Source organism: Panthera leo, assembly GCF_018350215.1.
Source record: "Panthera leo isolate Ple1 chromosome F3 unlocalized genomic scaffold, P.leo_Ple1_pat1.1 chrF3_random_Un_scaffold_30, whole genome shotgun sequence".
Lineage (NCBI taxonomy): Eukaryota > Metazoa > Chordata > Mammalia > Carnivora > Felidae > Panthera > Panthera leo.
This window is the reverse complement of record NW_024962231.1, coordinates 1,244,402-1,316,490: the sequence shown is the minus strand read 5'-3', so window position 1 is coordinate 1,316,490 and position 72,089 is coordinate 1,244,402. Positions and strand designations below refer to the sequence as shown.

The following is a 72,089-nucleotide window of genomic DNA, read 5'->3' as shown; positions in this document are numbered from 1 at the left end:
CAATACAAGCCTGGCAGTGTGCAAGTAGCCAAGACAGGGGCCATACCACTCCACAGTGAGTCCTGCCCCTGGGAGAGGGGAAGATAAGGTACACACCAGTCTGATTGTGGCCCCAGTTGTGGGCTGGGGCAGACATCATGTCTGACTGCAGCCCTGCCCACCAACACAAGTTACTCCAGACACCACAGAGGAAGAGCCCTGCAGTTCCGCGCCACTCCAGGGACTATCCAAAATGACGAAACGGGAGAATTCTCCTCAAAAGAAACCCCAGGAAGTAGCGACAGCTAATGAACTGACCAAAAACGATTTAAGCAATATAACAGAAAATGAATTTAAAATAATAGTCATAAAATTAATCACCGAGCTTGAAAAAAGTATAAAGGACAGCAGAGTATCTATTGCTACAGAGATCACGGGACTAAGAAACAGTCAGGAGGAGCTAAAAAATGCTATAAACAAGGTGCAAAATAAAATGGAGGCGACCACAGCTCGGTTTGAAGAGGCAGACGAGAGAATAGATGAATTAGAAGATAAAATTATGGAAAAAGAGGAAGCTGAGAAAAAGAGAGATAACAAAATACAGGAGTATGAGGGGAGAATTAGAGAACTAAGTGATACCATGAAACGCAATCATATACGTATAATAGGGATTCCAGCAGAGGGAGAAAGAGAGAAAGGTGCTGAAGGTGTACTTGAAGAAATCATAGCTGAGAACTTCTCTGATCTGGGGAAGGAAACAGGCATTGAAATCCAAGAGAGACAGAGAGCTCCCTTCAGATATAACGAGTCGATCTTCTGCATGACATATCATAGTGAAACTGGCAAAATACAAGGATAAAGAGAAAATTCTGAAAACAGCTAGGGATAAACGTGCTCTAACATATAAAGGGAGACCAATAAGAGTAGTGACAGATCTATCTACTGGAACCTGGCAGGCCAGAAAGGAATGGCAGGAGATCTTCAATGTGATGAACAGAAAAAATATGCAGCCGAGAATCCTTTATCCAGCAAGTCTGTCATTTAGAATAGAAGGAGAGATAAAGGTCTTCCCAAACAAACAAAAACTGAAGGAATTCGTCACCAATAAACCAACCCTACAAGAGATCCTAAGGGGGATCCTGTGAGACAAAGTACCAGAGACATTGCTACAAGCAGGAAACCTACAGACATCACAATGACTTTAATCCATATCTTTCTATAATAACACTGAATGTAAATGGACTAAATGTTATAACCAAAAGACATAGGGTATCATAATGGATAGAAAAATAATACCCATCTATTTGCGGTCTACAAGAGACTAATTTTAGACCTGAAGTCACCTTCAGATTGAAGGTGAGTGAATGGAGAACTATCTATCATGCTACTGGAAGTCGAAAGAAAGCTGGAGTAACCATACTTGTATGAGACAAACTAGAATTTCAATTAAAGGCTGTAACAAGAGATGAAGAAGGGCATTATATAATAATCACAGGGTCTATCCACCAGGAAGAGCTAACTATTATAAATGTCTATGCGCCAAATACCCGAGCCCCCAGATATATAAAACAATTACTCATAAACATAAGCAACCTTATTGATAAGAATGTGGTCATTGCAGGGGACTTTAACACCCCACTTACAGAAATGGATAGATCATCTAGACACACAGTCAATAAAGAAACAAGGGCCCTGAATGATACATTGGATCAGATGGACTTGACAGATATATTTAGAACTCTGCATCCCAAAGCAACAGAATATACTTTCTTCTCGAGTGCACATGGAACATTCTCCAAGATAGATCATATACTGGGTCACAAAACAGCCCTTCATAAGTTTACAAGAATTGAAATTATGCCATGCATACTTTCAGACCACAATGCTATGAAGCTTGAAATCAACCACAGGAAAAAGTCTGGAAAACCTCCAAAAGCATGGAGGTTAAAGAACACCCTACTAACGAATGAGTGGGTCAACCAGGCAATTAGAGAAGAAATTCAAACATATATGGAAACAAACGAAAATGAAAATACAACAATCCAAACGCTTTGGGATGCAGCGAAGGCAGTCCTGAGAGGAAAATACATTGCAATCCAGGCCTATCTCAAGAAACAAGAAAAATCCCAAATACAAAATCTAACAGCACACCTAAAGGAAATAGAAGCAGAACAGCAAAGGCAGCCTAAACCCAGCAGAAGAAGAGAAATCATAAAGATCAGAGCAGAAATAAACAATATAGAATCTAAAAAAACTGTAGAGCAGATCAACGAAACCAAGAGTTGGTTTTTTGAAAAAATAAACAAAATTGACAAACCTCTAGCCAGGCTTCTCAAAAAGAAAAGGGAGATGACCCAAATAGATAAAATCATGAATGAAAATGGAATGATTACAACCAATCCCTCAGAGATACAAACAATTATCAGGGAATACTATGAAAAATTATATGCCAGCAAATTGGACAACCTGGAAGAAATGGACAAATTTCTAAACACCCACACTCTTCCAAAACTCAATCAGGAGGAAATAGAAAGCTTGAACAGACCCATAACCAGCGAAGAAATTGAATCGGTTATCAAAAATCTCCCAACAAATAAGAGTCCAGGACCAGATGGCTTCCCAGGGGAGTTCTACCAGACATTTAAAGCAGAGATAATACCTATCCTTCTCAAGCTATTCCAAGAAATAGAAAGGGAAGGAAAACTTCCAGACTCATTCTATGAAGCCAGTATTACTTTGATTCCTAAACCAGACAGAGACCCAGTAAAAAAAGAGAACTACAGGCCAATATCCCTGATGAATATGGATGCAAAAATTCTTAATCAGATACTAGCAAATCGAATCCAACAGCATATAAAAAGAATTATTCACCATGATCAAGTGGGATTCATTCCTGGGATGCAGGGCTGGTTCAACATTCGCAAATCGATCAACGTGATACATCACATTAACAAAAAAAAAGAGAAGAACCATATGATCCTGTCAATCGATGCAGAAAAGGCCTTTGACAAAATCCAGCACCCTTTCTTAATAAAAACCCTTGAGAAAGTCGGGATAGAAGGAACATACTTAAAGATCATAAAGGCCATTTATGAAAAGCCCACAGCTAACATCATCCTCAACGGGGAAAAACTGAGAGCTTTTTCCCTGAGATCAGGAACACGACAGGGATGCCCACTGTCACCGCTGCTGTTCAATATAGTGCTGGAAGTTCTAGCATCAGCAATCAGACAACAAAAGGAAATCAAAGGCATCAAAATTGGCAAAGATGAAGTCAAGCTTTCGCTTTTTGCAGATGACATGATATTATACATGGAAAATCCGATAGACTCCACCAAAAGTCTGCTAGAACTGATACATGAATTCAGCAAAGTTGCAGGATACAAAATCAATGTGCAGAAATCAGTTGCATTCTTATACACTAACAATGAAGCAACAGAAAGACAAATGAAGAAACTGATCCCATTCACAATTGCACCAAGAAGCATAAAATACCTAGGAATAAATCTAACCAAAGATGTAAAAGATCTGTATGCTGAAAACTATAGAAAGCTTATGCAGGTAATTGAAGAAGATATAAAGAAATGGAAAGACATTCCCTGCTCATGGATTGGAAGAATAAATATTGTCAAAATGTCAATACTACCCAAAGCTATCTACACATTCAATGCAATCCCAATCAAAATTGCACCAGCATTCTTCTCGAAACTAGAACAAGCAATCCTAAAATTCATATGGAACCACAAAAGGCCCCGAATAGCCAAAGTAATTTTGAAGAAGAAGACCAAAGCAGGAGGCATCACAATCCCAGACTTTAGCCTCTACTACAAAGCTGTCATCATCAAGACAGCATGGTATTGGCATAAAAACAGACACAAAGACCAATGGAATAGAATAGAAACCCCAGAACTAGACCCACAAACGTATGGCCAACTCATCTTTGACAAAGCAGGAAAGAACATCCAATGGAAAAAAGACAGTCTCTTTAACAAATGGTGCTGGGAGAACTGGACAGCAACGTGCAGAAGGTTGAAACTAGACCACTTTCTCACACCATTCACAAAAATAAACTCAAAATGGATAAAGGACCTGAATGTGAGACAGGAAACCATCAAAACCTTAGAGGAGAAAGCAGGAAAAGACCTCTCTGACCTCAGCCGTAGCAATCTCTTACTCGGCACATCCCCAAAGGCAAGGGAATTAAAAGCAAAAGTGAATTACTGGGACCTTATGAAGATAAAAAGCTTCTGCACAGAAAAGGAAACAACCAACAAAACTAAAAGGCAACCAACGGAATGGGAAAAGATATTTGCAAATGACACATCGGACAAAGGGCTAGTATCCAAAATGTATAAAGAGCTCATCAAACTCCACACCCGAAAAACAAAGAACCCAGTGAAGAAATGGGCAGAAAACATGAATAGACACTTCTCTAAAGAAGACATCCGGATGGCCAACAGGCACATGAAAAGATGTTCAACGTCGCTCCTTATCAGGGAAATACAAATCAAAACCACACTCAGATACCACCTCACGCCAGTCAGAGTGGCCAAAATGAAGAAATCAGGAGACTATAGATGCTGGAGAGGATGTGGAGAAACAGGAACCCTCTTGCACTGTTGGTGGGAATGCAAATTGGTGCAGCCGCTCTGGAAAGCAGTGTGGAGGTTCCTCAGAAAATTAAAAATAGACCTACCCTATGACCCAGCAATAGCACTGCTAGGAATTTATCCAAGGGATACAGGAGTCCTGATGCATAGGGGCACCTGTACCCCAATGTTTATAGCGGCACTCTCAACAATAGCCAAATTATGGAAAGAGCCTAAATGTCCATCAACTGATGAATGGATAAAGAAATTGTGGTTTATACACACAATGGAATACTACGTGGCAATGAGAAAAAATGAAATATGGCCTTTTGTAGCAACATGGATGGAACTGGAGAGTGTGATGCTAAGTGAAATAAGCCATACAGAGAAAGACAGATACCATATGGTTTCACTCTTATGTGGATCCTGAGAAACATAACAGAAACCCATGGGGGAGGGGAAGGAAAAAAAAAAAAAAAGAGGTTAGAGTGGGAGAGAGCCAAAGCATTAGAGACTGTTAAAAACTGAGAACAAACTGAGGGTTGATGGGGGGTGGGAGGGAGGGCAGGGTGGGTGATGGGTATTGAGGAGGGCACCTTTTGGGATGAGCACTGGGTGTTGTATGGAAACCAATTTGACAGTAAATTTCATATATTAAAAAAGAAAAAAAAAAAGAAAAAAAAAAAAAAAAAAAAGTAAAAAAAAAAAAAAAAGAAAGTAGAAATACAGACTAATATCCCTCATGAACATGGATACAAAAATTCTCAACAAGAGAGTAACAAATCAAATCCAACAGTCATTAAAAGAATTATTCACCATGATCAAGTGAAATTTATTCCTGGGATGAAGGGCCGATTCAATGTTCGCAAATCAATCAACGTGATAAACCACATTAATCAGAGATAAGAATCATATGATTATCTCAATATATGAAGAAAAAGCATTCGAAAAAATACAGAATCCATTATTGATAAAAAAAAAAACTCAAAGAAGGAAATAAGGGGGCCCTGGAAGAAGATGGTGGCGTAGGAGGATGCTGGGCTCACCGCGTCCTGCTGATCACTTAGATTCCACCCACATCGGTCTAAATAACCCACAAAACCGCCAGAAGACTAGCAGAACAGACTCTCTGGAGCAAAGCATAGACAAGAGGCCCATGGAAGAGGGTAGGAAGGACAGAGAGGCAGGGCATGCTACACGGACTGGCAGGAGGGAGCCAGGGCGGTTGAGGGGCAGCCCGCCCTGCAAGGCAGAGCCCCCGAGTCTGACTTGCAAAAGCAGAGAGGAGGGACAGAGTGTGTTCTGCCAGCCAGTGGGACTTAACATCTGGAATGTTATAAGTCAACAGCTCTGCTCTGAGAGTGGGAGGGCTAGAGGACAATGGGAGGGAGAGGTGTTGCGCCCCAGAGGACAGAGCTCAGCTCAGCAGGGAACAAAGGAACTGGCCAGAGCCATCTCCCTTGCCCACCCCCCAGCCAAAATCCCAAAGGGAACCAGTTCCCATCACGGAACTTGGTTGCACTGTGCAAACATCCAATGCTGTGCTTCTGTGGATCCATTCCTCCAATGGGTCAGCTTCCCTCTCAGTGCCACTGGGCCCCGCCCACAGTGGACAACCAAAGGGAAAGCAAGCTGAGCCTGCCCCTCCAGCCCCTGTGCACCTTGTGGATCCACCCCGGCTAATACGCCAGATCCCATAGAAGCAGCAATACAAGCCTGGCAGTGTGCAAGTAGCCAAGACAGGGGCCATACCACTCCACAGTGAGTCCTGCCCCTGGGAGAGGGGAAGATAAGGTACACACCAGTCTGATTGTGGCCCCAGTTGTGGGCTGGGGCAGACATCATGTCTGACTGCAGCCCTGCCCACCAACACAAGTTACTCCAGACACCACAGAGGAAGAGCCCTGCAGTTCCGCGCCACTCCAGGGACTATCCAAAATGACGAAACGGGAGAATTCTCCTCAAAAGAAACCCCAGGAAGTAGCGACAGCTAATGAACTGACCAAAAACGATTTAAGCAATATAACAGAAAATGAATTTAAAATAATAGTCATAAAATTAATCACCGAGCTTGAAAAAAGTATAAAGGACAGCAGAGTATCTATTGCTACAGAGATCACGGGACTAAGAAACAGTCAGGAGGAGCTAAAAAATGCTATAAACAAGGTGCAAAATAAAATGGAGGCGACCACAGCTCGGTTTGAAGAGGCAGACGAGAGAATAGATGAATTAGAAGATAAAATTATGGAAAAAGAGGAAGCTGAGAAAAAGAGAGATAACAAAATACAGGAGTATGAGGGGAGAATTAGAGAACTAAGTGATACCATGAAACGCAATCATATACGTATAATAGGGATTCCAGCAGAGGGAGAAAGAGAGAAAGGTGCTGAAGGTGTACTTGAAGAAATCATAGCTGAGAACTTCTCTGATCTGGGGAAGGAAACAGGCATTGAAATCCAAGAGAGACAGAGAGCTCCCTTCAGATATAACGAGTCGATCTTCTGCATGACATATCATAGTGAAACTGGCAAAATACAAGGATAAAGAGAAAATTCTGAAAACAGCTAGGGATAAACGTGCTCTAACATATAAAGGGAGACCAATAAGAGTAGTGACAGATCTATCTACTGGAACCTGGCAGGCCAGAAAGGAATGGCAGGAGATCTTCAATGTGATGAACAGAAAAAATATGCAGCCGAGAATCCTTTATCCAGCAAGTCTGTCATTTAGAATAGAAGGAGAGATAAAGGTCTTCCCAAACAAACAAAAACTGAAGGAATTCGTCACCAATAAACCAACCCTACAAGAGATCCTAAGGGGGATCCTGTGAGACAAAGTACCAGAGACATTGCTACAAGCAGGAAACCTACAGACATCACAATGACTTTAATCCATATCTTTCTATAATAACACTGAATGTAAATGGACTAAATGTTATAACCAAAAGACATAGGGTATCATAATGGATAGAAAAATAATACCCATCTATTTGCGGTCTACAAGAGACTAATTTTAGACCTGAAGTCACCTTCAGATTGAAGGTGAGTGAATGGAGAACTATCTATCATGCTACTGGAAGTCGAAAGAAAGCTGGAGTAACCATACTTGTATGAGACAAACTAGAATTTCAATTAAAGGCTGTAACAAGAGATGAAGAAGGGCATTATATAATAATCACAGGGTCTATCCACCAGGAAGAGCTAACTATTATAAATGTCTATGCGCCAAATACCCGAGCCCCCAGATATATAAAACAATTACTCATAAACATAAGCAACCTTATTGATAAGAATGTGGTCATTGCAGGGGACTTTAACACCCCACTTACAGAAATGGATAGATCATCTAGACACACAGTCAATAAAGAAACAAGGGCCCTGAATGATACATTGGATCAGATGGACTTGACAGATATATTTAGAACTCTGCATCCCAAAGCAACAGAATATACTTTCTTCTCGAGTGCACATGGAACATTCTCCAAGATAGATCATATACTGGGTCACAAAACAGCCCTTCATAAGTTTACAAGAATTGAAATTATGCCATGCATACTTTCAGACCACAATGCTATGAAGCTTGAAATCAACCACAGGAAAAAGTCTGGAAAACCTCCAAAAGCATGGAGGTTAAAGAACACCCTACTAACGAATGAGTGGGTCAACCAGGCAATTAGAGAAGAAATTCAAACATATATGGAAACAAACGAAAATGAAAATACAACAATCCAAACGCTTTGGGATGCAGCGAAGGCAGTCCTGAGAGGAAAATACATTGCAATCCAGGCCTATCTCAAGAAACAAGAAAAATCCCAAATACAAAATCTAACAGCACACCTAAAGGAAATAGAAGCAGAACAGCAAAGGCAGCCTAAACCCAGCAGAAGAAGAGAAATCATAAAGATCAGAGCAGAAATAAACAATATAGAATCTAAAAAAACTGTAGAGCAGATCAACGAAACCAAGAGTTGGTTTTTTGAAAAAATAAACAAAATTGACAAACCTCTAGCCAGGCTTCTCAAAAAGAAAAGGGAGATGACCCAAATAGATAAAATCATGAATGAAAATGGAATGATTACAACCAATCCCTCAGAGATACAAACAATTATCAGGGAATACTATGAAAAATTATATGCCAGCAAATTGGACAACCTGGAAGAAATGGACAAATTTCTAAACACCCACACTCTTCCAAAACTCAATCAGGAGGAAATAGAAAGCTTGAACAGACCCATAACCAGCGAAGAAATTGAATCGGTTATCAAAAATCTCCCAACAAATAAGAGTCCAGGACCAGATGGCTTCCCAGGGGAGTTCTACCAGACATTTAAAGCAGAGATAATACCTATCCTTCTCAAGCTATTCCAAGAAATAGAAAGGGAAGGAAAACTTCCAGACTCATTCTATGAAGCCAGTATTACTTTGATTCCTAAACCAGACAGAGACCCAGTAAAAAAAGAGAACTACAGGCCAATATCCCTGATGAATATGGATGCAAAAATTCTTAATCAGATACTAGCAAATCGAATCCAACAGCATATAAAAAGAATTATTCACCATGATCAAGTGGGATTCATTCCTGGGATGCAGGGCTGGTTCAACATTCGCAAATCGATCAACGTGATACATCACATTAACAAAAAAAGAGAGAAGAACCATATGATCCTGTCAATCGATGCAGAAAAGGCCTTTGACAAAATCCAGCACCCTTTCTTAATAAAAACCCTTGAGAAAGTCGGGATAGAAGGAACATACTTAAAGATCATAAAGGCCATTTATGAAAAGCCCACAGCTAACATCATCCTCAACGGGGAAAAACTGAGAGCTTTTTCCCTGAGATCAGGAACACGACAGGGATGCCCACTGTCACCGCTGCTGTTCAATATAGTGCTGGAAGTTCTAGCATCAGCAATCAGACAACAAAAGGAAATCAAAGGCATCAAAATTGGCAAAGATGAAGTCAAGCTTTCGCTTTTTGCAGATGACATGATATTATACATGGAAAATCCGATAGACTCCACCAAAAGTCTGCTAGAACTGATACATGAATTCAGCAAAGTTGCAGGATACAAAATCAATGTGCAGAAATCAGTTGCATTCTTATACACTAACAATGAAGCAACAGAAAGACAAATGAAGAAACTGATCCCATTCACAATTGCACCAAGAAGCATAAAATACCTAGGAATAAATCTAACCAAAGATGTAAAAGATCTGTATGCTGAAAACTATAGAAAGCTTATGCAGGTAATTGAAGAAGATATAAAGAAATGGAAAGACATTCCCTGCTCATGGATTGGAAGAATAAATATTGTCAAAATGTCAATACTACCCAAAGCTATCTACACATTCAATGCAATCCCAATCAAAATTGCACCAGCATTCTTCTCGAAACTAGAACAAGCAATCCTAAAATTCATATGGAACCACAAAAGGCCCCGAATAGCCAAAGTAATTTTGAAGAAGAAGACCAAAGCAGGAGGCATCACAATCCCAGACTTTAGCCTCTACTACAAAGCTGTCATCATCAAGACAGCATGGTATTGGCATAAAAACAGACACAAAGACCAATGGAATAGAATAGAAACCCCAGAACTAGACCCACAAACGTATGGCCAACTCATCTTTGACAAAGCAGGAAAGAACATCCAATGGAAAAAAGACAGTCTCTTTAACAAATGGTGCTGGGAGAACTGGACAGCAACGTGCAGAAGGTTGAAACTAGACCACTTTCTCACACCATTCACAAAAATAAACTCAAAATGGATAAAGGACCTGAATGTGAGACAGGAAACCATCAAAACCTTAGAGGAGAAAGCAGGAAAAGACCTCTCTGACCTCAGCCGTAGCAATCTCTTACTCGGCACATCCCCAAAGGCAAGGGAATTAAAAGCAAAAGTGAATTACTGGGACCTTATGAAGATAAAAAGCTTCTGCACAGAAAAGGAAACAACCAACAAAACTAAAAGGCAACCAACGGAATGGGAAAAGATATTTGCAAATGACACATCGGACAAAGGGCTAGTATCCAAAATCTATAAAGAGCTCATCAAACTCCACACCCGAAAAACAAAGAACCCAGTGAAGAAATGGGCAGAAAACATGAATAGACACTTCTCTAAAGAAGACATCCGGATGGCCAACAGGCACATGAAAAGATGTTCAACGTCGCTCCTTATCAGGGAAATACAAATCAAAACCACACTCAGATACCACCTCACGCCAGTCAGAGTGGCCAAAATGAAGAAATCAGGAGACTATAGATGCTGGAGAGGATGTGGAGAAACAGGAACCCTCTTGCACTGTTGGTGGGAATGCAAATTGGTGCAGCCGCTCTGGAAAGCAGTGTGGAGGTTCCTCAGAAAATTAAAAATAGACCTACCCTATGACCCAGCAATAGCACTGCTAGGAATTTATCCAAGGGATACAGGAGTCCTGATGCATAGGGGCACCTGTACCCCAATGTTTATAGCGGCACTCTCAACAATAGCCAAATTATGGAAAGAGCCTAAATGTCCATCAACTGATGAATGGATAAAGAAATTGTGGTTTATACACACAATGGAATACTACGTGGCAATGAGAAAAAATGAAATATGGCCTTTTGTAGCAACATGGATGGAACTGGAGAGTGTGATGCTAAGTGAAATAAGCCATACAGAGAAAGACAGATACCATATGGTTTCACTCTTATGTGGATCCTGAGAAACATAACAGAAACCCATGGGGGAGGGGAAGGAAAAAAAAAAAAAAAGAGGTTAGAGTGGGAGAGAGCCAAAGCATTAGAGACTGTTAAAAACTGAGAACAAACTGAGGGTTGATGGGGGGTGGGAGGGAGGGCAGGGTGGGTGATGGGTATTGAGGAGGGCACCTTTTGGGATGAGCACTGGGTGTTGTATGGAAACCAATTTGACAGTAAATTTCATATATTAAAAAAGAAAAAAAAAAAGAAAAAAAAAGTAAAAAAAAAAAAAAAGTAAAAAAAAAAAAAAAAGAAAGTAGAAATACAGACTAATATCCCTCATGAACATGGATACAAAAATTCTCAACAAGAGAGTAACAAATCAAATCCAACAGTCATTAAAAGAATTATTCACCATGATCAAGTGAAATTTATTCCTGGGATGAAGGGCCGATTCAATGTTCGCAAATCAATCAACGTGATAAACCACATTAATCAGAGATAAGAATCATATGATTATCTCAATATATGAAGAAAAAGCATTCGAAAAAATACAGAATCCATTATTGATAAAAAAAAAACTCAAAGAAGGAAATAAGGGGGCCCTGGAAGAAGATGGTGGCGTAGGAGGATGCTGGGCTCACCGCGTCCTGCTGATCACTTAGATTCCACCCACATCGGTCTAAATAACCCACAAAACCGCCAGAAGACTAGCAGAACAGACTCTCTGGAGCAAAGCATAGACAAGAGGCCCATGGAAGAGGGTAGGAAGGACAGAGAGGCAGGGCATGCTACACGGACTGGCAGGAGGGAGCCAGGGCGGTTGAGGGGCAGCCCGCCCTGCAAGGCAGAGCCCCCGAGTCTGACTTGCAAAAGCAGAGAGGAGGGACAGAGTGTGTTCTGCCAGCCAGTGGGACTTAACATCTGGAATGTTATAAGTCAACAGCTCTGCTCTGAGAGTGGGAGGGCTAGAGGACAATGGGAGGGAGAGGTGTTGCGCCCCAGAGGACAGAGCTCAGCTCAGCAGGGAACAAAGGAACTGGCCAGAGCCATCTCCCTTGCCCACCCCCCAGCCAAAATCCCAAAGGGAACCAGTTCCCATCACGGAACTTGGTTGCACTGTGCAAACATCCAATGCTGTGCTTCTGTGGATCCATTCCTCCAATGGGTCAGCTTCCCTCTCAGTGCCACTGGGCCCCGCCCACAGTGGACAACCAAAGGGAAAGCAAGCTGAGCCTGCCCCTCCAGCCCCTGTGCACCTTGTGGATCCACCCCGGCTAATACGCCAGATCCCATAGAAGCAGCAATACAAGCCTGGCAGTGTGCAAGTAGCCAAGACAGGGGCCATACCACTCCACAGTGAGTCCTGCCCCTGGGAGAGGGGAAGATAAGGTACACACCAGTCTGATTGTGGCCCCAGTTGTGGGCTGGGGCAGACATCATGTCTGACTGCAGCCCTGCCCACCAACACAAGTTACTCCAGACACCACAGAGGAAGAGCCCTGCAGTTCCGCGCCACTCCAGGGACTATCCAAAATGACGAAACGGGAGAATTCTCCTCAAAAGAAACCCCAGGAAGTAGCGACAGCTAATGAACTGACCAAAAACGATTTAAGCAATATAACAGAAAATGAATTTAAAATAATAGTCATAAAATTAATCACCGAGCTTGAAAAAAGTATAAAGGACAGCAGAGTATCTATTGCTACAGAGATCACGGGACTAAGAAACAGTCAGGAGGAGCTAAAAAATGCTATAAACAAGGTGCAAAATAAAATGGAGGCGACCACAGCTCGGTTTGAAGAGGCAGACGAGAGAATAGATGAATTAGAAGATAAAATTATGGAAAAAGAGGAAGCTGAGAAAAAGAGAGATAACAAAATACAGGAGTATGAGGGGAGAATTAGAGAACTAAGTGATACCATGAAACGCAATCATATACGTATAATAGGGATTCCAGCAGAGGGAGAAAGAGAGAAAGGTGCTGAAGGTGTACTTGAAGAAATCATAGCTGAGAACTTCTCTGATCTGGGGAAGGAAACAGGCATTGAAATCCAAGAGAGACAGAGAGCTCCCTTCAGATATAACGAGTCGATCTTCTGCATGACATATCATAGTGAAACTGGCAAAATACAAGGATAAAGAGAAAATTCTGAAAACAGCTAGGGATAAACGTGCTCTAACATATAAAGGGAGACCAATAAGAGTAGTGACAGATCTATCTACTGGAACCTGGCAGGCCAGAAAGGAATGGCAGGAGATCTTCAATGTGATGAACAGAAAAAATATGCAGCCGAGAATCCTTTATCCAGCAAGTCTGTCATTTAGAATAGAAGGAGAGATAAAGGTCTTCCCAAACAAACAAAAACTGAAGGAATTCGTCACCAATAAACCAACCCTACAAGAGATCCTAAGGGGGATCCTGTGAGACAAAGTACCAGAGACATTGCTACAAGCAGGAAACCTACAGACATCACAATGACTTTAATCCATATCTTTCTATAATAACACTGAATGTAAATGGACTAAATGTTATAACCAAAAGACATAGGGTATCATAATGGATAGAAAAATAATACCCATCTATTTGCGGTCTACAAGAGACTAATTTTAGACCTGAAGTCACCTTCAGATTGAAGGTGAGTGAATGGAGAACTATCTATCATGCTACTGGAAGTCGAAAGAAAGCTGGAGTAACCATACTTGTATGAGACAAACTAGAATTTCAATTAAAGGCTGTAACAAGAGATGAAGAAGGGCATTATATAATAATCACAGGGTCTATCCACCAGGAAGAGCTAACTATTATAAATGTCTATGCGCCAAATACCCGAGCCCCCAGATATATAAAACAATTACTCATAAACATAAGCAACCTTATTGATAAGAATGTGGTCATTGCAGGGGACTTTAACACCCCACTTACAGAAATGGATAGATCATCTAGACACACAGTCAATAAAGAAACAAGGGCCCTGAATGATACATTGGATCAGATGGACTTGACAGATATATTTAGAACTCTGCATCCCAAAGCAACAGAATATACTTTCTTCTCGAGTGCACATGGAACATTCTCCAAGATAGATCATATACTGGGTCACAAAACAGCCCTTCATAAGTTTACAAGAATTGAAATTATGCCATGCATACTTTCAGACCACAATGCTATGAAGCTTGAAATCAACCACAGGAAAAAGTCTGGAAAACCTCCAAAAGCATGGAGGTTAAAGAACACCCTACTAACGAATGAGTGGGTCAACCAGGCAATTAGAGAAGAAATTCAAACATATATGGAAACAAACGAAAATGAAAATACAACAATCCAAACGCTTTGGGATGCAGCGAAGGCAGTCCTGAGAGGAAAATACATTGCAATCCAGGCCTATCTCAAGAAACAAGAAAAATCCCAAATACAAAATCTAACAGCACACCTAAAGGAAATAGAAGCAGAACAGCAAAGGCAGCCTAAACCCAGCAGAAGAAGAGAAATCATAAAGATCAGAGCAGAAATAAACAATATAGAATCTAAAAAAACTGTAGAGCAGATCAACGAAACCAAGAGTTGGTTTTTTGAAAAAATAAACAAAATTGACAAACCTCTAGCCAGGCTTCTCAAAAAGAAAAGGGAGATGACCCAAATAGATAAAATCATGAATGAAAATGGAATGATTACAACCAATCCCTCAGAGATACAAACAATTATCAGGGAATACTATGAAAAATTATATGCCAGCAAATTGGACAACCTGGAAGAAATGGACAAATTTCTAAACACCCACACTCTTCCAAAACTCAATCAGGAGGAAATAGAAAGCTTGAACAGACCCATAACCAGCGAAGAAATTGAATCGGTTATCAAAAATCTCCCAACAAATAAGAGTCCAGGACCAGATGGCTTCCCAGGGGAGTTCTACCAGACATTTAAAGCAGAGATAATACCTATCCTTCTCAAGCTATTCCAAGAAATAGAAAGGGAAGGAAAACTTCCAGACTCATTCTATGAAGCCAGTATTACTTTGATTCCTAAACCAGACAGAGACCCAGTAAAAAAAGAGAACTACAGGCCAATATCCCTGATGAATATGGATGCAAAAATTCTTAATCAGATACTAGCAAATCGAATCCAACAGCATATAAAAAGAATTATTCACCATGATCAAGTGGGATTCATTCCTGGGATGCAGGGCTGGTTCAACATTCGCAAATCGATCAACGTGATACATCACATTAACAAAAAAAGAGAGAAGAACCATATGATCCTGTCAATCGATGCAGAAAAGGCCTTTGACAAAATCCAGCACCCTTTCTTAATAAAAACCCTTGAGAAAGTCGGGATAGAAGGAACATACTTAAAGATCATAAAGGCCATTTATGAAAAGCCCACAGCTAACATCATCCTCAACGGGGAAAAACTGAGAGCTTTTTCCCTGAGATCAGGAACACGACAGGGATGCCCACTGTCACCGCTGCTGTTCAATATAGTGCTGGAAGTTCTAGCATCAGCAATCAGACAACAAAAGGAAATCAAAGGCATCAAAATTGGCAAAGATGAAGTCAAGCTTTCGCTTTTTGCAGATGACATGATATTATACATGGAAAATCCGATAGACTCCACCAAAAGTCTGCTAGAACTGATACATGAATTCAGCAAAGTTGCAGGATACAAAATCAATGTGCAGAAATCAGTTGCATTCTTATACACTAACAATGAAGCAACAGAAAGACAAATGAAGAAACTGATCCCATTCACAATTGCACCAAGAAGCATAAAATACCTAGGAATAAATCTAACCAAAGATGTAAAAGATCTGTATGCTGAAAACTATAGAAAGCTTATGCAGGTAATTGAAGAAGATATAAAGAAATGGAAAGACATTCCCTGCTCATGGATTGGAAGAATAAATATTGTCAAAATGTCAATACTACCCAAAGCTATCTACACATTCAATGCAATCCCAATCAAAATTGCACCAGCATTCTTCTCGAAACTAGAACAAGCAATCCTAAAATTCATATGGAACCACAAAAGGCCCCGAATAGCCAAAGTAATTTTGAAGAAGAAGACCAAAGCAGGAGGCATCACAATCCCAGACTTTAGCCTCTACTACAAAGCTGTCATCATCAAGACAGCATGGTATTGGCATAAAAACAGACACAAAGACCAATGGAATAGAATAGAAACCCCAGAACTAGACCCACAAACGTATGGCCAACTCATCTTTGACAAAGCAGGAAAGAACATCCAATGGAAAAAAGACAGTCTCTTTAACAAATGGTGCTGGGAGAACTGGACAGCAACGTGCAGAAGGTTGAAACTAGACCACTTTCTCACACCATTCACAAAAATAAACTCAAAATGGATAAAGGACCTGAATGTGAGACAGGAAACCATCAAAACCTTAGAGGAGAAAGCAGGAAAAGACCTCTCTGACCTCAGCCGTAGCAATCTCTTACTCGGCACATCCCCAAAGGCAAGGGAATTAAAAGCAAAAGTGAATTACTGGGACCTTATGAAGATAAAAAGCTTCTGCACAGAAAAGGAAACAACCAACAAAACTAAAAGGCAACCAACGGAATGGGAAAAGATATTTGCAAATGACACATCGGACAAAGGGCTAGTATCCAAAATGTATAAAGAGCTCATCAAACTCCACACCCGAAAAACAAAGAACCCAGTGAAGAAATGGGCAGAAAACATGAATAGACACTTCTCTAAAGAAGACATCCGGATGGCCAACAGGCACATGAAAAGATGTTCAACGTCGCTCCTTATCAGGGAAATACAAATCAAAACCACACTCAGATACCACCTCACGCCAGTCAGAGTGGCCAAAATGAAGAAATCAGGAGACTATAGATGCTGGAGAGGATGTGGAGAAACAGGAACCCTCTTGCACTGTTGGTGGGAATGCAAATTGGTGCAGCCGCTCTGGAAAGCAGTGTGGAGGTTCCTCAGAAAATTAAAAATAGACCTACCCTATGACCCAGCAATAGCACTGCTAGGAATTTATCCAAGGGATACAGGAGTCCTGATGCATAGGGGCACCTGTACCCCAATGTTTATAGCGGCACTCTCAACAATAGCCAAATTATGGAAAGAGCCTAAATGTCCATCAACTGATGAATGGATAAAGAAATTGTGGTTTATACACACAATGGAATACTACGTGGCAATGAGAAAAAATGAAATATGGCCTTTTGTAGCAACATGGATGGAACTGGAGAGTGTGATGCTAAGTGAAATAAGCCATACAGAGAAAGACAGATACCATATGGTTTCACTCTTATGTGGATCCTGAGAAACATAACAGAAACCCATGGGGGAGGGGAAGGAAAAAAAAAAAAAAAGAGGTTAGAGTGGGAGAGAGCCAAAGCATTAGAGACTGTTAAAAACTGAGAACAAACTGAGGGTTGATGGGGGGTGGGAGGGAGGGCAGGGTGGGTGATGGGTATTGAGGAGGGCACCTTTTGGGATGAGCACTGGGTGTTGTATGGAAACCAATTTGACAGTAAATTTCATATATTAAAAAAGAAAAAAAAAAAGAAAAAAAAAGTAAAAAAAAAAAAAAAAGTAAAAAAAAAAAAAAAAGAAAGTAGAAATACAGACTAATATCCCTCATGAACATGGATACAAAAATTCTCAACAAGAGAGTAACAAATCAAATCCAACAGTCATTAAAAGAATTATTCACCATGATCAAGTGAAATTTATTCCTGGGATGAAGGGCCGATTCAATGTTCGCAAATCAATCAACGTGATAAACCACATTAATCAGAGATAAGAATCATATGATTATCTCAATATATGAAGAAAAAGCATTCGAAAAAATACAGAATCCATTATTGATAAAAAAAAAAACTCAAAGAAGGAAATAAGGGGGCCCTGGAAGAAGATGGTGGCGTAGGAGGATGCTGGGCTCACCGCGTCCTGCTGATCACTTAGATTCCACCCACATCGGTCTAAATAACCCACAAAACCGCCAGAAGACTAGCAGAACAGACTCTCTGGAGCAAAGCATAGACAAGAGGCCCATGGAAGAGGGTAGGAAGGACAGAGAGGCAGGGCATGCTACACGGACTGGCAGGAGGGAGCCAGGGCGGTTGAGGGGCAGCCCGCCCTGCAAGGCAGAGCCCCCGAGTCTGACTTGCAAAAGCAGAGAGGAGGGACAGAGTGTGTTCTGCCAGCCAGTGGGACTTAACATCTGGAATGTTATAAGTCAACAGCTCTGCTCTGAGAGTGGGAGGGCTAGAGGACAATGGGAGGGAGAGGTGTTGCGCCCCAGAGGACAGAGCTCAGCTCAGCAGGGAACAAAGGAACTGGCCAGAGCCATCTCCCTTGCCCACCCCCCAGCCAAAATCCCAAAGGGAACCAGTTCCCATCACGGAACTTGGTTGCACTGTGCAAACATCCAATGCTGTGCTTCTGTGGATCCATTCCTCCAATGGGTCAGCTTCCCTCTCAGTGCCACTGGGCCCCGCCCACAGTGGACAACCAAAGGGAAAGCAAGCTGAGCCTGCCCCTCCAGCCCCTGTGCACCTTGTGGATCCACCCCGGCTAATACGCCAGATCCCATAGAAGCAGCAATACAAGCCTGGCAGTGTGCAAGTAGCCAAGACAGGGGCCATACCACTCCACAGTGAGTCCTGCCCCTGGGAGAGGGGAAGATAAGGTACACACCAGTCTGATTGTGGCCCCAGTTGTGGGCTGGGGCAGACATCATGTCTGACTGCAGCCCTGCCCACCAACACAAGTTACTCCAGACACCACAGAGGAAGAGCCCTGCAGTTCCGCGCCACTCCAGGGACTATCCAAAATGACGAAACGGGAGAATTCTCCTCAAAAGAAACCCCAGGAAGTAGCGACAGCTAATGAACTGACCAAAAACGATTTAAGCAATATAACAGAAAATGAATTTAAAATAATAGTCATAAAATTAATCACCGAGCTTGAAAAAAGTATAAAGGACAGCAGAGTATCTATTGCTACAGAGATCACGGGACTAAGAAACAGTCAGGAGGAGCTAAAAAATGCTATAAACAAGGTGCAAAATAAAATGGAGGCGACCACAGCTCGGTTTGAAGAGGCAGACGAGAGAATAGATGAATTAGAAGATAAAATTATGGAAAAAGAGGAAGCTGAGAAAAAGAGAGATAACAAAATACAGGAGTATGAGGGGAGAATTAGAGAACTAAGTGATACCATGAAACGCAATCATATACGTATAATAGGGATTCCAGCAGAGGGAGAAAGAGAGAAAGGTGCTGAAGGTGTACTTGAAGAAATCATAGCTGAGAACTTCTCTGATCTGGGGAAGGAAACAGGCATTGAAATCCAAGAGAGACAGAGAGCTCCCTTCAGATATAACGAGTCGATCTTCTGCATGACATATCATAGTGAAACTGGCAAAATACAAGGATAAAGAGAAAATTCTGAAAACAGCTAGGGATAAACGTGCTCTAACATATAAAGGGAGACCAATAAGAGTAGTGACAGATCTATCTACTGGAACCTGGCAGGCCAGAAAGGAATGGCAGGAGATCTTCAATGTGATGAACAGAAAAAATATGCAGCCGAGAATCCTTTATCCAGCAAGTCTGTCATTTAGAATAGAAGGAGAGATAAAGGTCTTCCCAAACAAACAAAAACTGAAGGAATTCGTCACCAATAAACCAACCCTACAAGAGATCCTAAGGGGGATCCTGTGAGACAAAGTACCAGAGACATTGCTACAAGCAGGAAACCTACAGACATCACAATGACTTTAATCCATATCTTTCTATAATAACACTGAATGTAAATGGACTAAATGTTATAACCAAAAGACATAGGGTATCATAATGGATAGAAAAATAATACCCATCTATTTGCGGTCTACAAGAGACTAATTTTAGACCTGAAGTCACCTTCAGATTGAAGGTGAGTGAATGGAGAACTATCTATCATGCTACTGGAAGTCGAAAGAAAGCTGGAGTAACCATACTTGTATGAGACAAACTAGAATTTCAATTAAAGGCTGTAACAAGAGATGAAGAAGGGCATTATATAATAATCACAGGGTCTATCCACCAGGAAGAGCTAACTATTATAAATGTCTATGCGCCAAATACCCGAGCCCCCAGATATATAAAACAATTACTCATAAACATAAGCAACCTTATTGATAAGAATGTGGTCATTGCAGGGGACTTTAACACCCCACTTACAGAAATGGATAGATCATCTAGACACACAGTCAATAAAGAAACAAGGGCCCTGAATGATACATTGGATCAGATGGACTTGACAGATATATTTAGAACTCTGCATCCCAAAGCAACAGAATATACTTTCTTCTCGAGTGCACATGGAACATTCTCCAAGATAGATCATATACTGGGTCACAAAACAGCCCTTCATAAGTTTACAAGAATTGAAATTATGCCATGCATACTTTCAGACCACAATGCTATGAAGCTTGAAATCAACCACAGGAAAAAGTCTGGAAAACCTCCAAAAGCATGGAGGTTAAAGAACACCCTACTAACGAATGAGTGGGTCAACCAGGCAATTAGAGAAGAAATTCAAACATATATGGAAACAAACGAAAATGAAAATACAACAATCCAAACGCTTTGGGATGCAGCGAAGGCAGTCCTGAGAGGAAAATACATTGCAATCCAGGCCTATCTCAAGAAACAAGAAAAATCCCAAATACAAAATCTAACAGCACACCTAAAGGAAATAGAAGCAGAACAGCAAAGGCAGCCTAAACCCAGCAGAAGAAGAGAAATCATAAAGATCAGAGCAGAAATAAACAATATAGAATCTAAAAAAACTGTAGAGCAGATCAACGAAACCAAGAGTTGGTTTTTTGAAAAAATAAACAAAATTGACAAACCTCTAGCCAGGCTTCTCAAAAAGAAAAGGGAGATGACCCAAATAGATAAAATCATGAATGAAAATGGAATGATTACAACCAATCCCTCAGAGATACAAACAATTATCAGGGAATACTATGAAAAATTATATGCCAGCAAATTGGACAACCTGGAAGAAATGGACAAATTTCTAAACACCCACACTCTTCCAAAACTCAATCAGGAGGAAATAGAAAGCTTGAACAGACCCATAACCAGCGAAGAAATTGAATCGGTTATCAAAAATCTCCCAACAAATAAGAGTCCAGGACCAGATGGCTTCCCAGGGGAGTTCTACCAGACATTTAAAGCAGAGATAATACCTATCCTTCTCAAGCTATTCCAAGAAATAGAAAGGGAAGGAAAACTTCCAGACTCATTCTATGAAGCCAGTATTACTTTGATTCCTAAACCAGACAGAGACCCAGTAAAAAAAGAGAACTACAGGCCAATATCCCTGATGAATATGGATGCAAAAATTCTTAATCAGATACTAGCAAATCGAATCCAACAGCATATAAAAAGAATTATTCACCATGATCAAGTGGGATTCATTCCTGGGATGCAGGGCTGGTTCAACATTCGCAAATCGATCAACGTGATACATCACATTAACAAAAAAAGAGAGAAGAACCATATGATCCTGTCAATCGATGCAGAAAAGGCCTTTGACAAAATCCAGCACCCTTTCTTAATAAAAACCCTTGAGAAAGTCGGGATAGAAGGAACATACTTAAAGATCATAAAGGCCATTTATGAAAAGCCCACAGCTAACATCATCCTCAACGGGGAAAAACTGAGAGCTTTTTCCCTGAGATCAGGAACACGACAGGGATGCCCACTGTCACCGCTGCTGTTCAATATAGTGCTGGAAGTTCTAGCATCAGCAATCAGACAACAAAAGGAAATCAAAGGCATCAAAATTGGCAAAGATGAAGTCAAGCTTTCGCTTTTTGCAGATGACATGATATTATACATGGAAAATCCGATAGACTCCACCAAAAGTCTGCTAGAACTGATACATGAATTCAGCAAAGTTGCAGGATACAAAATCAATGTGCAGAAATCAGTTGCATTCTTATACACTAACAATGAAGCAACAGAAAGACAAATGAAGAAACTGATCCCATTCACAATTGCACCAAGAAGCATAAAATACCTAGGAATAAATCTAACCAAAGATGTAAAAGATCTGTATGCTGAAAACTATAGAAAGCTTATGCAGGTAATTGAAGAAGATATAAAGAAATGGAAAGACATTCCCTGCTCATGGATTGGAAGAATAAATATTGTCAAAATGTCAATACTACCCAAAGCTATCTACACATTCAATGCAATCCCAATCAAAATTGCACCAGCATTCTTCTCGAAACTAGAACAAGCAATCCTAAAATTCATATGGAACCACAAAAGGCCCCGAATAGCCAAAGTAATTTTGAAGAAGAAGACCAAAGCAGGAGGCATCACAATCCCAGACTTTAGCCTCTACTACAAAGCTGTCATCATCAAGACAGCATGGTATTGGCATAAAAACAGACACAAAGACCAATGGAATAGAATAGAAACCCCAGAACTAGACCCACAAACGTATGGCCAACTCATCTTTGACAAAGCAGGAAAGAACATCCAATGGAAAAAAGACAGTCTCTTTAACAAATGGTGCTGGGAGAACTGGACAGCAACGTGCAGAAGGTTGAAACTAGACCACTTTCTCACACCATTCACAAAAATAAACTCAAAATGGATAAAGGACCTGAATGTGAGACAGGAAACCATCAAAACCTTAGAGGAGAAAGCAGGAAAAGACCTCTCTGACCTCAGCCGTAGCAATCTCTTACTCGGCACATCCCCAAAGGCAAGGGAATTAAAAGCAAAAGTGAATTACTGGGACCTTATGAAGATAAAAAGCTTCTGCACAGAAAAGGAAACAACCAACAAAACTAAAAGGCAACCAACGGAATGGGAAAAGATATTTGCAAATGACACATCGGACAAAGGGCTAGTATCCAAAATCTATAAAGAGCTCATCAAACTCCACACCCGAAAAACAAAGAACCCAGTGAAGAAATGGGCAGAAAACATGAATAGACACTTCTCTAAAGAAGACATCCGGATGGCCAACAGGCACATGAAAAGATGTTCAACGTCGCTCCTTATCAGGGAAATACAAATCAAAACCACACTCAGATACCACCTCACGCCAGTCAGAGTGGCCAAAATGAAGAAATCAGGAGACTATAGATGCTGGAGAGGATGTGGAGAAACAGGAACCCTCTTGCACTGTTGGTGGGAATGCAAATTGGTGCAGCCGCTCTGGAAAGCAGTGTGGAGGTTCCTCAGAAAATTAAAAATAGACCTACCCTATGACCCAGCAATAGCACTGCTAGGAATTTATCCAAGGGATACAGGAGTCCTGATGCATAGGGGCACCTGTACCCCAATGTTTATAGCGGCACTCTCAACAATAGCCAAATTATGGAAAGAGCCTAAATGTCCATCAACTGATGAATGGATAAAGAAATTGTGGTTTATACACACAATGGAATACTACGTGGCAATGAGAAAAAATGAAATATGGCCTTTTGTAGCAACATGGATGGAACTGGAGAGTGTGATGCTAAGTGAAATAAGCCATACAGAGAAAGACAGATACCATATGGTTTCACTCTTATGTGGATCCTGAGAAACATAACAGAAACCCATGGGGGAGGGGAAGGAAAAAAAAAAAAAAAGAGGTTAGAGTGGGAGAGAGCCAAAGCATTAGAGACTGTTAAAAACTGAGAACAAACTGAGGGTTGATGGGGGGTGGGAGGGAGGGCAGGGTGGGTGATGGGTATTGAGGAGGGCACCTTTTGGGATGAGCACTGGGTGTTGTATGGAAACCAATTTGACAGTAAATTTCATATATTAAAAAAGAAAAAAAAAAAGAAAAAAAAAGTAAAAAAAAAAAAAAAAGTAAAAAAAAAAAAAAAAGAAAGTAGAAATACAGACTAATATCCCTCATGAACATGGATACAAAAATTCTCAACAAGAGAGTAACAAATCAAATCCAACAGTCATTAAAAGAATTATTCACCATGATCAAGTGAAATTTATTCCTGGGATGAAGGGCCGATTCAATGTTCGCAAATCAATCAACGTGATAAACCACATTAATCAGAGATAAGAATCATATGATTATCTCAATATATGAAGAAAAAGCATTCGAAAAAATACAGAATCCATTATTGATAAAAAAAAAAACTCAAAGAAGGAAATAAGGGGGCCCTGGAAGAAGATGGTGGCGTAGGAGGATGCTGGGCTCACCGCGTCCTGCTGATCACTTAGATTCCACCCACATCGGTCTAAATAACCCACAAAACCGCCAGAAGACTAGCAGAACAGACTCTCTGGAGCAAAGCATAGACAAGAGGCCCATGGAAGAGGGTAGGAAGGACAGAGAGGCAGGGCATGCTACACGGACTGGCAGGAGGGAGCCAGGGCGGTTGAGGGGCAGCCCGCCCTGCAAGGCAGAGCCCCCGAGTCTGACTTGCAAAAGCAGAGAGGAGGGACAGAGTGTGTTCTGCCAGCCAGTGGGACTTAACATCTGGAATGTTATAAGTCAACAGCTCTGCTCTGAGAGTGGGAGGGCTAGAGGACAATGGGAGGGAGAGGTGTTGCGCCCCAGAGGACAGAGCTCAGCTCAGCAGGGAACAAAGGAACTGGCCAGAGCCATCTCCCTTGCCCACCCCCCAGCCAAAATCCCAAAGGGAACCAGTTCCCATCACGGAACTTGGTTGCACTGTGCAAACATCCAATGCTGTGCTTCTGTGGATCCATTCCTCCAATGGGTCAGCTTCCCTCTCAGTGCCACTGGGCCCCGCCCACAGTGGACAACCAAAGGGAAAGCAAGCTGAGCCTGCCCCTCCAGCCCCTGTGCACCTTGTGGATCCACCCCGGCTAATACGCCAGATCCCATAGAAGCAGCAATACAAGCCTGGCAGTGTGCAAGTAGCCAAGACAGGGGCCATACCACTCCACAGTGAGTCCTGCCCCTGGGAGAGGGGAAGATAAGGTACACACCAGTCTGATTGTGGCCCCAGTTGTGGGCTGGGGCAGACATCATGTCTGACTGCAGCCCTGCCCACCAACACAAGTTACTCCAGACACCACAGAGGAAGAGCCCTGCAGTTCCGCGCCACTCCAGGGACTATCCAAAATGACGAAACGGGAGAATTCTCCTCAAAAGAAACCCCAGGAAGTAGCGACAGCTAATGAACTGACCAAAAACGATTTAAGCAATATAACAGAAAATGAATTTAAAATAATAGTCATAAAATTAATCACCGAGCTTGAAAAAAGTATAAAGGACAGCAGAGTATCTATTGCTACAGAGATCACGGGACTAAGAAACAGTCAGGAGGAGCTAAAAAATGCTATAAACAAGGTGCAAAATAAAATGGAGGCGACCACAGCTCGGTTTGAAGAGGCAGACGAGAGAATAGATGAATTAGAAGATAAAATTATGGAAAAAGAGGAAGCTGAGAAAAAGAGAGATAACAAAATACAGGAGTATGAGGGGAGAATTAGAGAACTAAGTGATACCATGAAACGCAATCATATACGTATAATAGGGATTCCAGCAGAGGGAGAAAGAGAGAAAGGTGCTGAAGGTGTACTTGAAGAAATCATAGCTGAGAACTTCTCTGATCTGGGGAAGGAAACAGGCATTGAAATCCAAGAGAGACAGAGAGCTCCCTTCAGATATAACGAGTCGATCTTCTGCATGACATATCATAGTGAAACTGGCAAAATACAAGGATAAAGAGAAAATTCTGAAAACAGCTAGGGATAAACGTGCTCTAACATATAAAGGGAGACCAATAAGAGTAGTGACAGATCTATCTACTGGAACCTGGCAGGCCAGAAAGGAATGGCAGGAGATCTTCAATGTGATGAACAGAAAAAATATGCAGCCGAGAATCCTTTATCCAGCAAGTCTGTCATTTAGAATAGAAGGAGAGATAAAGGTCTTCCCAAACAAACAAAAACTGAAGGAATTCGTCACCAATAAACCAACCCTACAAGAGATCCTAAGGGGGATCCTGTGAGACAAAGTACCAGAGACATTGCTACAAGCAGGAAACCTACAGACATCACAATGACTTTAATCCATATCTTTCTATAATAACACTGAATGTAAATGGACTAAATGTTATAACCAAAAGACATAGGGTATCATAATGGATAGAAAAATAATACCCATCTATTTGCGGTCTACAAGAGACTAATTTTAGACCTGAAGTCACCTTCAGATTGAAGGTGAGTGAATGGAGAACTATCTATCATGCTACTGGAAGTCGAAAGAAAGCTGGAGTAACCATACTTGTATGAGACAAACTAGAATTTCAATTAAAGGCTGTAACAAGAGATGAAGAAGGGCATTATATAATAATTACAGGGCCTATCCATCAGGAAGAGCTAACAATTATAAATATCTATGCGCCGAATATGGGAGCCCCCAAATATATAAAACAATTAATAACAAACATAAGCAACCTTATTGATAAAAATGTGGTAACTGCAGGGGACTTTAATAATCCACCTATAGCAATGGATAGATCATCTACACACAGGATCAATAAAGAAACAATGGCCCTGAATGATACATTGGATCAGGTGGACTTGACAGTTATATTTAGAATCTCTGCATCCCAAAGCAACAGAAGATACTTTCTTCTCGAGTGCACATGGAACATTCTCCAAGATAGATCACATACTGGGTCAGAAAACAGCCCTTCATAAGTATACAAGAATTGAAATCATACCATGCATACTTTCAGACCACAATACTATGAAGCTTGAAATCAACCACAGGAAAAAGTCTGGAAAACCTCCAAAAGCATGGAGGTTAAAGAACACCCTACTAAAGAATGAATGGGTCAACCAGGCAATTACAGAAGAAATTAAAAAAGATGTGGAAATGAATGAAAATGAAGATACAACAATCCAAACGCTTTGGGATGCAGCGAAGGAAATCTTGAGAGGAAAATACATTACGATCCAGGCCTACCTCAAGTAACAAGAAAAATCCCAAATACAAAATGTAACAGCACACCTAAAGGAAACAGAAGCAGAACAGCAAAGACACCCCAAGCCCAGCAGAAGAAGAGAAATAAGAAAGATCAGAGCAGAAATAAACAATATAGAATCTAAAAATACTGTAAAGCAGATCAACGAAACCAAGAGTTGGTATTTGGAAAAAATAAACAAAATTGATAAACCTCTAGCCAGGCTTCTCAAAAAGAAAAGGGAGATGACCCAAATAGATAAAATCATGAATGAAAATGGAATTATTACAACCAATCCCTCAGAAATAAATACAAGCAATTATCAGGGAATACTATGAAAAATTATATGCCAACAAACTGGACAACCTGGAAAAAATGGAGAAGTTCCTAATCACCCACCCACTTCAAAACTCAAACCAGGAGAAATAGAAAACTCAAAAACACCCATAACCGGTAAAGAAATTCAATCAGTCATCAAATATCTCCCAACAAATAAGAGTCCAGGACCAGATGGCTTCCCAGGGGAATTCTACCAGACATTTAAAACAGAGAGAATACCTATCCTTCTCAAACTATTCCAAAAAGTAGAAGGGGAAGAAAAATTTCCAGACTCATTCTATGAAGCCAGCATTACTTTGATTCCTAAATAAGACAAAGACCCAGTAAAAAAAGAGAACTACAGGCCAATATCCCTGATGAATATGGATGCAAGAATTGTCAATAAGAAACTAGCAAATTGAATTAAACAGCATATAAATAGAATTATTCACCATGATCAAATGGGATTCATTCCTGGGATGCAGGGCTGGTTCAACATTCACAAATCAATAAACGTGATACATCACATTAATAAAAGAAAAGATACGAACCATATGATCCTGTCAATCGATGCAGAAAAAGCATTTGACAAAATTCAGCACATCCTTTCTTAATAAAAACCCTCGAGAATGTCGGGATAGAAGGAATGTACTGAAACATCATAAAAGCCATTTATGATAAGCCCACAGCTAATATCATCCTCAATGGGGAAGAACTGAGAGCTTTCTCCCTGAGATCAGAACACGAGAGGGATGTCCACTCTAACCACCATTGTTTCACATAGGGTTGGAAGTTCTGGCATCAGCGATCAGACAACAAAAGGAAATCAAATGTGTCAAAATTGGCAAAGATAAAGTCAAGCTTTCACTTTTTACAGATGACATGATATTATACATGGAAAACCCAATAGACTCCACCAAAAGTCTACTAGAACGGACACATGAATTCAGCAAAGTCGCAGGATACAAAATCAACGTAGAGAAATCAGTTGCATTCTTATACACTAATAATGAAGCAAAAGAAAGACAAATAAAAGAAACTGATTCCATTCACAATTGCACCAAGAAGCATAAAATACCTAGGAATAAATGTACAAGATCTGTATGCTGAAAACTATAGAAAACTTATGAAGGAAATTGAAGAAGATATAAAGAAATTGAAAAATATTCCATGCTCAAGGGTTGGAAGAATAAATATTGTTAAAATGTCAATAATACCCAAAGCAGTCTACACATTCAATGCAAATTTAATCAAAATTGTACCAGCATTCTTCTGGAAGCTAGAACAAGCAATGCTAAAATTTGTATGGAACCACAAAAGATCCCAAAGAGTCAAAGTAACATTGAAGAAGAAGACCAAAGCAGGAAGCAACACAATCCCAGACTTTAGCCTCTACTACAAAGCTGTAATCATCAAGGCAGCCTGGTATTGGTACAAAAACAGACACATAGACCAATGGAGTAGAATAGCGACTCCAGAATTGGACCCACAAAAATATGGCCAACTCATCTTTGACAAAGCAGGAAAGAGTATCCAATAGAAAAAAGACAGTCTCTTTAATAAATGGTGCTGGGAGAACTGGACAGCAGCATGCAGAAGAATGAAACTAGACCACTTTTTTACACCATTCACCAAAACAAACTCAAAATGGATAAAGAACCTGAATGTGAGACAGGAAACCATCAAAGCCCTAGAGAAGAAAGCAGGGAAAAACCACTCTAACCTCAGCTGCAGAAATTTCTTACTTGCTACATCCCCAAAGTCAAGGGAATTAAAAGCAAAAATGAACTATTGGGACCTCATGAAGATAAAAGCTTCTGCACGGCAAAGGAAACAATAAACAGAACTAAAAGGCAGCCAATGGAATGGGAAAAGATATTTGCAAATGACATATCAGACAAACGGCTAGTATCCAAAATCTATAAAGAGCTCATCAAACTCCACACCCGAAAAACAAATAATCCAGTGAAGAAATGGGAAGAAAACATCAATAGACACTTCTCTAAAGAAGACATCCAGATGGCCAACAGGCACATGAAAAGGTGCTCAACGTCGCTCCTCGGCAGGGAAATACAAATCAAAACCACACTCAGATATCACCTCTCGCCAGTCAGAGTGGCCAAAATGAACAAATCAGGAGACTATAGATGCTGGAGAGGATGTGGAGAAGTGGGAAACCTCTAGCACTGTTGGCAGGAACGCAAGTTGGTGCGGCCGCTCAGGAAAACGGTGTGGAGGTTCCTCAAAAAATTAAAACTAGACCTACCCTATGACCCAGCAGTAGCACTGCTAGGAATTTATCCAAGGGATACAGGAGTACTGATGCATAGGGGCAACTGTACCCCAATGTTTATAGCACCACTCTCAACAATAGCTAAATTATGGAAAGAGCCTAAATGTCCATCAACTGATGAATGCGTAAAGAAATTGGGGTTTATATATACAATGGAATACTACTTGGCAATGAGAAAGAATTAAATATGGCCTTTTGTAGCAACGTGGATGGAGCTGGAGAGTGTTAAACTGAGTGAAATATATATATATATATATATATATATATATATATATATATATATATATATAACGTATATACTTGGCAATGGGACAGAATGAATCCAGCCATTTGTAGCAACGTGAATGCATGAATGAACTGGAGGGTATCATGCTAAGTGAAATAAGTCAGATAAAGGCAGTTAATAATGTTTTCACGCATATGTGGATCTTCAGAAACTTAACAGAAAAACATGGGGGAGGGGAAAGGGCGAAATAACAGAGGGAGGGAGGCAAACCGTCAGAGACTTAAATGCTGAGAAAAAAATGAGGGTTGATGGGAGGTGGGGGAGATGGGAAAGTGGGTGATGGGCAGTGAGGAGGGCACCTGTTGGTATGAAAACTAGGTGTTGCATGGAAACCAATCTGACAGTAAGTTGTATTTAATATATAAAAAAAGAATGCATAGGTTAACCAGGAAATCAGCAAATAATTTAAAAACATATACATGAAAGCAAATGAACTTGAAAACACGACTGTTCAAACTCTATGTGATTCAGCAACGATCATCTTAACAGGCATATACATAAAAGTCTATCTCAAGAAGCACGATAGGTCCCAAAATACACATCTCACGTTACACCTAAAGAAACTAGAAAATGTGCAGCAAATAAAGCCAAAAGCCAGCAGAAGAAGGGGAATGATAAACATTAGAGCAGATATAAACAATATTTGAAACCAACAAACAAAACAGTACAATAGATAACTAAAAGTAAATGTAGGTTCTTTCAAAGAAAAAAAAAACTGATAACATCCCTAGTCAGACTTAAGAAGAAAATAAAGAATACTGAAATCGAAAAAATCACAAATAAAAGAGGGAAGACCACAATGTATGTCAAAGAAATATAAACAATTATAAGATCCTGGACAAGTTGGCTTCCCAGGAAATTTCTACCAGACATTTAAAGAGTTAATACCTACTTTTCTCAAAGTTTTCCCCGAAAATATAAATGGAAGGAAGGCTGGCAAACTGATTCCAGGACACCATCATTACCTTGGATCCAAAACCAGACAAAGATGCCACACACAGATACACACTCAAACACACACACACACACACACACACACACACACACACCAAACAAACAAACAAACAAACAAAGGAGACTTATCGGCCAATATCCCCGATTAATCTGGATGCAAAAATCTCAACAAGTACTAGCAAATAGAATTAAACATTACATTAAAAGTACTATGCAAAGAGATCCAGTGGGATTTATACCTGGGCTGCAGGGATGATATAAATATTTGCAAATAAGTCAACGTGATATACCACATTAATAAAAGTAAAGATAAGAATCATGATACCCTAAATAGATACAGAATATGCATTTGACAAAATACAGCACTCTTTCTTGATAAAAAACCCTCAAGAAAATAAGGATAGAAGGAACAATCCTCAACATTATAAAGGCCATATAGGAAAGACCCACACCGAATATCATCCTCAATGGTAAAAGCTGAGAGTTTCCCCCCTAATGTCAGGAACACGACACAGATGTCCATTCTCACAGCTGCTGTTCAGTATATTACTGGAAATCCTAGCCTCAGCAATCACACAACAGAAAGAAATAAAAGACATACAAATTGGCAAGGGAAAAGTCAAATTTTCACTCTTCACGGATGACATGATGTTCTATGCTAAAACCACAAAGACACCAAAAACTGCTAGAACTGATTCATGTATTCAGAAAGCTGCAAGGTATAAAATCAACATACTGAAACTGGTTGCATTTCTTTACACCAATAGTGAAACAGCAGGAATAGGAACCAAGGAATCAATCCCATTTACAATTACACCAAATGATGTAAAATACCAAAAAATAAACCTAACCAAAGAGGTCAAAGACCTATATGGTGAAAAATATAGAAAGCTTATGAAAGAAATTGAACACACAAAGTGGGGCACCTGGGTGGCTGAGTCAGTTAAGCATTTGACTTTGGCTCAGGTGATCATCTCTGAGAGTGTGATTTAGAGCCCTGTGTTGAGCTCTATGCTGAGAGCTCGGGACCTGGAGCCTGCTTCAGATTTTGTGTCCTCCCCCCCCCAATTCACACTTTGTCTCTCTCTGTCTCTCAAAAATTAATAAACACTTAAAAACTTAAAAAAAGAAGACATAAAAAAGCATAAACATTCCATGCTAGTAGATTGGAGGAACAAATATTGTTAAAATGCTTATACTACCGAAAACAATCTATACATTCAATGGAATCCTTATTAAAATAACACCCGCATTCATCACAGAGTTTGAAGAAACAATTCTGAAATTTTTATGGAAAGAGAAACATCCCTAAGTAGCCAAAGTAATGTTGAAAAGGAGAAACTATGGAGGCATCACATTGTGGACATCAAGCTGTATTAAAAACTCTAATCATCAAGACAGTATGGTATTGGCACAAAAAACAGACACATAGTTCAGTGGAACAGAACACAGAATCCAGAAATGGACCCACAATGTGTGACCAACTAATCCTTGACAAGACAGGAAAGAATATCTAGTGGAAGAAAAGACAGTCTCTTTCGCAAATGGCGCTGAGAAATCTGGATAGTGAAATGCAGAAAAATGAAGCTGGATCACTTTCTTATACTATAAACAAAACTAAATTCAAAATATATGAAATCCCTAAATATGAGGCAGGAATCCGTCAAAACCCCCAGAATAGGAAACAGACAGTAGCCTCTTTGAACTCTGCAACAGCAAATTCTTACTAGACATACCTCCGGGAGAAAGGGAAACTAAAGGAAAAATGGACTATTAGGACCCTATCAAGATAAAAAATCTGCAAATCAAAGGAAACAAACAACATAACTAAAGGACAGCCATGGAATGGTAGAAGAGATTTGTAGATTAGATATCAGATAAAGGGTCAGTATCCAAAATAGGTACTTATTAAACACAACAACCAAAATACAAATAATCCAGTGAAGAAATGAGCAGAAGGCATTAATGCACAATTTCCAAAGAACACACCCAGAGGACCAACGGACACAGAAAAGATGCTCAACCTCACTCATTATCAGAGAAATACAAATCAAAATCACAATGAGATACCACCTCACACCTGTTAGAATGGCTAAAAAAACAAGATAGGAAACAACAGATTTTGGTGAGGATGTGGAATTAGGAGAACGCTTTTACACTTTTGGTGGAGATACAAACTGATGCAGTCACTCTGAAAACAGCATGGAGGTTCCTCAAAAAATTAAAAATAGACCTGTATGACCCAGCAATTGCACCAATAGGTATACACCCAAAGGATACAAAATTGCTAATTCAAAGGGACACATGCACCACAATGATTATAGCAGCACTATTAACAGTAGCCAGAGTATGTAATGAGTCAAAAGGTCCATTGACTGACGAATGGATAAATATATTACATAGTGGAATATTATTCAACAATCAAAAAGAATGAAATCTTGCCATTTGCAAACATGTGGATGGAACTAGAGTATTATGCTAAGGGAAATGAGTCAGTCAGAGTAAAACCAATATATGATTTCACTCATATGCGGAATTTAAGAAACACAATAGATGAATATATGGGAAGGTAGGGAAAATGAGATAAAAATGGAGAGAGGAAAACCATAAGAGACTCTTAAATACAGAGAATAAACTGAGGGTCGCTGGAGTGGTGTTTGTTGTAGGGATGGGGTAATTGTGTGACGGGGATTAAGAAGGCACTTGTTCAGATAAGCCCTGGTCATTATTGAAAGGGATGCATCACTGGGTTGTACTCCTTACAACAATACTACACTACAAGTTAACTAACTTTAATTTAAATAGAAAAAATATATAAAATACAAAAGTAAAAGAATCCTTATAATGTACAGCAAGGATAATAATAAAATATAAGAACATCCCAGAAAGCTAAGTAATTCAAGTTAAGGATCTAAAGAAGCAATCAAAATCAGAGACCGTCTCTCCATCCAGATCTTGACTGACTACAAGGAGCTCAAACCTGTGTGGTACTCCAATTCGTCCTCAGGGTGATTGGTACAAAGAGACTAGAGATACCTGCACTGTGATATGTCCCAAAGTTCACAATGAAATTATTAATGGTGAAACACAATTAAATTAGTTTTGGGTATAGGGTAGAAGAAATTACATGTCACAAAATAAATATATCAGCAATATATTTAAATTATTTGATAGTTATTGAGGAGGGCACCAGTTGGGATGAGCACGGGGTGTTGTATGGAAACCAATTTGACAATAAATTTCATCTACAACATATAAAATATTTAAGTAAAGACAGGAAAAATAGGAAATAAAAATAATGTCGAAAGACAAATAAACTATACACTTGTAAGAGATATTGTGAAGAAGAGGCCTAATACAATTAAATCTTGAAAATTAAATAACTCAATTTAGTACACAATAATTTAGTTAAATATTGTATTAGTCTGAGTTGATGAAAGAAATAATAAACTAGAATAATGAACAAAAATGTTGAAGCCAAATCCATTCAAGAGAGAACATTTATAGAGAATAGAATTGTCACTATATTATATGAAGATCAGAATGGGAAGAAATAAGAATCATTTAAATGTTTCACTACTGTATACAAATTAAAAAACAAAACTAAAAAAATGATGATTATAAATTTCTAATTTCAAAACTAGGCATGAATTTACAAATAAGAAATTAATTGTAACAAAAGCAGATAAATAAAATACTCACCAGAAATATTACTCAAACTGTGTAAATAAAAGAATTTAAAAATATATATGTTGTAACATGAAACAAAGTTTACAACCTTTAAAAGAAGAGAATGATAAATTAGAAAACATACAGAGGTGAGAGTACACTCTCTGCAGCCCTAATAGAAGCCGGAACTCATAGAAATAAATATAAATAGTGCTGAGAAAAGTGTTGCTCAGTTAAAATTAGAGGCACAGCTAAATATCTTGAAGTAAAAAGAGTAAACAGAATTTTCAAATGTTGTATTATCAATAGGTAATGCATTGTAATAAAGTACAATAGTCATTTTTTAGAGTGTATTTCACTGCATTGTAATAGATTACAATAGTCATGCTTTAGAGTGTATTTTACTTCTATAGAGAAAATTTTACTCAAGAGTGTTTGAGAAATAAAATGAAAGATAAAGGAATGTTCAACACATGGCAATATTGAATCTTACTTGATACTAAACTCAAAAAAAGCTTGTGGGTAATTGTTACCAGAGGTTTCAAAAATATTTATTATTTATACACAGTAAACCTTTCAATGACATACAAATTAAAATTACATTTAAATGTTATATATAAATAAACACTCAATAATTTGAATGAAATCAAAATGATCAGTTCTAGATAATGATTTCCACAGTATGTACCTATAACTTGATTGCAATTTTCCCACACAGTCGAAACACATTTTCTATCCTTTTATCAGAACTTATTAGCACCAACGCACTGACAGTGGCATAGACATTGGGCACAAGCTTCTGGAAATCCAGAATGACTGTGTCATATGCCCATAAGAGAGTGGAGGAGAAGGAGATAATGACGCCCACCTAGTACATGACCACAAAAACAAAAAAAAAAAAAAAAAACTTGCCAACAGCAGGATGGTTTGGGTGGCCCTTCTCTCTGGGGAGACTCTTGAGGAGAGGTTGATGCTGGGAAGGTGCTGGCACTGCCTTTGAAGCCTGGACAAGAGAATCACAATGTACACACTTGAGAGCAGCATGCCTCCAACAAAGAAAACATCCCTGGATATTGAAAACGTGAAAAACAGTCCCCTGATGATGGAGTTTAGGCGGGAAAGTGAGCAGTGTTTACTGACACACAGTAGATTGCTCTGGGTCACATTAGAAGGAGCAGCAGTATACAAGATGCAGGCACTAATGAGAGACAAACTGAGAAACCATAAGATGATAAAAGAATGGAAGATGTCCTTTTTGCACGTATGTTTAAAGCTGGCCAACCAGGAGGTCCTAGGGATGATCATGATGGCCTTGAACATGCTGAGGAGGCAGGTGGTGCTCAAGGAGAGACCCCGTGTCACCCTTATCATGCAGAATAAAGCCATGCATTTGAAATCATTTAGAATGTTCAGTACTTCAAACAGGCCTGTAGACATTAAAAAACAGTGCAGTGAACAGTTTCATTATGTGGACAAAGGCCAAGTGATAGGTGATCAGGACAGTTGGCTTAGGTCTGTGATCCAGAAGTAGCATGAAGATGTGGAAGAGAAGCAGGAAGGTGTTGGCAAAAATTCCAATACGAACTTGTAAGAACTGGCCTATCTTCATACAAATATAATGAACGATATCATCATCACAGTGACAAAGAAAAAACATATTTTGTCTATCTGAAAAATTAGACCTCACGTTATCAATGTCATTTATTCCTTTGTCAAAATCATCACCACAGATCATTTTTTGTTTTACTCAATTAATCATTAAGTCTATGTTGTATAAAGTCTTAGAAATAGAGTCTCAATATTATTTGTGCACCATTTGACTGTGTGTATATTATTTACATACGTATCTATATGTTATCTTTCTATATCTACCTCTCTATCTATCTGTCTGTCTATATGTGTCATCTAAACTGGGAAGGAGAGAAGGAAAGAGAGGAAGGAGAAAGACACAGAGAAAGAGAGATCTCATATCCATATTAATGCCAGGATGATGTTCCCATTCCCCATACTCCCCATACAGTATATTCATATCTTTGTTTAAAAGTTTGCTTTCCTGTTCTGCATTTTCCTGTCTCATATTCAGCATCAAGAATCCTAATAGCCATTAAAGTTTGCATAGATGTTTGTATAGTTCAACTGTTGCACATTTTACCCTAATGGGAAAAAAAAATTACGAAAGAAACAATTGGGGGGAAAATTATGTCCAGGCAAGTCTTCCATCACATACTGTGACATTTTTTCTTCTTCCTGCTTCCAAACTTAGAGACCATCATGATCGCGTTTGGTCTATCCTGTTAATTCAGCACAATCTCCCCTTAAAATTAGATAATTATTAATAATCTTTCAACAAAAACCTTAATTCTCATTGTCATACAACCTAATGATTCATATCAGGGATATGAAGATTTGCATACAAACATATGAGAGGATGGAAATAACAATTGTATTACAAATCCTATGAACAAATTTTATTGGCATTGAACCTGGCACACTCCCCTCTATTTTCATCATGGTGATTCATTTTATAATCTCTTTTTATATCAGTAGGGAATTGCTGAAGTTCAACTCTCAATTTTCAAGAGGACAAGAGGACAAACAACTAATATCCACTTTATGATGTCCACAAAATTGTTTTAAAATATTTTTATGGACACCTTTGCAGGGAAATTCATTTAATAAAAGGATACCCTCTTGTGCCATTAAACAATCTCCAATAGGGGCACCTGAGTGGCTCAGTCAGTTTGGGTCTGACTCCTGATTTTGGGTGTGGTCATGATCTCAGGGTAGTGACTGATGTAAGCCTCTGCACTGACAGCTCAGAGCCTACTTGGGATTCTCTCTACCCTCTCTCTCCCCTTGCCACCTCTCACATACTCACTCTCTCAAAATAAATAAATAATCATTTGTAAAATTGATTTGTATAATTGGACATATTGGATATACACACACACATATGAATATATGCTCATCCTCATGTGTGTGTGTGTGTGTGTATGTGTGTGTACATATATATATATATATAGGATATATATATATAGGATATATTAATATATTGGAGATATATATTATCATATATATATGCTCATCCTCATGTCTCTTCAGGATATTTCCAATATCAGAATACTTTGTAAAATGTCATTGAACGCTTTTGCAATTATCTTATCATGGTATTTGCCCTATATGTAGGCATAATTATTTTACTCAATTAACGTGATAAGAATATTTAGCTGTATACATATTTCATTTATTCTTCTATTGAAATGAGAGAGTACTCACCTTTGTTTTCAGTGAAGAAATTTTGAGAGTGAATATTCTTGGCTGAAATTCAGAATATCACTTGCTCTATAAAATTGCTGGGGTAAAAAATTGCTCTATAATCACCTGGTATATGGGATTTTATAATGCAGTAATTATACATTTGATTAAATGGCTGTAACTATGTTACCAAATAATTATTATGTGAGAAATTTATCAAAAAGTCAGAAACAAAAAACTAACTGTTGCCACAAATATATATCTGTACCACAGAGCACTTGGGTTATGCTGTCCTATTAGGCCCTAGAGACTAGAACTTATCTATTAGGCTATACTGCCTTAAAGGCACAATGATATCCAAATTGTAGGCATTATATTGCAGTGTCAGTAAAGCCACATTTGGGTGATGGCCACTAATATACATGTATAATTACTTAATAAGTATATGAATGAAATATTTTTTATTTTATTTTATTTTATTTTATTTTAATTTATTTTTTTTTATTTTTTAAAATTTACATCCTAATTGGTTAGCATATAGTGCAACAATGATTTCAGGAGTACATTCCTTAGTGCCCCTTACCCATTTGACCCATTCCCCCTCCCACAACCACTCAAGTAACACTCAATTTGTTCTCCATATTTGTGAGTCTCTTCTGCTTTGTCCCCTTCCCTGTTTTTATATTATTTTTGTTTCCCTTCCCTTATGTTCATATGTTATGTCTCTTAAAGTCCTCATATGAGTGAAGTCATATAATTTTTGTCTTTCTCTGACTAATTCCACTTAGCGTAATACCCTCCAGTTCCATCCACATAGTTGCAAATGACAAGATTTCATTCTTTTTGATCACTGAGTAATACTCCATTGTATAGTATATATAAAACACTTCTTTATCCATTTATCCATCGATGGACTTTTGGGCTCTTTCCATACATTGGCTATTGTTGATAGGGCTGCTATAAACGTGGGGGCGCATGTGTCCCTTCGAAGCAGCACACCACACCTGTATCCCTTGGATAAATACCTAGTAATGTAATTGCTGGGTTGTAGGGTAGATCTATTTTTAGTTTCTTGAGGAACCTCCATACTGTTTCCCAGAGTGGCTGCACCAGCTTGCATTCCCACCAACAATCCAAAAGAGATCTTTTTCCTCCGCATCCTTGCCAACATATGTTGGTGCCTAAGTTGTTAATGTTAGCCATTCTGACAGGTGTCAGGTGGGATCTCATTGTGGTTTTGATTTATATTTTCCTGATGATGAGTGATGTGGAGAATTTATCTGGATGTCTTCTTTGGAGAAGTGTCTATTCATGACTTTCGACCATTTCTTCACTGGATTATTGGTTTTGGTTTTTGTTTTTGTCTTTTTTTTTTTTTTGGTGTTGAGTTTGATAAGTTCTTTAGAGATTTTGGATACTAACTCTTTATCTGATATGTCATTTGCAAATATCTTCTTCCATTCTGTCGGTTGCCTTTTAGTTTTGCTGATTGTTTCCTTCCCTGGGCAGAAGCTTTTTATTTTGGTGAGGTCCCAGTAGTTCATTTTTTGGGGCGCCTGGGTGGCGCAGTCGGTTAAGCGTCCGACTTCAGCCAGGTCACGATCTCGCGGTCCGTGAGTTCGAGCCCCGCGTCAGGCTCTGGGCTGATGGCTCGGAGCCTGGAGCCTGTTTCCGATTCTGTGTCTCCCTCTCTCTCTGCCCCTCCCCCGTTCATGCTCTGTCTCTCTCTGTCCCAAAAATAAATAAAAAACGTTGAAAAAAAAAAATTAAAAAAAAAAAAAATATAAATCCAATATGATCTTGATTACAAAGGCAGACAAAGGCCCCATTAAAAGGAAGAATTAAAGGCCAATATCCCTGATAATTATGTATGGAAATATTCTCAACAAGATACTAGAAAATTGAATTCAAGAGTACATTAAAAGAATTACTCACCATGATCAGGGATTTATTCTTGGACTGCAGGGCTGGTTCAATATTTGCAAATCAATGAAAGTGATAGAACCACAGTAATAAAAGAAAGAATAAAATGATATTATCCTGTCAACAGATGCAGAAAAGCATTTGACAAAGTACAGCATCCATTCCTGATTAAAAACAACAACAACAACAACAACAACAAAGTAGGGGTAGATGAAAAATCCCTCAACATCAAAAAGCTAGACTAATCCCTAGTCTAGCTAATTAGACCTTCAGCTAATTTCACTTTCATTGAGGAAAAACCCAGAGCTTTTCCCCTATGTTCAGGAACAAGATAAGGATGCCCACTCTCACCATTACTAATTAATAAGTAGTAGAAGTCTTAACCTCAGCAATCAGACAACAAGAAGAAATAAGGGTCATATAAATTGGCAAGGAAGAAGTCAAAATTCCATTATGTGTGAATGACATGCTACTCTATGTTCAAAACACAAAAGATCTCCACCAAAAAAATTCTAGAACAAATCCATAAATTCAGCAAAGTTACAAGATATAAAATCAATGCGCAGAAATTTGTTGCAATTCTATACAATGTAACAAAACAACAGAAAAATAAATCTAGGAATCAATCCCATTTACAATTACACCAGAAAACATATTATTCTTAGGAATACACCTAACTAAAGAGGTATATATTCTGAACACTACCACCCACATCAATCTGAAAACGACTATGCAAATCAACCTACACATTCATGCTATCCTTAACAAAATACCACCAGCATTCTATGCAGAGCTAGATCACACAATCCTAGTTTGTATGGAACCACAAAAGACCCTGAATAGCCAAAGCAATCCTGAAAAAGAAAAAGAACACTGGAGGCATCACAATTCTGGATTTCAAGCTATATTCCAAAGCTGAAGTCATGAAAACAGTATGGTACTCGAACAAAAATACACACAGACTGATTACTGAAACTGAATACAATACTCAGATATGGACCCTCAACTATATAGTAAGCTCATCTTCAAGAAAGCAGGAAATATTATCTAATGGAAGAAAAAAAAACAGTCTTGGGTGCCTTGGTGACTCAATCATTTATGAATCTGACACTGGCTCAGGTCATGAACTCACCTTTCATGAGTTCCAGCCCCATATCGGGCTCTGTGCTGACAGATCAGAGCCCTGAGCCTGCTTCAGATTCTGTCTTTATGTCTATGAGTCCCTCCCCCACTCGTGCTCTGTCTCTCTCTCTCAAAAATAAATAAAGATTAAAAAAATCTCTTCAACAAATGTTTTTGAGAAAACTGTACAGTGAAATGCAGAAAAATGAAACTGGATCACTTTCTTACACCATGCACAAAAATAAATTCAAAATGGATGAAAAAACAAATTTTGAGACAGGAAACCACCAAAATCCTAGAGGAGAACACATGCAGCAATGTCTTTGACCTCTGCTACAGCAACTTCTTACTAGACATGTCAGTGAAGCAAAGAAAATAAAAGGAAAAATGAACTATTGGGACTTCATCAAGATTAAAAGCTTCTGCACAACAAAGGAAACAATCAGCAACTAAAAGTAAACTGAAGAAATGGGACAAGATCTTTGCAAATAACATATCTGATAAAGAGTTTGTATCCAAAAATCTACAAAGAACTTATCAGACACCCACCTAAATTAAAAACAAACAAAAAAACCAATAAAAACACAACAATCCATTGAACAAATGGGTAGAAGACACAGATAAACATTTTTCCAAAGAAGACATCCAGAGAGCTAATGCTCACATGAAAAGAAGCTCAACATCATTCATCATCAAGGAAATACAAATCGAAACCACAATGAGATATCATGTCACACCTGAACAAAATTCTTAAATTAACAACTCAGGAAACAACAGATGTCGTCAAGGTGGGAGAGAAAGGGTAATCGTTTTGCACTGTTGGTGGGAAGGGAAACTGATGCAGTACTCTGGTAAACAGTATACAGTTTCCTTAGAAAATTAAAAACAGAACTACCCTATGACCCATCAATTACACTACTAGGGATTTATTCAAATGATACCAAAAAGCTGTTATGACGTGGCATATGCTCACCAATGTTGAAGTGAGGTCCTTAAACACTTTTCAAAGTCAGACACTTCAATTCCACACGGGAAAACTGAAGAGTACTTCAGCTTGTTCATGCTGTACTCCTGAGTGTAGCAGCAGTGGGAAGTTTATACTGCAGGGTGGAGGGATGGAGGGGCTGATCCAGGCACAGGTGCAGGGCTGCTCCAGGTAGACTCACCAGAAACAGGGTTGTGAGAATATCACAATACAGTTAAGTTGAAGCAGAGCATGGCTGCACCTCAACTTGTATAAGCCTTTGCAGACCCCTGTTTTCTGCTGTGAAAATGAAGAAAGCACTGTGGGGAGTTGCTATACAAATTCGTGGTGATGGTCATCCCAACTCCAATTCATCAAATGGCTCCATTCTGCCTGCTCATGCCCACAACCAATGTGTCTTCATAAACAACCTTCCTGCACACACTCATGTCCCTGGCTTTGTTTCTCTCTGCCTGTGCAGCTGTTCTCCCTGTGGTAGCCTGAGTGAAAGCTGAGAAAATCCCATGTATTCCACCCTGGCCCTGAACCGTGGCCATGTGGATTCCAAGACACATGTTACTTGTTTGACCCTACCCAACAGGGTCCCCCAATCCTGCAGTCACCCACTCTGTCACTATCTATTTCCCCTGGAGTGCTCCTCACCACATCCATGTGCTTGGGACATTCACATTCCCTAGTAAACGCTCAGGGTAGGTCTCCCTTCACAAACTAATCCATCACTCAGTACTCTACATCCAGCCCCTGAGCTGTAATTGAAATATACAGTCTAATAGAATCTAGTTCTATGCAATATGGAGTAATATCTGAACAGCAGCTCTTCATCCAAGGGCTCCACTAACCTCACAATCTTTATTAAATGCCTTCACGCATTGTCCTTGTGAACAGGATAGAGAACTACCCTGAACCCAGAGTGGGATTGATTTGTTGTTGGGTAAACCATGCATTAAATCTAAATGGATACAAGACTCAGGGCAGATGGAGCCTCAGGACAGCATGGTAGGGGGTGGGGAGTAAAGCCACAGCTCTGAAAGGCCCAGGACCACATATATGGGGCACATTTCAGACTCCGGGTTCCTCACACAGACATCAAGTAGGCACTGCCCATGGGCACCTACCAGCCCATGCTCCTTAGGGCAACAGGTGGGGTGTGGTGGTCACTGGTATCATCGTGTCCCACTTTGGGGTCTGTGCCAAACCATCAGCTTCTGCATCCTGAGCGACTTCAGCCTTCTGTATGGACTGCTCTGCATAATGGCTCACTTAGGCCACTGGTTCAGGGGCAGATAGGTCACCCCCAGGGCACCCTGAACCTCTGTGTGGCTGGCCTTGGGGGATGCAGGAATTACATCTGCCCAAAATTCTGCAGGAGCACATGGTGACCATACAGGACACAACCTCTTTGCTTTGCAGGTGGATTTGGAAGCTGTAAGGGAAGTTCTTCCAGCCAGGATGGCTGTGAGAATACTGAAGACACAGCATGAGGTTGGAGAAGTCTCTGTCTCCAGACAAGACAGCCCAGGAGCAGGCATGTCCCCATGCCGCAGGCATTCAGCTTCCTCCAACGTAAGCCACTGAGCATAAAATGAGATTGGGATAAAAGTGGGTGGAATGGTAGGTTAACTGGCTTCTCAACTTCTGAAATCAACAGGTACCTATTTTAACTACTCCACTGCCTTTTTTTATACAAGTTGAATTTTCCCTCCCTGTCCCCATATCTGCTCCTATATCTCTTCAACCAAGTGATCATTTAAGAAACGTCTTGGATGCCTTGTGGCTCTGCAGCCTAAGTGGGGCTGAGACCAGGCAACTGGGCAGCTGTAAGTGAGAGGTTTCTGGGGTGGGGCAGCCTGCTCACATACTAAGATCTGCACTGTAGCCTCTGGCTCCTGGTGTCCTCTTCCAGAAGAAAGGGGTTGTGGCAGCACTGAGCCAAAATAAGAGGCTCACACGCCTAGAACCAGGTTTGTCCTTTGCCCCTCATCACTCCTCCACCTACAGCACCCCCTAACACACCTAGAACGGTCCTTGTGGAATTTACAGCACAGTCAGCATCAGCACCAGGACCTGGACTCCTTGCCCTCAGTGCAGTCAGTGAAGGGGCCAAAGGAAATCTCAGGAAATAGGATTTGGAGATGGGGTGTGGTGACAGCTCTCGACCTGTCCACCATCATGGAGACTCCATCCTCAGGATGAAAGATATTTGGCCATGACCAGGGTTCCAGGGAACCCATGGCTTCCTCAGGGCTCTAACATTTCTGAGTTTTCAGAACCATAATCCCACCACGGTCAAGCATGCATGAGGAGAAGGATCATGGAGGAGCATCACAAATTTAGGACCTTAGCTTTAAGCCTGTCTCTTCCTCACACTCAACCGTGCACTGCTGGCACAAGGCACAAGGTGTCCTTGGACTGAGGTCCCCAGAATTAACTACTAAATGAAAACCCAGTCCCTTTCTCCTGACACCTTGAAGAGCAAACACGTCATCTGGGGTTATGGTGCAGGCACAGTGGGCAGAGGGAGCAGGCGGCTTGTTGCTGAGTCAGAATTAGCTTGATTTTTTGTTCCTGCTTTCCTTCCCCACTGTTGTCTCTGCAAATCACTGATTTTGTGCCTGTGGCTTCCATTGAGTTTTCCAGAAAAAAGGAGTTATTAATGTAAACAGTCTTGGCCACAGCAACAAAATGTCCTGAAGTGTTGAATGGTCATTTTATCACCAGGGCCCAACCTTTGCTTTCAGTAAAAGACAAGAAGATGTACTTTTTCTTGAGGAAAAAAAAGAAGTAATTGTATCCTAAAGTAATGTTGATTATTTAGTGAGAGAAAACTTAGGGTTGCCTGGGGCGCTCATTGCATTGGGCATTTGACTTCAACTCAGATCATGATCTCGTGGTTTATAGGTTTGAGCCTCGCATTGGGTTCTCTGCTGTCAGCACAGAGCCCACGTAGGGTTCTCTATCTGCCTCTCTCTCTGCCCCACCCCCACTCATTCTCTCTCTATATATATTCATAATAAATAAAGAAAGTAAAAAAAGAAAGAAAGAAAAATGAGGAGGGAAAATTTAGGACAAGAGAGAACTCCAGACTCAAAGTCTGTGACAGATGGTGACCCTGATGTGACTAGAAGTCAACGTGATTAGAAGTGAACATAGCCAGAAGCTGACACAACTCAAGAACAGCAGAACTCTGCAGAATGACTAAAGATCTCTACAAAAAAATGCATCAGACCTCAATCTTTCCCTGATGAGGTCAGAGAAAAGTGAAACTATATTAGGATTTGCTGTCATGGGACTTTTGGGAGAATTTTTATGGGAGACTTCCTATCCCCAGAGCAGAAATAATAACATTCATATTTTACAATCATTGGGATAGGTTCACCAATATACTCAACCAGAAAGCACTCCTTAAGTTATAAATGATTAACAAGCAACAATGCACTTGGTTCCCCAAACAAGGAACTTATGATCTGGATATCTGGGAATGAGTACAGAAAACATTAAAAGCTCAACATTCTGAGGAGGCTAATGCCCCCAACCCTGAGGTAGTCCTCACTCAGTCCCTTGTCCATGCTGCCCTTCACCCCTTGAGTTCAGACGATGTATATGAACATGTAGAATTACCCAAAAGAGAGGGGAAATAAACTAAGCTTTTATAGTCAGCCTGTGCCTTTGGTGCCTTTACAGCCAAAAGATACTCCTCCCCCGACTCAAAAGGGTTAGAAGATATTGAGCGTCCAGAAACCTCACCGACTAGCTCTGATAAAGTCCTCACCCCAATGCAAAAGTACATTAAGGATGCCCATAAGGCCGGTGACTTCCAGCCATTTCACACTGTCAGGCAAAGTGGGCAATATGTCCATGAAGTCCTGCTCTCCCAAATAGTAAAAGAATTGCAGAAATCAGTTCAGTTGAATGGTCTCCACAGCCCTTCTAAAATCATCAGTTTAAAACCTATTTGTGGCACTTATTCCATGTCTGCCTGTGATGGGGGCTCTCTTATGAAAATGATTTTGACCCCAGCCGTCCATTCTGTGTATGCTCAAGAGTTTTATATGCTTGTGTGACTCATGTCATGCATAACTTTGATGCTGCTATCCTGGTGTCTTTTCAACAATTTTCTGGCCCAGGACACTATTCCCAACTAAGGCAGCTAGCCCAGCTTTGAATAATTGTCAAACAACAATGCACTAAAATAGTGTGTCGTATTCTACACAGGCCATCCCTATTGAAGGGGACTCTAACTGTCTCTCCCCGTTTCTCCCAATATCTAACTTTATGTGTGAGCTTCTCTCTCATTCATTTCCTGGGGCAATGACTATAATGAATAGAGCCAATTGTCTCTGATTAGTGTACCTCCGGATGGAGACTTTAAGGAATATTCACTAGCAGCCGCTGAAACTCCTTTTGCTTTGGCGAATGTCCCTGTCTTCTCTGGCCTGACATGGACTGCCTAATCCACTAGTGCAAAACCAAATAAAACAAAACAAAAATCTGTACCTGCTCATCTATCTGAGCTGACAGGCTTTGGGACCATGAGAACTCTTTCTCTACCCTCTGTGCCTTTGTCTGCCTCCAGGGTACTTGGTGGCACCTCCCTTTTTCTGCCTTCCCTTCCCCCTCCTACAATTTCTGCACCACCTGGGGTGAGGTCTGCATGTCTGGCTCTTCAGTGTCTCAAGCAACATTACCTACTACCTACACATTGTCAAAGAGCAAAAAATATCCCCCTTAGACTTTCACCACTCACTTCAGATTTCCTCACTGCTTCCACAGGAAAAAAGTGACAATGGTAAAATTTTAAGAGGACACAAATGAAATAAAATTAGGATAGACATGCATTTTATTTATTTTAATATAATTGATTGACAAATTGATTTGCAGACAACACCCAGGGCTCATTTCTTTTAAATGATCAGAATTGAATAATAAATATTCATTCATTGTACTAAGGTTTACTGAAGGTCAAATTAGCTCATGTTATCTGTGTTCCAATTTGTTAGCAAAAGGATAACTTAAAGCAATCGTTAACTTTGTCCATCTCTACTTTTCATGGGTAATTGTTTAGATGCCCTTCCGGGACTTTGTTTTATTTTAAATAAAAACACTTTAGTTTTTATTTAAATGATAAATTAAGTTAAATCCATTGGACATTGAGGTCTCTTCCACAATAAATAGAATGCTGAAGCATTGCTTAGTAAATATAGATTTGTGCTATGGGTTTCTATGGCAAAAAAAAAAAAAAAAACGAAAAAAAAAACAAAAAAACTAAGTTTACTTAAATCTATTAAAAACATAATTTGTGTTTCATAAGTCTGCCACCTTCAAAATTTCTGATATAGCAGAGTTCACAAATGTTACTACCAAGTTTTGACTAGAGACTAAGGTCTCTAAGCTTTAAAATTCCGCTAAATGTAATTAGACTAAGGTAAATAAAGAAAGTCATTCTGTGTATAAAAGAGTAAGAGATATGTAAAAATAGTATGAAAATAAAAACATATTTTTGTTAAAGATATAAATAAATAAATAAATAAGCAGAATCTTAACAAATAGGGTTTAAAAACAGAATAGCATGCCCTTTCGAGTTGTTTACTTAAGGCTTGGTTAGAATTATGCATTCCTTTTAATCTATAAGGCGAAGCAATTGTAAAATGAACACAATAAGCTCAAATATATGTCAAAAAGGGGGGGATACCTTGGCTGTCTGCATAACAACCTCAGCTCCTTTTTGTGGTGTGATTATTCTTAACTTTTAAAATCTTAATCCTCAAGGACTAACCACAGCTATGCCACTTTCTTCAAAATCAGAGAAACCTTCTCATCCTATGGTGCTATATAAAACCCCTGGAGGGGGGCCCACACAGACTGGGCCCACTAAACTTCCACCTGGGTTGAGGATATACTTGTGTTCTTTTAGGAATGTGTTTTTCTTGGACTTCTGTGGGTTCCCTCTCAGTTGGTAAATCTGTACCATGGCATGGTGGAGACCAACATGATATCTTCCAAATGACCAGGACTTCCAGACAATGAGTCTCAATGGGCAACCATGCCCCCCTTTTTGGAAGAACCCTCTTCATTGACTCTTCACCCTGAAACTACTTCGCAAATGCAAGTCTTTGTCCCTGATATAACACTGGGAATCCTTGAGTGTCTGTCTAACCAAGTCAGCATCCTCTTAAAACAAAATGGTATTGGATATACTTCTGAATTGTATCTGATGACCATCATCTCAATCACTGACAGAAATTCAATACAGGTAACCCTGATTCTTCTCCTTGCCCTCATTTGTCCAGGCCAAGCTCAGTATTTAGATTATGCTCATCTACATAAAACACCTATATGTGACAAGCTTAACACTCCTAGACAGGGATATACCTATTAGCAGTAATGACATGGAGATCATGGGAGGAGCCAATCTTAACCCACCCTTCCAAGCTGAACAAGGGTATTGGATTTATATGCCCAGACCACAATGGTGGCTTACTTCAGAACCTCCTTAGGTGTGTTACTAAACTTAGCAACTTATATGCTTGTCTCAAATGAAGTATCAACTGACATTTACATGTATAGCCCAAAACCTCTCCAAGGCCAGACAATTTAAAATTTTTCTCAGCCACAAGCTTTGATATACCTCAAAAACAAACATCTCACACTCCTAATTTTCTAGTTTGCTGTAGCCTCAAGTATCATATCTCATATCTCTGCTGGAATAATATTCCTTTGACAATCTGGTCTTTCGACTGAGCATAATATTCACTGGGTCACTTGGATTTTAAATGACAGAGGTCCTAGAGGACACCTTAAAACAAAATATTCGAATAAGACCATATCTTTCGAACAATATAGTAAGAATAATATTTTTTTGGAAAGACAGTGGTTGCTCTGGCCCTATATTTCTACTCACAAAGGAAAATATAAAGGACATTGGTTGTTAATCTTTGAGACCTAGGTCTTCCCTTCTTCACTCATAATGTTAGCCATGATGAAATTTATATAAATAAACACATTAACAAAACATGAGCCTCCTGGCACAATCACCAACTTGCATGAGCCACTATTTGCATTCCTTCTCCCTACATTCTCTTTATGACCTCCACTTTACAAACCCAACCAATAGAAAATAAGTATAACATTTCTACCACCATGGGTGGATTTATGTCCTGAGTAAATAAATATAACATCTACCAATTAAATTTCTCCTCTTTATTTGTTCTTAGTGTGTCTCAGTCTGGGTTCCTGTTAATAGCTCTGAGCCCTATATGTATCCATCAGGACGAGGCTCACTTTCCAAGCTTGTTCAACACTGGTATTCAGCTGTAAGGCAAAAATGATTTGTTGGCCGTTTAATCATGGGCACCTTAGCAGCAGTAAGCGTTATCCCCTCTGCCACTGTCACTGGAATCGGCCTGCATCAAACAGCCCATGTCCTCGTTACATTTGTGGTCAATACTACCAAAGAATTAATAAACCAAAATTCTATTGATAGGCAAGCTTTGGCCTGCCTTGAAGCTTTTGAAGCTGCAGTGGAATTTATTGGAAAAAGGCCTTGTTCCTCCACTCTAAACTGCCTTGCGACCCTAACTACCAGCATATTTGCATAACTGCCGTTCCTTATAGTCACTCCCAAGCCTGGGATGCTTTCCAGACACACCTTTACAGTGTTTTTTTTTTTCTTTCTATGCCTCTAACATTATAGGAAATTTGGTTGTGACATTGAGCCAACAGCTACAATATACAGACGACCAAATTAGAAATGAATGGCCTGATTCGTGGGCAATGTGGCATGACTTAATCTTTTCTCACTTACAGCCAGCACACATGTCAAATTCTGGATAACTCTGGGAAGCAGAATACTTATACCGTGTCTCTTTTTATATCTTTGCAGAGTCACCCGCCAAGCCACCCAAAAACAAAAGAAGGACCAGGAACTTGTCATGACGGTCTGTGAACAAAAAACTAGAGAAAACTAAGAAAAAAAAAAGGCTGGACTGTTAGAATTAGGTATAGGAATCCCTGAGCTTGTACCAATGGTTTAACAAGGCTAAGGATGAAAGCATCCAAGTTTAGGTAAGCAGGGCAAAAGCGCCCTGAGCATGCAAAAAGACAGAGGAATAGGAAGTCGCAGGATGAAAGTATCCAGAAGAGGTAAGCAGGGCGAAAGCACCCCCAGCATAGAACAAAGACACAGGAATATGAAGACACAGATTACGTAATCCAAGATTACGTAAACAGGGCGAAAGCACCCCCAGCATAGTACAAAGGCAGAAAGATGCTTTCAGAAGATGGAAGCTCCAGAATAGGTATAACAGGTAAAAAGGGATAAAGACAGCCTCAACAGGGTGAAATCACCTGGAGCAGAGCTAACTAACAACAGAAACCTGCCTTCTTAACTCTGAGGTAGCATTCTCTGTCTTATCCATAGGCAAAGTAAGATAAACAGACAATGTGTCTCATGCCTGCCATAAACAGCCATCTGCTGGATGCCAGGATTTTTTTTTTTTAATATTGACCCACACCCTAACACCACATAACATAAAAAGCTCCTTTCTCTCACACACATAGGTTAATAATCACCCTTTTATTCTTTCTATACATACATACATCATGTTGGTAAGCCTTCTGATGCTAAAAATACAGAGCCAGGACCCTTACTCAGGGCTCTTTTCTGCTTCCTGACAGTAGCCACTCTTTTATTCAGTTCTGCATCCACTCTATTTCTAGACAAGAGAAACATTGAGAAGCCAAGTCTGCACAAGGGCAGGATCCTCCCTGTTCCTTGTTTATAATCTTATCACACAGAAGAAGGACCCCACCTCCCCAAGTCGGGACAGAACATGATCAAATACAAAGAGAGCAGGCTGCAAGCAGGGACACAGGATGGGGACTGTCACTTTGACAGCACAGGGGTGTGTGGCAGGTGCTGTTAGGGTCTTGGTCCTGGATTTGGGAAGCTGAAGCTGGCAATCCACTGCAGTCCTGCTGATGACACCTCATGCCCCCAGAGTCCACCTGCCCCTGCAGAAGAGTCGCAAATGTGACCCTGCACTCTGCCAGAGGATTTGGTCCTTCACCACAGTCACAGGCACATCCTCTCCTGGCAGCCTGGGAGCACAGATATCCTGAGGACCTCAAGCCCTGGGGACAGAGCTGGTCAGGGGGACACGGTCACACAGCAGACTTGAGCCTCGTCAAAGGAGGCAGAGCGCAGGAAGGTGCAGACTTTGCAAGGAAGATGCCTCATGTGGTGACCCCTTGGGGTCATGCTCATGGATGGAGTCAGTGTGCTGGGCACATGACAGGAGCCAGAGATCACCTGCTGAATGAGGAAGAAGTGAGTGAATGAGGGAGTGAATGAGAGAGGGAGGGAAGAATTGAATGATGGAGGTCAAGTCCACACAGCAGGGTAATTTATTTGGGCTGAGGTCAGAGGGTACAACAGCCTGGGCCCTAAAAGGTGGCACAGGATGTGTCCTGCTCTCCTCCCATGGCTGACCTTCCTTCGTGTAGCAACTGCTGACATCCGGGATCATCTCCATCTCCTCAGACAATGATGAATGTTCCCAGGAGGTGGGAATCAGGAGGAGATCTGAACAGGGTCTTCTAGGAGTTCTCTGCCCTAGAGGATCATGTGTCAACCTGCAAGGTGGCTCTTTATGTCTTGTAGGCACCAGGCAATGATTTCACCTCATCTCTCAGAGAGTCCAACAGACAACCCATCAAGAAGGCCAAGTTATCTCCTCCAGTCACAGATGTGGAAACTAAGGCTAATAGCACAGCCTGGGTTCACTAGTAAAACAAGCTAGGTGAGCATCCCAGTACCCTTGACTTTCGATTGTCCTAACATCAGGCCTGTATCTGAGCATTCTGGAACTCAGATCCCAACTCCTGGAGCACCCCACCCTCCTGCCATGAGGCCCCTCTGAAGTCAGGGGAGCAATGCTGAGCCATGTGCCTGGGACCAGGCATGGTGGCTGGGAAATGGAGGACCCTGGGCTCTGTAGGTTCTCCCAGTATGGGACCACCAGGGCTCTGTGGTCTCTCTTGATACCAGATGACCTGGGATCCATGAACTCTCCTGGTACTGGACAGCTGCTCCCCTTCAGGTCAGGACTTCTCAGTGTGGATCACCTGGGGCTTGGTTTCCTTATGTTGTCAACGGACCTGCTGCTCCCCAGACCATAAACAACCATCTGAGGGCGATCAGCACTACCCCATAGGGTTGAATTTGCCTGAATTCCTTCCAGGAACCTCCAACATCTCTGAGAACTGTTCCCCATGGAGGTCGCCTCCCCTTGGACTTGCATGTGTTTGCTCTTCATCCCAGGAACACATGGACTTTGGAGTATTTTGGGAACAGGGACCTGGGAAACGTTTCTCTGGAGTTGGGTTGTGAGTAACGCTTTTCCCCTCTGTGGTGTCACTGTCCAGCTTTCTGCATTTCCTGCTTTATGTTTTCACCAAAGGGGCAACAACCATGTCTTTTCTGGCATCAGGCTGTGGTGTCACAGAAGGAACAGGGGCCTCTACCCCAAGGTTATGACCAATTTTACCAAAGTAGTCTAATTTTTTCACAACCAACTTTTAATCCTTTGGGGATTTCAATATCAAATGAGAAAAATTTTGTTTCAAATAAACACAAAATACAAAAATTAATCTGTCCCATCTTAGAATGTGTGGGCAGACACAAAAGCATCTATTGTGAGGTTCCAGTTATAGGAAAAGATACAAAGATAGCTGAGAACTTCCCTCATCTGGGGAAGGAAACAGGCATCCAAGTCCTGGCAGCACAGAGAATGTCCTTCCAAATCAAAAAACAAAAAAAAAAAAAAAAAAAAAAAAACAAAAAAAACAAGTGAACACCACGACATGTCAAAGTGAAACCGGAAAAATACAAAGATAAAGAGACAATTATGAAAGCAGCTAGGGACAAACAGGTCTTAATCGACAAGGGAAGACACATAAGGGTAGCAGCAGACCTATCCAATGAAACTTGGCAGGGCAGAAGGGAGGTGTAGGGAACAGTCAATGTGTTGAACGGGAACATATGCAGCGAAGAATCGTTTCCTCAGCAAGGCTGTCATTTAGAATAGAAAGAGAGAGAAAGGCTTTCCCAGACAAACAAAACCTAATGGAGTTCATGACCACTAAACCAGCCCTGCAGGAGATCCTAAGGAGTGACTCTGTGAGTGGAAAGCAACAGACACTGCAAAGGACCAGAGGCCTCACCAAAAGTATGAAACCTTCAGATAACACAATGACACTAAATCCATATCTTTAACTAATCACTCTGTATGTGAATGGACTCAATGCCCCAATCAAAAGACACAGGGAATCAGAATGGATAAAACACAAAACAAAACCAAAGAACAAGATCCATCTATATGCTGTCAACAAGACACTGATTTTAGATGCCAGGACACTTCCAGATTCAAAGTGAAGGTATAGGGAGCCACCTATCATGCTACTAGAAGTCAAAAGAAAGCTAGAGTCGCCATACTTCCATCAGACAGACTAGATTTTAAACCAAAGACTGTAGTAACAGAATCAGAAGGGCATTATATCATGATGAATGGGTCTATCCATCAAAAGGAGCTAACAATTGCAAATGTTTATGTTCCCAAAGTAAAAGGCCCACATATATGAATCGATTAATCACAAACATGAATAAATGTATACATACAAATACCATGATTGTAGACGACTTTAAGACTCCACTCATGGTAATAGGCAGGTCATCAAGACAGAAAATTAGTAAGGACACACAGATCCAATGTGTCATTGGACCAGATGTATTCAGATATTCATAGATATATATTGGCCTTAATATATACATTTATATACATAGGTATCAACATCGATATATTGAGATCTTTTCATCCAACAGCAGTAGAATGCACATTCTTCTTAAGTGCACATAGAACATTCTCCAATATAGATCACATCCTGGGTCACAAAACAGCCCTCCACAAATATAAAAGGACTGAGATCATACCATGCATATTTTCATATCACAACGCTCAGACACATGGAATCAACCACAAGAACAAAAATTGGAAAGCCTCCAAATGCATGGGGGTTACAGAACTTCCTACTCAAGAAAGAATGGGTCACCAGGCGATTAAGGAAGAAATTAAAAACCATAAGGAAGCAAATGAAAATGAAAACATGCAATCCAAACCCTTTGGGATGCAGCAAAAGCAGGCCTTAGAGGAAAATACATTGCAATCCAGGTCTATCTCCAGAAGCAAGGATGGTCCCAAATATAGAAAGTAACTTCACTCCTAAACGAACTAGAAACACAGCAGCAAAGAAAGCCCAACGTCAGCAGAAGAAGAGAAACAATAAAGAGTAGAGCAAAAATAATTCCTATAGAATCCAAAAACAAGGTTTCACACATCAATGAATCTAAGAGATGTTTTTTTTTAAATAATAAACAAAATTGATAACACCCTAGCCACACTTCTCAAAAAGAAGGAGAGGCCCAAACAGATAAAATCACAAATGAAAGATGAGAGATCAAAAACAACACCACAGAAATACAACAAGAATCCAAGGATACTATGAAAAAGTATATGCCAACAACCTGGACGACCTGGAAGACATGGACAAATTCCTAGACACCCACACACTACCAAAAGCCAAACGGGAAGAAATAAAAAACGTGAAAAGACCCATAACCCGTGAAGACATTCAATCAGTTATTAAAAATCTCCCAACAAATAAGAGTCCTGGGAAGGATGGCTTCCCAGGGGAATCCTACCAGACATTTAAAGCAGAGTAAATCCTTCTTCTTCTCAACAAGATACTAGCAAACATAATGCAACGGTATATTAAGAGAATGATTCGCCAGGATCAAGTGTGATTCATTCCTGGGTGGCAGGGCTGGTTCAATATATACAAATCAATCAACATGACACATCCCATGAAGAGAAGAAAGGATAAGAACCATATGATCCTGTCAATAGATGCAGAAAAAGCATTTGACAAAATACAGCACCCTTTCTTAATACGACACTCAAGAAAGTCGGATAGGGGGAATAGACCTTCAAACCGTAAAAGCCACATATGAATGGCAGGCCCACAGCTAATAGCCTCCTCCATGGAGAAACACTGAGAGCTTTTCCCCTGAGATCAGGAACATGAAGGGATTTCTACTCTTACCACTGTTGTTTAACATGATGTTGGAAGTCCTAGCATCAGACATCACACAACAAAATGAAATAAAAGGCATCCAAGTTGGCAAAGACATCAAACTTTCAGTTTGCAGATGACACAATACTCTATGTGGACATCCTGAAAGCCTCCACCAAAAACCTGCAAGAATTGATACATTCATTCAGCAAAGCTGCAGGATAAAAAATCAATGCACCCAAATCCGTTGCATGTCTATACACCAATCATGAAGCATTAGAAAGAGATATCAAGGAATCGATCCCATTTACCACTGCACCAAACCATAAAATACATAGCATTAAACCTAACCAAAGAGGTAAAAGATCTGTATGCTGAGAACTATAGACAACTTATGAAAGAAAACTGAAGAACACACAAAGAACCTGGAAAATATTCCATGCTCATGGGTTGCAAGAACAATCATTGTTAAAATGTCAATACTACCCAAAGCAATCTGTACATTCAATACAATCCCCATCAAAATAACAGCAGTATTCTTCACAGAACTAGTACGAGCAATCCTAAACTGTGGAGAGAACCACAAAAGACCCAGAACAACCAAATTAAGTTTGAAAAAGAAAACTAGAGTGGGGGAGGCATCACAATCCCATACATTAGCCTGTACTACAAAGCTGGACTCCTCAAATGCACGGTATTAGCTCCAAACAAGCACAGAGGCCACTGGAATAGAATAGAGAACCCAGAAATGGGCCCACAGATGTGTGGCCAACTAAGCTCCAACAAAGCAGGAAAGAGTAGCCAATGCAAAAGACAATCTCTTTAGCTAATGGTGCTGGGAGAACTGGACAGCAACATGCACAAGAGTGAACCTGGACCACTTTCTTACACCTTACACAAACATAAACTCCAATGCATGAAAAAGCTAACCGTGAGACAGGAAACCATCGAAATCCTAGAGGAGAAAACAGGCAACCACCTCTCTGACGTCGGCTGCAGCAATTACTTACTTGATATGTCTCCAAAGACAAGGGAAATAAAAGCAAAAGTGAACTTTTGGGACCTCATCAAGATACAAAGCTGCCACACAGCAAAGGCAACAATCAACAGACCTTAATGGTAACCGACGGAATGGGAAAAGATATGTATTTGCAAATGGCATATCACATAAAGCGTTAGTATAAAAAAGTCTACAAAGAACTTGCCAAACTCAACACCCGAAAACCAAGTAAGTGAAGAGGACGTGAATAGACACTTTTCCAAAGGAGACATCCAGATGGCCAACGGACACATGCAAAGATGCTCAACATCACGCATCATCCAGGAAATACAAATCAAACCCCACTGGGATACCACCTCAATCGGTCAGAGTGTGGTGGTGACATTCACAACTCCGGAAATAACAGATGTTGGCGAGCGTGTGGCGAAACGGGAACCCTCTTGCACTGTTGGTGGCAATGCAAACTGGTGCAGCCGCTCTGGAAAACAGGGTGGAGGTTCCTCAAAAAATTAAAAATACAATTACCCTACAACCCAGCAACAGCACTATTAGGCATTTATCCAAAGGATACAGGAGTGCTGATTTCTAGGGGCACATGTACCCCATAGTTGATAGCAGTTCTATCAACAATCGCCAAATTATGGAAAGAGCCCAAATGTCCATCAACCGATGAATGGCTAAAGAAGAGGTGGTGGTCTATCTACAATGGAATAATACGACTCGGCCATGAAAAAAATGGAATCTTGCCTTTGAAACACTGTGGAAGCAACTGGAAGGTATGATGCTAAGTGAAATAAGTCAGTCAAGAGAAAGATATCGTATGTTTTCACTCATATGTGGAATTTGAAAACTTCACACAAGACCATAGGGGAAGGGAAAGAAAAAATAGTTACAAATACCTAGAGGGAGGCAAACCATATGACGCTCTTAAAAGACAGAGAACAAGCTGAAGGTTGATGGGGGTGGGGAGTTAAGGGGGTGGAAAAAAGGGATGGTGGGCATTGAGGAGGGCACATGTTGGAATGAGCCCTGGGGTTATCCTGAAGTGATGAATCACGGGAATCTACTCCCGAAGACAAGACTACACTGTACACACTATATATTACCTAACTGGACACTAAAGTGTAAAATAATAAAAATAAAGAATAAATAAAAAATAATAATGAAAACAGGGGAGGGGCGCCTGGGTGGCTCAGTCAGTTAAGTCTCCGAATTTGGCTCACGTTATGAGCTCTTGGTTCATGAGTTTGCGCCCTGCATCAGGCTCTCTGCTGTCAGCACAGAGCCTGCTTTGGATCCTCTGTGTCCCTCTCCCTACCCCTCCCCTTCTCCCTCATGTTCTCTCTCTCAAAAATAAACAAACACTAAAAATATTTTTAAAGAGTGAAAATAATACAATCACAAAAGCAGGGGAAAAAACATGAGATTCAAGATTTCAACTCTATATTTCTTTTTCTTTTTTTTTTTTTCAACGTTTTTTATTTATTTTTTTTGGGACAGAGAGAGACAGAGCATGAACGGGGGAGGGGCAGAGAGAGGGAGACACAGAATCGGAAACAGGCTCCAGGCTCCGAGCCATCAGCCCAGAGCCTGACGCGGGGCTCGAACTCACGGACCGCAAGATCGTGACCTGGCTGAAGTCGGACGCTTAACCGACTGCGCCACCCAGGCGCCCCTCAACTCTATATTTCAACATTAGTTTTAAGGATGTAAAATATGCTTTTACTAATATAGACAAATATTCATTTCTGTAATGAATGGCATTAAGAGTCATAAAATATTTTAACTGTGAAACATTAATTCAGGATTTTATAAGAATACTGCTTTTTAAAAATTACTCTTGGGACTCCTGGGTGTCTCAGTCAGTTGGGCGTCCAAATCTTAGTTTCAGCTCGAGTCATGATCCCAAGGCCGTGGGATCAACCCCTGCGTCAGGTCCACACGAAGCATGGAGTCGGCTTGCGATTCATATGCTCCCTCACTCTCTCTCAAGAATCAACATTAAAAAAATAGTAAAACAAATAAATAATTAATCTTAAGGGACAAGATTTAAAGTATAGAAGAGAAATACAGGATTATAGAATTTTGAGCCATTTTCCAGAACTACCATGAAGTCTAATAAAAATATAAAAACCGATTTAAAATTTCATATAGTTTTATTATTCCACTGGGAACAGCATATGAAGAGCTCTAATTTCCTATCTACACCATATAGGAAGGTAGTACCCGAGAAGGAATCTAGCATTAAGCAACCAATATGTTTATGGTCATCCAATTTGAAGATTTTAAAGTCTTCAAATACACGTGTGATTATCAATCAGGACTGAACATTCCCAGGAAGAAAGAAGAAAGGGATTAAAAAAAAAAATTACTCAGTTTTCTCGGTTTTAGACATGAAAGAATTTACATGCTAAATTGAACAACTATGAATACTAAAGTTTCCACTGAATAATATAAAATGTATCTTGGGGTGCCTGGGGGACTCAGTCGGCTAAGCATCCGACTTTGGCTCAGGACATGATCTCATGGTTTCTGAGCTCGAGCCCCGCGTGTCCGGCTCTGTGCTGACAGCTCAGAGCCTGAAACCTGCTTCAGATTCTGTGTCTCCCTCTCTCTCTGCCCTTCCCCCGCTCATGCACCATCTCTCTCAAAAATAAATAAAAATTGTTTTAAAAATATATCTATTGTTGGAAATCTTCAAAAAAGTAAAAATCATCTCCTACAAAGAATTTTGCATACTCTTTTGGCAACCTTCCTGCCTTATGATTCTGTCATGACAAAGAGTTCATATTAGACAACAATATATACATTTTGAGTTCATTCATTCGGTATGTGTGTATGTGTCTATTCTATGCAGATACTACTAAAAAAACAGTGGCACCTGGGTGGCTCAGCTGGTTAAGCATCCAACTTGATTTTGGCTCAGGTTATTCAAGCTCTGTGTCAGGTTTGACACTGTCAGCACAGAGCCTGCTTAGGATTCTCTCTCTCTCTCTCTCTGTCTCTCTCTCTCTCTCTCTCTCTCTCTGCCTCTGCTCACTCTCTCTCTCTCTGCCTCTGTCTCATATTCTCTCTCTCTCAAAATACGTAAACAGGTGAAAACTTAAAATTGAAAAAAGATAATTCAGAATGCAGAACACATATTTTATATATTTTTTTTCTTTCAGAGTGTGGCAGCTTAAGTGGCACCTGGGTGGCTCAGGCAGTTAAGCATCTTGATTTGGGCTCAGGTCATCATCTTGCAAACAGGTTTGTGAGTCTGAGCTATGCGTCGAGCTCTGTGCTGACAATGAAGAGCCTGTTTGGGATTCTCTATGTCTCTCCCCTCTCTCCCTGTCCCTACCCTGCTTGCTCTCTCTCTCAAAATAAATAAATAAATAAGCTTAAAAACCAAACAAAACAAAAAAAAACACCAAATTCAGTGTGCAGCTTCAAATTTAGTTTTTCATTTCACAGATAAAGAACCTTATTTACATCACCAGAAATTTTATTTAATGAAAAGAATAAATGTTTATTTCCTCTCTTTCTACTCAAAAAGACCTAAAATATACCAAGATTATACCACACAGTAAGTTACCTTAGAAACCCCAAAAAAGAAAATAACCAAAAATTGAAAATTCGCAATCAACCTGGTATGGCCTAAAACAGATTTCATTTTGCATTCCTTAGAAACACAGGTTTTGCTAAACTAAATCTAGGATATCACCTTTATTAAATTGAAACGTAAGGGCAAAATTTTTTTCCAGTTCTTCACAGAAATCAGCTGTAAGTCATTCAGAAGAGTCTAAGCATTTTTTTTTGTTACCTGGCTTTTTTTTTTCTTAATTTGCACTTAAAATATTTCTCCCACATTTTGTAATTTAAAGAGCATCTGCTGTGCCTTAATCCCACTATTGCTGCTGTGATTTTATGATACTTTCTCTCAACTCGTCATAGTTTAAGTTCCTCTCGCCCCCCTAAAATGAATTCTTCCCCTTCACCCCCCTCCTCATCTTCATATGCATCGAGCTATTCTTTCCAGCTGCCTTCTCCTTCTTTGCTTCCATAAAGGCATACCTGAGAATTGTCTACTCCCACCAAACTTTCTAAATTTCAATCCTGTACCTTCCTCTCTGTTGTCATTACACTGATTTCTATTATGATCTTGAGGACTTCCATTTCTTCCTAAGATTCTTTTCATAATTATAAGGAGCAAGAGGATGGTATGGGGTTGGGCAGTATAAAACAAAACAACTTACCTTTGCAAGACCAAGGACAGCTAACATCTTGAGATAATGTTTCAGAAGAGATTTAGATGATGGTAAAACAGGAAGAGGCTCGCCATAAACTCTGGCTGGTGGTTTGGAAAGAGTTTCAGCCATATCTTAATTTTCAGAATCAGGATTGTTGTCCTCAGATAAGGTTCCACCTTCTGGTTTCACAGTGCCACGTTTTGCTCTCACTTAGTAGAAAACAAAGTAAAGAGGACATGAAAATATCTGTAACTTCAAATTATTGAATAACACAAGAATGGACAAGAATTACTGAATAATACAAGTCTTCCAATAGCTTACTGTTTTTCATGAATTGACAAGAAGAATGCAGTAGCTTTGCTAGGCATGGTTTTGGGACATTCTAGAATAGAATTAATGGCTTTAAGGATTACAAGAATCCAATTCGATAATATCATTGTAATATTCACCATTAACAAATGAGCACCTTTACACAAGGAACACAGGCTTTGGAATCATTCAAATGTAGATTCACATCTCAGTAATGTCATTTACTATTTATTACCAGTCTCCATTTTCTCATGTGGTGAGGATTACAAGAGATCTCATAGGTAGTCTCAAAATGTTACTTGCTGTACCTGTAACTTATTAATATCAGGTAAATGCTTTACCAAAGTAACCTCAGATAAACAATGAACCTTAGGTAATTGAAAGCATGTTGAAAAAACTAACACTAAGAAATTTAAATATGTTATCTTGTGAAGTGTTTGCATGATTTAGACTGGCATGAACTATCTCTTGTAAGAGAAAATATACAAACTTACTCTTCAGTGGTATCTTATGTCGGTAAGTTGGAATTGCAAACAGTATAAGTTGCTGCTGTTTCTTAAAACACTAAAGACAAATATGACTGTTTGCATGTAGCTCCTTATGGGACCCCTGTGTGGCTCAGTCAGTTAGGTGACGCACTTTTGATTTCGGCTCAGGTCATGAACTCACGGTTAGTGGTGTTCAAGCCACACATCGGGCTCTGTGCTGACAGCGTGTAACCTGCTTGAGATTCCCTCCTTCCCTCTCTGTCTGCCCCTCCCTACTAGCACTTGCTCACTCTCTCTCTCTCTCTCCCTTTCCACTAGAAATACAAACATTACAAAAACATTTAGCTCAGGTCCTTCCAAAAAAAAAGAGGAAAAAAGCATCATAAACCTTGTCGGGCAATGAGTCATGGATGAAAACCACACACAGACAGTAGAATTCCATAACCAATATGTTGACAATGGAGTTGACAGAAAGTGATGTACTAAAAGGACAGACACTAAAGAAATAGTTTCTGCAAGGAAACATTATTGTAGGGGTAAACCATGAAAAAAGAGCATGGTGGGGGAAACACATAGGTGGCTCAGTCAGTTCAGCATCCAACTTCAGCTCATGAGTCATGATCTCACGGTTTGTGGGTTTGAGACCCATATTGAGCTCTGTGTTGACAGCTGGTAGCCTGGAGCCTGCTTTGGATTCTGTGTCACCCTCTGTCTCTGCCCCTACCCTGCTTGCACTCTGTCTCTCTCTCTCGCTCCAAAATAAATAAACTTTAAAAACATCAAAAACACCTTAAAAATCATGGGGGGAGAAGAGAAAAAAGGAAAAAATAAGACATGATCAATCAATCAAGCATGAGCTTAAGACAGGAAGAAAAGGAGAAATGTGAGCAAAATAAGGCAGGTTGAAACAACATACATTTTTTAACAGGTACATAAGTAGGTTTGGGAATATACTGTGAACAATAGTCCCTTTTAAATGTTTTAAAGATATATATAAAGTCTATACGTAAAACAGAGGCTTCAATTCACAGTATATCCCTAATAATACTGACTTTTAACACTCTACAGTTATCTGGTTATAAATACTGTAATAAAGAATTTAATTTATTTCACTATAAAAAGTGTTCAATTACTGGCATCTATCCCTTCCGAAAAGCTATAAATTATTACTAGACTAACAAAAGAACAGAAAAAGAGAGGTTCCTAACACATCAACTTTCACTATGGAAAAAGAATTGGGAATGAGAATTCTAGGAAGAAATGTGAACCTTCAAAGGATGTAAGTAATGGCACATGGATGGGGTTAAAAAAACAAAGGCTGAGGAGTTTTTTTCTGCAATTCTAAGCTCACAATGGGAGGATACTAAAAATATACTGTAACCTTCTTTCTTATGTAACTCCTGATTTCCTCAATAGAATTCACTTGCGTTTATACATGTTAAACACTAAAACGGAATATAAACTGAAGCCTTACTTTTTAAATTCACATATTTAATTGTGATATATCATGCATATTTCATTACTTTTCAAATTCCATTCTACGGAATTCCATTTCCCTACTCATTTCTTCACATTCAAAAACTATGACATTGCTTCTTCCAGGCAAGACTTTATTCTAGGAGCTCCAGGAGTCAAACAAATGTGTTTCCTAATCTTCAGGAGCTTATCATATTTAGGGGCTTTGAAATGAATACTGAAATAAATATCAGGTGTCTGAAACTGTAAATTTTAGAACCTGACACAAGGACTAGGAGGAGATAGTTTTCAAAGCTAGAATAGGAAAGATTTCTGAAATTAGAAATTTGACAACTTGGCTATGAAGAGCCTCTGCTCATAGAGCTACTCTTTTCAGCAAAATACGTATTCTTCGGGGAGATGCACAATTTTAACTTACTCTACATGGAGTTATTTCAAAAGTACAGGGGAACACCTTTGTAAGGTAAATGTTGAGAAATAATGTAAACATCTAAATTTCTACATTTTCTAATATTATTTTAGTCTAAATGTAGAACAAAGGATAGAGCCAAAGGAAAGTCCTGTATCTCACCAAAATAAAACTTGCCTGGGGCGGGGGGCAACCTACAATAGATACTTGGACCCGATACAATTTCATTTAGGCATGAGTATTATCAGTCATGTTACTATCACAGTAAGAATCCTTATCCTTAACCAAATGTCATATTTCCTCCATTATGGGAAAGATTTTCCCAATATAATTTGACGGTCATTATATATTTTCCAGCCCATTCTTTTAACAGCCTCCACCTCTAGGATTTACCAAAGTAAAATAAAACAAAACAAAACAAAACAAAACAAAACAATACAAAACATTCAACGTGTCATGTATCTGTAAAGTGGTTTGTTCTTGCTAGCTTTCCAATACATACATAAAATGATGATACACAGGCTCCTCTTAAATTTTCAGAGTGAATAAGGGAGAAAACTCAATTCAGAGCAGGAAAGTGAGTTTCACAGGAGGGTACTTTACCTTGGTACCAAAATCTAAGTCTTGGCTAGCTGATGTAGACCATGAATCATCAGGACCAGGTTTGTTAGAAAGCCTTTAGAGGTAGAGCAAAAATATACAACACATTTTCATTTATTTAAAAACAAAATTTAAAAAATTAAGTGAAAGTTCAGCTGTTTATTCAACGAAGTTTTTTTGGTATAGTTAAAAGTTGGCCTCTGTTTTTTTCATTAAGTTTTATTTTAATTCCAGTAATACTAACATTCAGGGTTATATTAGTTTATTAATATAGTGATTCACCAACTCCATACTCACCCCGTGCTCATCACGACAAGGGCACTCCTTCATCCCCATCACCTTTTTCACCTCTCCCACCACTCACCTCCTCTCTGGGAACCATCGGTTTGTTCTCTGTAGTTAAGAGCCTATTTCTTGGTTTGTCTCTCCCTTTTTTTCCCTCCTTTTGCTCAATTGTTGTTTCTTAAGTGCTACATGAGTAAAATCATATGTTATGTGTATTTCCCTGAATTTGCTTACAATACTACTCTCGAGCTCCATCCAGTTCATTGCAACTGGCAAGATTTCATTGTTTCATGGTTGAGTAATATTCCAGGGTGTGTATGTGTGTGTGTATGGATTACGTATACACACACACATACATACATATAGGACTTCTTCGTTCACTCATTTGTCAGTGGACTCTTGCGCTGGCTATTGGAAATAATGCTGCAATAAACACAGGGGTGCATGTGTCCCATGGAATTCATGTTTTTGTATCTTCTTGGGTCGTATCCAGTAGTGCAATAACTGGATCATAGGAGAGTTCTGTTTTTAATTTTTTGAGGAACCTCCATACTGTTTTCCACAGGGGCCGCATCCATTTGCATTTCCACCAACAGTGCAAGAGGTTTCCTTTGTCTCCACATCCTCGCAAACACTTGCTTCTTGTGTCTTGGAGTTTAGCCAATCTGACAGGTGTGATGTGGTATCTCGTTGTAGTTTTGAGGAGCATCTTTTCATGTGTCTGTTAACCATCTGTATGCTGTCTTTCGAAAAATGTCTTGTTATGTCTTTTGCTCATTTTTACACTGGGCTTTTTTGGGGGGGGAAGTTGACTTGTATCAATTTTTTATACATTGTGGATACTAACCCTTTACAGGATTTGCATAACATTTGCAAATATGTTCTCCCATCCCCGATGTTGCCTTTTAGTTTTGACGGTTTCCTTCACTGTGCAAAAGCTTTGTAGGTTGATGTAGTCCCCATAGTTAATTCTTGATTTATTTCCCTTGGCTCAGGAGACATAACTAGTAAAATGTTGCTACAGCCAAAGTCAGAGAAATGATGGCCTGTGCTCTCTTCAAGGATTTTTTATTGTTTCAGGTCTCACATTTAGGTCTTTAATTCATTTTGAGTTTATTTCTGTGTATGGTAAAGAAATTGGTCCAGGTTCATTCTTTGGCATGTGGCTTATCCGGTTTTCCCAACACCATTTGGTGAAGAGCCTGCCTTTTCCCCACTAGATAGTCTTTCCTCTTTGTGGAAAACGAACTGACCATACAGTGGTGGATTTATTTCTGGGTTTTTAGTTCTATTCCATTGAGCTATGTTGCTAATTTTTACGCAGTACCCACCATACTGTTTGGATTACTACAGCTTTGGAATAAAACTTGAAATGTGAGATTGCAATACCTCCAGTTTTCATCTTTTGCAATATTGCTTTGGCCATTCAAGGTCTTTTGTGGTTCTATACAACGTTTAGGATTGTTTGTCTATCTCTGTGACAAATGCTGTTGGTATGTTGACAGGGATTGCATTACATCTGTAGATTGCTTTGGGTAGTGTAGACACTTTAAAAATATGTATTCTTCCCATCTATGAGTATCGGATGTCTTTCTCTTTCCGTCACCTTCAATTTCTTTCATAAGTGTTTTACGGTTTTCAGAGTATAGGTCTTTCAAAATTTGGACCCTGTAAAAGAAATTGTGGTTTATATACACAATGGAGTACTATGTGGCAATGAGAAAGAATGAAATATGGCCCTTTGTAGCAACGTGGATGGAACTGGAGAGTGTTATGCTAAGTGAAATAAGCCATACAGGGAAAGTCAGTTACTATATGGTTTCACCCTTATGTGGATCCTGAGAAACTTAACAGAAACCCATGGGGGAGGGGAAGGAAAAAAAAAGAGGTTAGAGTGGAAGAGAGCCAAAGCGTAAGAGACTCTTAAAAACTGAGAACAAACTGAGGGTTGATGGGAGGTGGGAGGGAAGGGAGGGTGGGTGATGAGTATTGAGGAGGGCATCTTTTGGGATGAGCACTGGGTGTTGTATGGAAGCCAATATGACAATAAACTTCATATATTGAAAAAAAAAAAACTTTCAGTTCTCTATTTTGCCTCCACCTGTCCTAACCTGTGAAATCTCCAGGAAAGACCCAGTCTGAGTTTCCATAACCAAGTGTGACAGGCAGGGAATTCTCTGAAATTGTTGAAAATTATATCTATAAACTTTACCACAATGACTTCTCACCTCACATCTGTCAGAATGGCTCAGTTTCAACACACAGGAAACAACAAGCGTTTCTCAGGGTGTGGAGAAAAAAAACCCCTGTGCACTGGTCATGGGATGTAAATTGGTATCGCCACAATGAAAGCCAGTATACAGGGGCCTCACAAATTAAAAATACAAATACCATAGGATCCAGTAATTCCACTACTGGGTATTTATTTACCAAAGGGAAATGGAAATACTAATTTCAAAGAATATATGCACCCCTATCTTTATTATAGCATTTACAATAGACAAGATATGTAACCGAAGTGTCCACCAATACATGAACAGACCCAACACTCACAAACGCATAAACACACACACACACCCATGCACACACACACACACACACACACACACACAATGGAATATTACCCAGCTATAAAACAGAATGAGATTTTCCCATCTGCAATATCATGGATATACCTAGACGGTACGAGGCTAAGTGAATTAAGTCAGACAGAGAAAGACAAATCCTATATGATTTCTCTTCTGTGTAGAATCTAAAAAGGGGAACAAATGAACAAACAGAGAAAAAGCAGAAACAGACCAGTAAATGCAGAGAATTGACTGTTGCCAGAAGGGAGGGAAGGTGGGGGTATGGAACAAATAGGTAAAGAGGAGAAGGAAGTTCAGGGTTCCAGTTATAGAATGAATAAATCGCAAGTCTCAAAGGTACAGCATAAGGAATCTAGTCAGGGTATCGTAATAGAATTATACATTAACAGATGGGAGCTACACTTATGGCGAGCATGGTGGAACATCCAGAGTTGTTGTATCACATATTACATTGTGTGTCAGGTAGACCTCCGTTTAAGTAAATATACCAAAGTTTTCTATGTTATGAGTGGAAGAACTAACTAGAGATTAAAAGATTAAAAGTTCACAAGGCCAACTTTGTTCCTACACTGGTATTGCCTTATTTAGGTCCATAATAACTAGCAAGACCTTCCAAGCCTTCAGGGGCATGAAGCTACTCAAGCAGAGAGACTGCGATCAAAATGGTCCTGGTAGTTGTGCCTCTATTTCTTTATACGCTGCCTGAATATTTTCTTCCTTATGAGCTCCCACTCCTACATCACTCTTTGGCACGGTTCTGTGGCATTCCCAACCTTTCAATCTTTAGCCTGTGAAGGCACAGACTCCTACAACAAGGATGGGCTCAAATGAGCGAGGGTAGAAGCCATGTCTTGCTCTTGGAGAACAAGCTAATTGGGAGTCTCAGTTATCCACACAGTCACCTCAACATAGGCATGTTATCACCTGTCCAGATGAAGCTCCCATACTGGTTTTACAAGTCAGTCCTATCCCTGCCCAGCCCTACAAGTACGTGGGAAGGGCATCACAGATTTAGGAAAACAGGTGGAGTGAGGAGACAGCTTGCCTTGAGCCATACATCTCTGTTGTTCAGAATCTCCACCCCCACCCCCCAATTCCTTGAGAGGATCTAAGCCATCCTCCCCAAGTTGGGAAGGAAGTAGATGATATCATATTTCTATTTGCTGTAAACAGACTCTTCCCAGCAGCTCAAATGATCTTTAAACTCTCTCATCAGAAAATCTGAGGTATGCTCGCACCTTCAATGAAACTAACACACAAGAAAGCAGAAACCTGGTCAGGACCCTCTTGAACTCTCTATTTGAATATGCCTTTCTAAACAACTCCCCTAATCCTGCGTCCTTCATTCCTGTCATTCACATTTATTTCACTTGGCATAAATCCTCATGTTCTGACATCTTTTCTAAAACTATTATTCCTATTGTTCTTCTCCTCTGCTAATTCGATTCTTACCCTCCTTCATTGTATTTACTAGACCCACTTCCCAGCTTTCTATTATTAAAACATTTGCTGCAAGATGAAGACAAAAAACAAAGAATGAAAAGAAAGAAAGAAAGAAACCCCAAATTTAAACCTAATTTTTAATCACTTATCATATCCAAATAGGCCACTTCAATCTCTTTTGAGTTTCAAATTCTCCATGGAAACAACCATTGGGCAAGGAGGTTAAAAAGAGGTTGAAGTGCCAGAGGGTATTTTGATGAATTATTCTCTGAGGTTCCCTAAATCTTGAGATTCTAAGGGCTTTTGATTTGGCCTCTGGAAAAATGGAGAGTCCTGAGCTGGCAGAAGTGGAAAAATTAATGGAAAAAAAAAAGAAATACCAAGAAAACCAGAGAAGAAAGTAAAAAGGCAAAAACACAGTACAGAAAAGACATGGGAAAAAAAATCTCCAAAAAAAGAAAAAGCTTCCTAGAACTAGACAAGGGTACTAGCCCAAAGGGAAACCAGACTGGGAACTTAGGCAACAGAGAATCATATGGCAATATCCTCGAAATACAGGCTGAATTTAATTACTGTAACATGGTCTACAACTAGGTATCCTTCCCTTACAGAAAACTCATTTGTCTCAAGAAGAGGGGATATCACCACATCTAAGGAAGTGCCTGACTAGATCTGGCTTATTATGTAAAAGCCGTGACACCACGGAATGGAATCATGGGGCAAGTATTCAACCTCCCTGAACTACAGTCGCCAAAGTAATAAAAAGTAGGCTACAATAACACAGCCACTTTGCAAAGCTATACAATGACTATATAACTTAACAGATGTTATGCGTAGGATATAGTGTCTAGTCCAGGATAGAACACTCAACAGCTGCTTTTGTTCTCTGTGTTCCTTTAAGAAACACATAATTTTCAGTTCATTCATTTCATTTCCTTTCATTTCATTTCATTCATTTATACTTTGAGAGTGAGTGCACACAAAAAGAGGGAAAGATGTCTCAAGGAGGCTCTCAGTGCAAAACCCGACGTGGGGTTGAACTCACAAACCTGAGTTGAAAGTAAGAGTCACACCCTTAACCGACTGAGCCACCCGGGTGCCCCAACAAATGTCATTTTTATAAATCACTAAAAATCCTACCTGGTTATAGAATCTTCCTCAGCATTCTTATCGGCTCCTAAAGAATAAAGAAAATACATGTTAAATCAACAATCGAAAATATAGGAAATTACAAGTGTACGGCTTAAGATTTCTTAAAAAGTATTCCTTTGGGACCACACCTGGAAACCACACTACACTGAATGGTAATTATACCATTCGTAGGCTTAAAGCACTAGGAAATCTTACTTTCTCCTCTTTATTGACCAAAAGCCAGAATAGGTTTTATCGGAATCTGACACCTACAGGTGAACTGATGTTTACAATGTCCATCACTGACCGACTCTATGACACTGGAGGAAAATGGTATCATTAGGAGAATGATTATCATGAGCTGACAATGTCAAACTGAAACTAGCATGATTTTTCTGGACTTCCACTCCTAGAGGAGTTAAAAGACAGTATGTTTATTTTGCTGTAACACGGCAGAACTTCACCAGCTCTTCAGTAGAGACTGTTCAGTTTTAGGATGAAACACCACTCACAAAGTGTGCTCTATAGCTATTGTACTTTGCAGCATGGCCAAACCACAGCAGACTCTCCCTGGCCTTATTTCCAATGGCAAGGTAAGAAGTAAAGATTTGGCATTCCAGTTTGATAAAGTTCTAACCTCTTGAAACTGTCTCCTTCCATTGCTAGAGCGTCTATCTAGACCCACCTCATATCACAGAAGAGGATGATCCCAATGTGAGTGCTGTGTAGTGGTTCATGATGTCATTTTTCTCAACCCTCCCCATTAGGTGACACATATCTAGAGAAATCATGCTTTTTTTCAGGAAGGCATATATCATCATATCCTCTACTGATGAGCAACAAAACAAAACAAAGGGCAAAGAATATCTTGAATGCGCACATTTAATCACGAGGGAATTTTAATTTTCTAAACATTCAAAGATATCCACTCTATGATTCTTACTATATGACACTCTGGAAAGAGCAGGAATATGAAGGTTAGGATTGGGGTGAATATAGGGATAAATGGGCACAGCACAGAAGACTTTTAAGGCAGTGAAACTCTTTCATACGATACCACAAAGGTGGATTCACATCATTACACATTTGTTAAAACTCACAGAATGTATAACACCAAGGCTGAACACTAATGCAAATTAGAGACTTTGCCTGAAAATGATGAGTTAGTGTCCATATAAAATGCACCACTGTCGTCAGGATGCCTGGGTGGCTCAGTTGGTTCAGCGTCCAACTCTGGATCTGAGCTCAGGTCATGATCTCACAGTTCATGGGATCAAGTCCTGCATCAGGCTGTGTGCTGACAGCACAGGATCCTTTCTCCCCTCTCTCCCTGCCCCTTTGCTGCTCACACACATGCATGCACTCTCGATCAAAACTAAACAAAGGAACTGAAAAAATATACTACTAAATTGGACCACTGTTGTGCAAGATGTTGACAACAGGGGAGGTTAGGCGTGTAAGGGAGCATGATATAGTATATGGAGACTCTTTGTGCTTTCTATTATAATTTGCTGTGAACTTAAAACCGCTGTAAAAAATAAGGCTCATTAATATAAAAAAACAAAAACAACAACAAAACACGGTATCCACTGAAGCTACTCTTAACATATACTAACGTTTGATAGAGTCACCTTGAAAATTAAGATAGAGATCAAAGAAACAAAATAGGGGAACTGTCTCCCATATGCAAGTATATGAAAATACATAAGGCAAAGTACAAAAATACAAAAGTTATTCGTATACTTAGGCAAGAAAACAATTGGTGAATATGATCAAATATCTTATAACTATAAACAGGGATTCAGCACTATATGAACAAACCTGGGTTTCCATACAATTAAGAGATTTTATTTGAATTTTAAATCAAAAATTATATTTATCGTATCTAAGAATCATAATGAAATCTTAATCACTTAAAAAAAGATTATAATGACCTACTATTGCCCTAGTAATTTTTGTACAAATACCTACTTCATATGGATGATGAAACTGAAACCAGTACCATGGTAACCATCATATTAGTAGCTAGTAAAATAAAATTTTAAGACATCACCAAAAATGACATCTGGGCTATAATTCTTATGCAGAACAGGTTTCATCCAGGAGGCCAAAGATGGCTACCCTCAGAACATCCTACTTGAATGACTGGCCCTTGGTTGTTCCCTGGGATCTTGGATTTAAGGAGGGTTCCCACCATTCCCTAGCTGGTTAAGAGTGGTTCACTGTGCCTAAGTCCTGGTACTATCAATGTGCTTAAGGCCGTACACTTGATTTCCTTCTGGAAACCTGGAATTTGGGGACATGCTAAGGAGAAGATGCCTATGTGATTAGCATTTGATGAAACCCCGGGCACTGAGTATCCATAAGCTTCGTACTGGCAGACAACATTTCACTTGTGCTGTCCTAATTTCATGCTGGAGGAATTAAACACATCCTACTAACTCCATAGAAAAAGGATTCCTGGAAGTGTGCGCTTGGTCTCCTCTGGCCTTCACCCCATGCACCTTTTCTCTGTGCTGATTGACCTTTCTAGCCTGTCGCCATACCAAACCACAGGCATGAGTACAACTATATGCTGAGGTCTGTGAGCTCTTCTAGTGAATAATCAAATCTGGGTGTCATAGGGGTGCCTCTAACCAACTGCGTTATATGCAATTTTTATTATTTGGGTTGATGTCTTACACGTGGTTACAGTCAGAAGGTTGTGTCACAGAATACCTTTCCTGGAAACTCTTTTCCTTTGTATTGTCTTGAAAATTCCTACATTCCTATATATTCATTTGAAGAAAGGTTTAAAAGGAGTAGATGAAATCATGATGTCAGAAAGTGTGAAACAAGCAACAATCCTATTTTACTCAGAAAAAAAAAAGAGAATCCTGGTGTTTGCCACTCTGTTCTACCTTATACAAGTTCCTCTCAAATATGAAAAATCAGTTAATTTTCTCCAACTAACCAGGACTTAGTTCATTTTTCTGGCAGATAGGAACCAAAAGAAGTAT

General features: G+C 39.8%; 1 pseudogene; it reads right to left on the bottom strand.

Moving 5' to 3' along the window:
* Positions 1-35,407: 35,407 nt before the first annotated feature.
* LOC122212817 lies at positions 35,408-36,454 on the bottom strand (annotated as a pseudogene).
* Positions 36,455-72,089: the final 35,635 nt, after the last annotated feature.